Genomic DNA, 72,089 nt, shown 5'->3' on the forward strand with positions numbered 1-72,089 from the left:
CCAAGCTATTTTAGCATCTCAGAAATATTACTAATTTTTAGACGTTTAAATTTATCCATTCATTCTTCTGCCCTTCCTAGTTTTGGCTGAATGTGCTGTGTTCCACCCTCCTGAAATGGGAAAGCATAGAGTTAGAAGTCTTGCAGGTATTACAGTCTGTTCTCATGTTCCAGCTCAGTTTTGCAGACTCAGGATGTGTTTTGATGCATAGGATTGCAAACAGTCCTTGGAACAAATATCATGTCAGTGAGTATGATGCTGTTCATTTCAATTCCATGGGCAGGAAGGTGTTTCCACTTTCCTGCTGTAGTGTCCCTTGTGGTAGAGAACAGAAAAGACAGCCTTAGGTGATTTTTTTACTGAATCTGTAAAAAGCAACAGAGGGTCCTGTGGCACCTTTAAGACTAACACAAGTATTGGAGCATCAGCTTTCGTGGGTGAATGCCCACTTCATCAGACGCATCAGTCTTGCGTCTGATGAAGTGGGCATTCACCCACGAAAGCTTATGCTCCAATACTTCTGTTAGTCTTAAAGGTGCCACAGGACCCTCTGTTGCTTTTTACAGATTCAGACTCACACGGCTACCCCTCTGATACTTTACTGAATCTGTTATACCAATAAAAGCCCTAGTGTGGATGTAGTCATACCAGTATAAAGGTGCCTGATGTTGGCATAATTATTCCTCCTTTCACCTGGGAGGGGGATAGCTCAGTGGTTTGAGCATTGGCCTGCTAAACCCAGGGTTGTGAAGTTCAATCGTTGAGGGGGCCACTTAGGGATCTGGGGCAAAATCAGTACTTGGTTCTGCTAGTGAAGGCAGGGGGCTGGACTCGATGACCTTTCAAGGTCCCTTCCAGTTCTAGGAGATAGGATATCTCCATTAATAAAAACAAAAAAACCCTTGTCTATACAGTGCTTATTAGAATGTCAAGTAAGACCATATCAAAAAATTATAAAAATCAAGACATAGCATGTCTACTGCTTCTCCCTCATCCACTTGGCCAGTAATCATGTCAAAGAAGGAAATTTGGTCGGTTTGGCATGATTTGCTCTTGACAAATCCATGGTGGTTATTTCTTATAACCCTGTTGTCCTGTAGGTGCTTACAAATTGATTACTTAATAATTTGTTCTAGTATCGGTCTAGGCATCGAAGTTAGGCTGTCTGATCTATAATTCCCCAGGTCCTCGTGCTTCCCCTTTTAAAAGAGAGGTACTATGTTTGCCCTTCTCCTCTGGGACCTCACCTGTCCTCCATGAGTTCCTGAAGATAACCACTGATGGTTCTGAGATAGCACATTGCATCTAGGCTCCATACTTGTTATTTGTTTATTATTTTTATATTGAGGTAGCACCTAGAAGCCCCAGTCATGGACCAGGATCCTATTGTGCTAGGTTCTGTACGAACACCGAACGAAAAAGTTTCCTGACCCAAAGACCTTACTATCTAAGTAATACAAATAAATAATAATCATACTCTGCACTGCCTGCAAATTCATTTCTCGATGAAATACAAGGTGCTGATAACTGTTTACCATGCAAAGCCATAAATGGTCTAAGCCCCAGTTGTTTGGGGAGGCTGCTTTTCCTCTTGTACCCCTTCCCCACAATTGCAATTGGCACAAATGTTTCAGTTGTGTCCCCCAGGGGGCTGTTGGAAGCCAGGGGTAAGGCGTCCTCTGAAGTGAGTTCTCACCCCTTGAAGTCCTGGGAGTTGCTGATGCTCAGAATCTCTCATGACGGGTTATTTGCTATGTACTGCTTCTGCCAAACAAATGAATAAATCAAGTACTGAACCTGGTTTTCAGAATTAAATAAGACAACAGCAGAGTTAAATTATAGTGGAGGGAGGGGGAGAAACTAAGAGGCTACAGTGAAAAGGGAGGAAAACAAGTAGGGCCAGACCTTCCGGCCCACAATGTCCTGATTGTGGTGCTCTGGCAGAGCAAAGGGGACCTAAAGTTGCCCTTACCAGGCAACTGAGAATTCCAGTGGGTCTGGGGGAGAATTCCTGAGTGGTGTAAACCTGCACTGCCAGCTTTTCACCCCCTTCATGGCCCCCAGCCTAAGGAGCGTGTTGAGTGTGTGAGGAGGATTGCCGGGGGCATAGCTAGAGTGGACTGCCACTCTGACCACAACAAGGCTGTTACAAGTCGGTGTAACTGAAAGCATCTGTAAGGTGTTTCTAAATTACGCTGGGAGCTGAGTCCCCTGCTGCCTCCAGGGCGATTGTGGAGTGGGGTGAGGCAGAAAGGTGGCCCAAGGCCACCTTTGCCGCATAGCTTCATCTCCCCGAGGTGTACTGGCATTGTTTTCATTCACCTGAGTATGTTGAGCACAGGCCAAATCTTATGTCCCTCTAAGGTGGCCGCCTTGTCTACTTGGAAGGGTTTAACTGATTTAGTTATACTGGTAGAGCTCTACTGGTGAAACCCTCTAGTGTGGACACAGTTATATTGGTATAAAAGTTCTTATGCAGCTATAGTTTATATAGGATTCCCTGACCAGCATAAGCTATATCAATGTAAGCATGGTTATATCGTTGTAACTGTGTCTACGCTAGGCTTTTACTGACACAGGGCTTGTCTACACTTGAAATATTAGTGTAGGCAGTACCTATGCTGACAGGAGGGGTTCTTAGAATATCAAGGTTGGAAGGGACCTCAGGAGATCATGTAGTCCTACCCCTAGCTCAAAGTAGGACCAATCCCCAAATGGGGCCCTCAAGGATTAAACTCACAACCCTTAGTTTAGCAGGCCAATGCTCAAACCACTGAGCTATCTCTCCTTCCCTCCCTTTTCTAGCAGCATAAGTGATCTACCTCCCAAAAAGGTTGTAGCTAGGTTGATGGAAGAATGCTTCTACCAACGTAACGCTGTCTACGCTGGGGGGTTAGGTCGGCTTAACTACATCGCTCAGGGGTGTGGATTTTTCACACCCTTGAGCGAAATAGCTGGGTTGACCTAACTTTTTAGTGTAGACAAGGCCATAGATTCATAAATTCCAAGGTGAGATCATCTAGTCTGACCGCCTGTATAATACAGGCCAAAGAACTTCCTCAAAATAGCTATGTCAGTAAAAAAAAAATTATAATAAAAATCATACCCTAACTGACATAGCTATGTTGCTAAAACTTTGAAGTGCAGCCCAGGCCAAAGTTACAAAGCAACTGACTTTTAAAAGCGCTCTAGGTTTCAAGATTGCAAGCCCCATTTATAATGTCATGATATGAAGATATTTGTCACAGTTTTAATGCCCTCACATCTGTTAATACATTGCTTTAAACTGCCAAAAATAGTAATATTCTCAATCAAGGCAACTATATTTTATATACAAGTTATGACTTACTCCTCTCACCACTGGTGTTAATCAGATTTCATTTATTTTTATAGCATTAGGGACATTAACATTACCCTCTAGAGATGTTCCCCTTTCTATTTGTCCTTGGATAAGAAATCTCCCGTATTAGGATAACTTTCTTCCTCAAGATAAATGTTTCCTGATAAAATAATATTGTTAACCTGTAACAACTGCAACATGAAATAAATGCAGTTGTCAAGTAAACTTTGAATGGGGAATATAAAAAACAACCAAAAAAAAAAAAACCCCAAACCCAGGACACAGATTAAAATATCGTGGTATTGTTCTTTGATATTCCCGAATCCATTTATTTTCCTAGCTATCGCACATGATTGAATAGCAGAGAAGTCATCTGAAATAGTACCAAATGACAAAAGATGTTTTAGTGTCACAGATGTAATGTGCTTCGTCTCAGGATGGATAGACTTGGGTGTCGTTCACACTGCTGCATGTAATAGAGATGAGCCTGAATCAAACACCCTTGAAAATACTATATTTGCACATCTCAACTATAGATGTTGTGATGGGGTGTATGAAAGCTTCAGAGTCCCAGAAACGGTTTAAGGGAGCCTGAGAGCTCTATTAAGCTCACCTGATACACCTGGGGAGGATGTGGTCAGACCAAAGGAAGAACTTGAAAGAAAAAACGTAAGACAGTCAAAGGGAGAGGCAGTTTGGAAGGCCCCTCTTGTGAGGGCAGACTAGTTAAAGACCTGGTCAAGGGGAAAAGAAAAGAGGTGTAGCTATAGGAGTCAGGATTAGCTCCTGCAATGGACCCTGTAAAGGGGCAGGGCCTGAGTGAAGTGACCCTGTGAGTTAATGTCCTGAGAAAAGGGTGAAGAGTCAGAGTGAAGATGAGGGCTGAAACCTCAAACCAGCAGAAGTGAGAGTCTAGGGGAGTTTATGGTTGGGATGGTATTTGCTGGAGAGACAGGTACTGAAGGGAAATCCTAGAAGGGGCAGAAGACCTATTGGGGTTTGCTGTAAGACATTATTTGGAATTTGAAGGACATTATAGCCCTGGAGGGATGGGACATAAGAGGAATCTGTCCGGAGGGCCTGGTCAGGGATGCAGGAGACCCTCATGAAGGAGAAAGGTGGAGGGATGCTGGGGGCGGGGGGGGGGGGGGGGGTAGAAAAGTTCCACGGGGGTGCTCTGGAATAGTAAGGCTGCTACAAGATGTTTCAAAAATCTTCATATTCTCATGAAGCTGTTATTTCAGTTTGCTAGAGTGCCTTGATCTAATCCTCTGTGAAACATGAGTAGCTCAAAGTGCTCTTATGAACTGTAATCACGCGCCCCAACAGGGTGCGCACAGACAGTCAGTCCCCGGCAGTCTAGCATGGGGTAGAGTCACACTCTCGCTTGCTGTGAGCGAATTGTTCGTGTAGACAAGCCTCTAGTGAGGTCTTACCCAAGTCCTAAAGAGAAACAGGTTGAAAAATGCCAGTTTTTTGTAGCCATATTGGTCCCAGATATGAGAGAAACAAGGTGGGTGAGGTAATATCTTTCGTTGAACCAACTTCTGTTGGTGGAAGGGTCAAGCTTTCAAGCTTCACCGAGCTCTCCCTCAGGCCTGGAGGAGGTAACCAGAGTGTCACAGCTAAATTCAAGGTGGGACAGATTATTAAGCATAAAGGGTTTGAACACTTTTCACAAAGTGATTCCTCCATATCTGACCTCTTTGTTCTCAAAGAAAACCTGCATAGTGCCTTCAAAAAATAAGCCTGGGAACTTAAATTTATAACTCTGGGAGTTAGAAACCACAGACTTAAGAAAGACACTGGTTTTATGGCTCATTAAAACAATTTGTAATATACCTTGCTGCGTACTAACCCTCCTTTGTCCTACAACTGCAGAGAGATATTACCTCGCCTATCTTGTCTCTCTCATATCCTGGGCCCATCACAGCTACAACAATAATGCAAATTTACTTCTCTGCAGCTAAGTTGCTCTCAAGTAAATGGAAAAAATGATACGTACCTACCTACCTCTCGCGGTTTTTGTGAGAATTAATGAATGTTTTTAAAGTACTTTGTGAGTTTGTTGCAGGGAAGGAGCTAAATGCGGTATGTGCAGACTAGTCTAACCGAGAGGTTCTCAAACTGGGAGCTGCGTCACCGCAGTGTATTCTGGGCGGGGGGCAGTGAGAAGCTTTAGGGGGAGAAAACGTACTGCGTACATTTGACCCTCAGCAGTTAATAACTAGCAAAGCTGATTCCTCCAGACATATCAGGTCCTCAGATGGCACTGTGCATTTTGGCAGTTTTCTGTTAAACTTGCATAATATTATGCAAAGTCGTTGCCATCTGTACGTTATTCCGTTTGCCACAACGCGGTGTGCACATTTCATTGTAAGCATCGACTGCAATCGCAGATTTGCTTTTGCTCTGATTACAATGGACCGTTGGCTCGCTCGTGCAAATTGTGGAATTGCTCAGCTCCAAAAAAGGGGTGCATCCATCACACTAGCAACAACAATGGGATGCCAGTAAGCAGTATCTCACTTAAAATTGTCATGACTATATACTTAAATGGCTCAGTTTGAATTGATGCCTTGCTGTTTTTAATATTTAGTGAGAGTTTCATGGTGATATTTTTTATTGGTATATGGACTTGTGTGGCGGGAAGGTAGGGCATAAACTACTACAGACACAAAGGAGGGGGCACAATCAAATAAGTTTGAGAACCACTGGTCTAGCCAATAACTGCAGCAAACAAACTCAATTCAAAGACATGACATTAATGTAGCTCTTCTTTGTGATAAGCTGATATACTTTCATCTGTAGACACAGAACATCTTTGATTGCATCGTCTGTGAGAGCTAGATGTGTGGTCTGTTCACCTCGCCTTATTCATGAGAACAGCCCCAGTGATTCATGGGAATAAATCAGGCAGTTTTGGACCATTATCACTGTTCATACTGCTATGATTTCCCTACTGGGCCTAGTGGCGCTTTCAGACTTTTCAGGTCCTGCTTTGCCGCTCTCAACGGTTGATTTTTCTTCTTCTCTCTGGCTTCTCTCGCTCCATTTTTCTGCACATTCTCTGTCATCCTTCCTGTGAGACAGGAAATTTACTCCCACCACCGCTTAAGAAATTGTCTGATTTAATTATGTGTCTTTCCAATAGACAGCAGTCTTTTTCATTTAGCCAGTGTTCTACTAGCAGCCCCACAATGGTGGGAAGACCAGGGGTTGGAAAAAATGTCAGGAGCTTTTTTAATTATAGGAGCTTTTCTTAGAGCTTTGGGTATCCATTAAGTAAATATGTTTCTTATTTTAACCTCTTGAGTGCCCCAGGCCTTGCAAGTGTATTTCACATACGTGGATGTATGTTATAAGATGTAGGTCATGCTGTTACACTGATTAGAATGGACTCTGCCTTTTAAGATATGCCTCTGGGTGGGATGTCCTTCAAAGGAGTAACTGGATTAGCCGCTAGGTCAAAGACTAAGTACCCAGTCCTTGTGACCTAGAAACTCAATACCTTGTCCTAGGCAAGAACTACTGCTCATAACAAGCACTATTTTCTGCCTCCGTGTCCAATGTTTACCTGTTCTTTATGCTCCTATTCCAGTCCCAGTGCGCTGTCTCTTAGCGCTCTCCCAGCCAACAACAGTTGAGGACAGGTTGATGTAGGGTGATGGAATTGGTTATCAGTTTTCCATTATTGACTAATGTAACTTTCTGAGAGGCATTGAAATCCAGTCACTTACATTCACTGGGAACTATCAGAGATCCACATTTGTAATTTCAGCTTAATTTCCTGAGTTCCAATCCAATGTGTTAACGAAAACACCATCCCTTCTCTCTAATATGTACATTATATTCACTTGTGGGGACCAAATATAACTTCTCTCTCTCTCTCTCTCTCTCTCTCTCTCTCTCCCCTCCCTCCTCCTGACCCCCCCGATGGGGATCTTTTTCTTTTCCTAAGTTCAGTTGTTCAAAGTTTTTCTTCTTTCATTTTTCCCCTTGCTTGTCTTTCAAGATTAATGCATATTCAGCAAAACCAGCATTCTGTGGCTTATGTGAATCAAAAGTTTGTGCTGTATATATTGAGCCATGGATACCTAATGAGATTACACAGGTAGTATCAGTGGAAATATTGTAATTTTGTGGTGAGGGTTTAGGAAAGTAATGAAAGTAAGGTCACATATTTCCTGTTTTATTACCTAAAAGTGTACCAGGTGTTGTCAACAGTGTTAGCTCCATTTATTACATGGAAGACTAGATTATTCAGGCTCGGGAAATTAGAATTAGGTAACAGTCAGTGGTTCAAATGCAGTCCACAGCCCGGATCCAACAATTGTAGCCATGCAGGCCTGTGCAGCACCCCAGTGACTCCAAATGAGCTCTATGTGGGCTGGAAGCGCCCATCTATGCAGGTCTGATTACAGGGTCTAGGCCCTAGTATATAGTGACCAGATGTCATGCCCATCTGAGGTGTTTGTTGGACTATATGAACTGAGTTGTGATCTCAGCCTGGTTTCTATTGGACAGTATTGATGACATACAAGCCGTCACGACAACGGGTAACGTTATTGGACCATGTCACCGAGTGGACAGGGAATGTATGAACATAGAGACTGAACAAGAACGAAGCCCTTCTCTACACCTCCAGAAGTGGCTTCTCTGGGTCAGGAGTGGGCAGTAAGGGGAAGGTTGCCCTATCACAGCTTATGCTAGACCTGCCTTTTATTCACCAGTGCAGTGTTTCCTGCACTTCCGATTAAAATTGAACCAATTAAAATACTTTTATTTTTGATCATATATAGCACATTATATTATTGTCACTGCCAGCAGACTTAAAGTAATGTCAATGACTTCTTTACTTAGAAAATGACTATTTTTACTTGTGTAAGAAGCTTGTCTGAAAAATGTGATATAAAAACTTGACATTTTATATCAAGACACAATGTATATGTCATAAACTTCTTGTTAACACTGCAAACTCCTTGGGTCTAAAAATAACCCATCTCTTTCCAGATGAGTACTAGCTCCCTCTTGTTTCTTAGAATTTACTTTTTTCCCTCAGAGTAACCACAAAACCACCCACCTCTTTCTTACTGCATACAAGTGCTGATGCCAAACAACTGTTAATTTCTCTCTCCTAAGAGGGTAAAACGGTTCCTTTCCCACAAAACCTGAATTCATTGGGTTTGTAAGCCATTATGAATTTATTTACACAGAGCTAGAGCTGGTCAAAATATTTTCATCCAAACCTTTCTTTGATAATAAATGGTTTCTTGACCATTCAAAAGGGGGGTGTGTGTGTGTGTATGTGTGTGACTAAAACAGTAAATATTTAGCTTTTCATTTATTTTTTTTCTAAAATGAAATTATTTTTTCCCATTTTTGTTCTTTGATTTCCCCTCCCCCCACCCTTTTCCATTTCCTCCCTTTCATAAGAGGGGGGGGAAAAAAACGGGGAAAGAAAAGGGTGGAAACTTTGTAGTGACAGATATGGCAATTTCCTGCAGTGGCTTTGGGAGATCTTACTTAAGTTTATGTATCATTGTGGGCCAGGGATTGTATGTAATTACACGGGGGAGGCTGATCACAACTCCTACAAGAATTAAGAACACTGGGGATGATTAAGCAATTTCACTCTGGTTGTAACACCTCCAGAGAGGTACTACCACTTGGAGAGGTGTCGTTAGCCCACACCCGAGGTGTGAACAGTCTAGTGTGCACTAGAATATTGCAATCTAAGGGCTGGTCCACACTAACCCCCCACTTCGAACTAAGATACGCAACTTCAGCTACGTTATTCACGTAGCGGAAGTCGAACTATCTTAGTTCGAACTTACTGCGGGTCCACATGCGGCAGGCAGGCTCCTCCGTCTACTCCGCATACTCCTCTCGCAGAGCAGGAGTACCGGCGTCGACGGTGAGCACTTCCGGGATCGATCCGGGATCGATTAATCGCGTCTAGACAAGACGCGATAAATCGATCCCAGAAGATCGATTGCTTACCGCCGGACCCGGAGGTAAGTATAGACGTACCCTAACTGATCCATATGGACCTTCAGCAGGACACTAAAAGTTCCCCAATGTGCATTAATGTATGTTTAGTGCATGCCAGCAGGGTCTGGCAGTTAGTGTGCAACACACCAGAGCACACTATCATTTACACCCCTCTGGTGTGGACTATCACACTGTATAGACAAGCCCTTAGCGAGTCATTGGCAGAACTGGGATTGTAATGTAGGAATCCCTGGTCCCCATTCTCTTGTGATAAACACTGGAGGTGAAATTTAAAAATGAGAGTATAGGAAGCAGTCAGTATACTCTGTTTTAGAGCAACCGAGGACCTAAAAGTGAAGGGATGAGGCAGCTCAAGAGGATTTTGGTTTCATGTATGTGAAAAGAAGATGAATTTGCTCACTCAGTTCACTAGTCTAACATGGGGGCGGACTGGGGTGGGGGGGGGAAGAAAAAAGAGCCTTTTCCTTTACTTGGAAAAACCTACAAATACTAATTTGTCGTTAAACTTCCCCTTTCATCAATGTGTTTGGCTGAGCTGAAGCTTTGAAGGTTATGGATTCTGAATGATTGTGAAACTATCTGGGGGACATTCATTTTAACTAGGGTGACCAGACAGCAAGGCCTGGTCCACACTAACCCCCCCCACTTCGGACTAAGGTACGCAAATTCAGCTACGTTAATAACGTAGCTGAATTCGAAGTATCTTAGTCCGAACTTACCGTGGGTCCAGACGTGGCAGGCAGGCTCCCCAGTCGATGCCGCGTACTTCTCTCGCTGAGCTGGAGTACCGGTGTCGATGGCAAGCACTTCCGGGATCGATCCCAGAAGATCGATCGCTTACATCCGGACCAGGAAGTAAGTATAGACGTACCCCAAGTGTGAAAAATCGGGACAGGGGGTGGGGGGGTAACAGGAGCCTATATAAGAAAAAGCCCCAAATATTGGGACTGTCCCTATAAAATCGGGACATCTGGTCACCCTAATCTTAACAGAGTAGCAAGGGCCAAGGAATAGTCTGTAAACTACCCACATCAAATGACATAGCACTGAACTGGCTCTGACCTTCACAATGGCTCTGGTTCAGCAAGGCATTGGGACCTAAGCACGTGCATAAAGTTAAGCACATGCTTAAGTGCTTTGGTAAACCAGGTCTCTATTTGTGATGCAGCTTGGAAAGGATTTTACAGCTAAAGGTTACACAAAATGTTCCTTATTTGAGTGATTTTATGATGACTGAAATAATGATTTCTCTCATTAGTCAGTTCTGAATGGTTTAAAATCAGAATTCAGGAGAAACTGGAGATAACATACCAGTGAAGCTGCTTTCTCCTCTGTAATCTGTAAATGAGTGTATAATTTCTATCCGGATGTAAGGTAAAAAAGGTGTAAGAGCTTGATTCTGCTTCCATTGAATAGCACCCACTGATTTGAATGAAGCAGGAGCAAACCATAAGATCCAGAGTCTCAAAGGTTTTTGGGCACATGGGGGTTAGGTGCCTAAACACCTTTTAAGGTTGGGTCTAAGTGTCTGTGTAATTCAGTAGTGATGGATGGAGCATGGCAGTGTTACTGTTCATTCAGTGTCTCTAGCAAACCACCAAGTACGAACAGTGTCTCTGCAAAGCAACGGCTGGGGCTGGCGTTTTCTATTGGCTACCAAAGCAAGCTAGTCTTTTAGGGATGGGTAGCTGGATTCTTTCTAATCTCACTTGATGGGCGGTAAGTGCTGAGGATCTCATCTAAGTATAACAGGAATATTGAATTTGCCATGAGGAATCAAGTCCATCAGAGTCTAGTATCCCAAATCCAACTACAATATCTGATGCTTCAAAGGAAATAAAAACCATATACTGCACCTGGTCAGTTGAGCAGTGTATAGGGGAGAGAGAAAAAAGCATAACCTGTAATGATCAGCTCAGATCCTTTAGCCTGAGATCTGAAGTTTTTACATATGACTAGACAACAGCATTGATAGCTGGATTTTGCCTAGTTCTTATGAGATAGTTGATACCTTCCAGTGGTAAATGGAAACTGAGGCACACAGACTCTTTGTATCCATTTCAATAAGGCCATTAGGTACCTGGGAATTAAATATTATGTGCACAGAATGGATATAGCACTTGTCATCCAGAGATCTCAAAGCACTTTACAAAGGCAGTAAGTATTGATATCTCCATTTTAATAGATGGGGAAACTGAGGCACAGAGCAACTGGTCCGAGGTCACCCAGCTGGCCAGTGGCACAGCCAGGAGTAGAATCCTGATCTCCTGAGTCCCAGCTCAGTGCTCTATCCACTAAGCATACTGCCTCGCATGCCTCCCTTAGGTACAGGATCATCCGAAACATTTTCATAACTCATTCTAAATTATCATTTGTCTGCTTAGAGTGTAAGCTCTTCAGGGCAGATTTTGTGTCTTCCTCTATGTTACCCTGGCCTTGCTTGAAGCCTCTGGCTATTACCACAATCCGAGTTATACATGATTAATAATAATTAATAGCACATACTTAAAAATGCATAGGGCTTAACAATTAATTCAGTATCTGCCTACAGGAAAGATGGAATCTGAGTATCTAAAAACGTAAGAATGGCCATGCTGTGTCAGACCAATGGTCCATCTGGCCTAGTATCTTGCCTTTCGACAGTGGCTTGCATCAGATGCTTCAGAGGGAATGAACAGAACAAGGCAATTTATCGAGTGATCCATCCCCTGTTGTCCAGTCTCTGTTTCTGGCAGTCTGGCTATCAGCAATGCAATGTATAGGATGGAACAGGGAGCATGACCAGCAAAGTGAGAGCACTGGCCTCAATGATCAAACACAACATTACATCAGACAGGTTGATGTTATGACTCAGACGCCCAGCGGTCCAATATATATGGCAGGATGAGGGAAGTACATTACTATGGGATTTATTGATCATTATGACACATTACAAGCATTCACACAGGACTCACCAAACTCCCCAAATCCACTATTCACTGAACATAGTGTAAACGTGGGCAGGATTCTCCGCGGTGCACATCTCTTCTTTAGTTGATCAGAAATTGTGGTCAAGGATCCGGAAAAGCTATCAGTGTGCTAAAGTCACAGACTGTGACCTGCTCTACACTACACGGTTTGGTCAACATAAGCTGCCTCGGGTTGACCTGACTGTGGAAGTGTCTTCACTTCAATTTGGTTCCCACCTACGTAAGTGCATCTCTACGCCAATTCAATAACACCACCTCCGCGAGCGGTGGTATAGAGGCACGGTTGATGTCATTAGCTCTACGCAGTGTCAGTGTAGACACTGAATTGCTTATGTTGACTGTTATTAGCTTCCAGGAGCTGTCCCACAATGCCCCACACTGACAGTACAAGCGCTCCTGATGAGCATGTCCACCACTGACAGAGGACACCAAATGTGCACACACACAAACAATGTAATAACTGCTGTGGCTGTATGCCAACGTAAGTTAGGTTAACATCATTTTGTAGTGTGACTTTCAGATCAGTCTCTTGCTTTGTTGCTGTTTCCTGTCAGAAGTCAGATCTTGGGTCGTCCGCTGTTGACTGAGCAATGATGTCAGAACGTTTGGTTTTTGAAAGCTCAGATCTGAGCTGGAGCTCAGAGTTGGAAAGGAAGCAGCTTCTGCTGATGTAGCGTTGTGCTCCATTGTGGGTGAGAACTAGAGAATCTGCGGTCCCTAAACAGTCTGCTTGTTCTGACTCTTCATCATCCCAGGCAGTGATATTTTAGTACGGAACCAGAGACACGTCCTGGTCCAGACTTCAGAGCCCAGGCTGCTTTTGCCTCCAAAAACACAATTCCAATTACTCATCAGACTGGGAGGCTAAAGAGAAAAAAAAAGCAGCATATTCAGATACCGAGTCCATGTCTTTTTGCTTATTTATGTTGTGTCAGTAAAAACTTGGGAACTCCCCCCCAGAAACGACTATCCCAAAGCTATCCAGGCAACTTATTTTCACTCTTTCCATGAGTGTCTAGTGAGGCTGGGATTTTGAAAGAAGGCTAAGGGATGCCAGGGGCCTTTCAGATGCCAGGCTTAATAAATAGCATTTTTTGGTGCTAAGGCTCTGGGCAACATTTTTTAGTCTGAAACTCATTCTGGTGAAAAATGCAGATTCAGCAATATCAGAATGTTCTGCACATTCATGGCTGGGTCCCCAAATTGGGCGTTTGAAAAAGAAAATAATTAAAAAAAAAATCAGAATGTTTAATTTTGACCTTTTTGAAATGAAATATTGGGCTTTTGGGGTTTGAAACTACTTTTCCTTTCAAAATTTCCCTTTCACTTTAATTTCAAAAATGTTAAATGATTGACATCGCAATCACACCTTTCAATTTTTTTGAAATGAAACATTTTATTCGATGCAAAGCACGTTTTTGATTTGCTAAACGTTTCTAAAAAGTTTTGGTTTTGGTTTGACTTCAAACTCCTTTTTTTTTTTTTTTTCATTTTTACATAATACATCCATTATTCACTCAGTGCTCCTTGTGCTTCAAGGCAGAAGCCAATCTCTAATGCTATGTCTGTACTGCCTTGTAAAGTGGGGTCATTGGGACCAAGGCTTGTGGACGCAGGGTTTCCAAGTTCATGCTTGAGCGGTCACACTGCGTGGCACACCTAGGTTTGCAGTTCCTGGACCTGGGTATCACAACCAAGTATATTGCACTACGCAGACCTTCTGACTCGGGTCTGTGGTTTAAGCTGCATCCACACTACAAAATGACAAGGCTTGGACCCGAGCCACAATGGGGTTGCCCCTCCCAGCAGGATCCTAGGGCTCAGGTCCTGAGTGCTTGCTGACCAGAGTCAGACTGATTTGTGCAGGGATGGAAGGGGGGTTTGGCCGCAAACCTGAGTCAGAGCCCGGGCTTAGTGTGCCATGTACACATACAGTAAGGGTACATCTAAGGGTACGTGTAAGGGTACCCACAGCAAAGAGTCTTAAAGTCTGGGTCAGTTGACTCGGATTTGCGGGGCTCAGGCTAGCAGGCTAAAAATAGCAATGCAGACATTCGGGCTCGCGCTGGAGCCCAGGTTCTGAGATCCTCCCACAATTCGCGAGGTCTCAGAGCCCAGGCTCCAGCCTGAGCCTGAACGTCTACACTGGAATTTTATAGCTTTGCAGGCTGAGCCCACAAGCTTGAGTCAGCTGACTGGGACCTGCCCTGGCCATGCTGCGGGTCTTTCGTTGTAGCGTAGATGTAGCCTAAGAGACCCGGACAAGACCTAATGCGAGGGGCAGATGATCTCAACTCTGCCTACTACTGTGTTCTTAGATCTTCCTCCTGAAGCATCCAGGGCTGGTCACTGTCAGAGACAGGATACTGGACTAGTTGGACTGTGGGTTCGATCCAGCCTGGAAATTCCTATGTTCTATGAAAATCAAGCTCCCGTCACCTCTGGGTACGATGTGACCTTCGCTGCAGTCTCCAGCATTTTACCAGACTCCAATGGAGTCTCCACTCCAATAATTTACCTAGATGACCCAAAGGAAAGTTTAAAGACAGAAAATGTGGTGCATGTGGCTATGGGAGTGTGAAGACACATCAAGATGCTGTTTTCCATGCACTCCACCTAAAGACGTGGAGTCTCTGTTTGGCTGCTAGGGATGGCTTGGCTCTGTTTTCTCTCTCATAGAAACTTATATTTGTTCTGTGAAATGGAAATACTGTCAAAAATTCACATTCCCCTCCCCCACACAACTGTCTTCCCATTGTTCAAACAACTCTAATTAAAATACTACAGGGAGATGGTAGAGCTAATTCAGTGTCGTCACATCATTTATTTTTGACCCTAAGGGTACCTCCATACTGCAATAAAAAAAAAAACCCCTGGCACTGCATCTCAGAGCCCAAGCCAAAACATCGACACTGCAAATTTTCGCCCTGCTGACCTGAGCCCCAAGAGCCCGAGTCAGCTGACACGAGTAGCAGTGATGCAGGTCTTTTATTGCAATGCAGACATATCCAGTGCCTGTTTGCATATTGTCTGCAAATAAGACCTTGATATTTACAGGTTTGTTCATTATTTGGAATCATTCAATGTATGTGTTCTGCTAATGTAGCGAGGGATGACTGTTCGTGGACTCTTCTTGGCTGGTATTGCTGATAACGTCAGACCCTTTGAAGTAAGTGAGTAATGCATATTGTCAAAGTGAACGTGTGGTTTTTATTAGAAGGAGGGTTCCCCAATGTAAAACTTGCCCAATACTAGAACTGAACTAGATTTAATAGTGCCTACCAGCAGTTTCATTGAATCCAGAGTTTTCCCTGAGTAAGGACTTCAGGATTGGGCCCAAAATGTCTTTCTAGTCAATATTGTTTTCATCTGGAAAATGTGGATAATACCTTTACTTATCTACCTCATGGGATTTTTGTGAGGATTATATATTTATTTATTGTATTGTGGTAGTGCCCAATTGTGTCCCAGGCCTCCATTGTGCAAACACAGAACAAAAAGATGGCATTTGCCCCTCAAAGCTTAAGTTTGCAACGCTTTGGAGGTATAAAGTTCTATGCAAGGGTTGCTATTGATTTTATTGTTAATGTTGAATTATTATTTAGCAAAGAGCTCCGGAAACATGAAATACAGAGGCCCTATTTCACAGAATGTTTGCAGAGTATTGGCCTTATGTATTCATCATAATTAATCATGATAATACTTATCTGAAACTTGATCCAAAGCAAATTACAGAATCATAGAGATGAAGGACTGGAAGGAACCTCGAGAAGTCATCTAGTTAAGTCCCCTGCACACAAGGGGGACCATTCCTGACAGATGTTTATCTAACCTGTTCTTAAAAACCTCCAATGACAGAGATTCCACAACCTCCCTAAGCAATTAATTCCAGTGCTTAACTGCCATGACAGTTAGGAAGTTTTTCCCCATGTCCAACCAAACCTCCCTTGCTGCAATTTAAGCCCATTGCTTCTTGTCGTATCCTCAGAGGTTAATAAAAAAAGTAGTTTTTCATCTTCCTCATTGTAATAACCTTTTATCTACTTGAAAACTGTTCTCATGTCCCCCCTCAGTCTTCTCTTCTCCAGACTAAATAAACTGAGCTTTTTTCAATTTTCTCTGATAGGTCATGTTTTCTAGACCTTTAATCATATTTGCTGCTCTCCTTTGGATTTTCTCCAATTTGTGCATATATTTCCTGAATTGTGGCACTCAGAACTGGACACAATACTCCAGCTGAGGCCTTAATCAGCATGGAATAGAGTGGAATAATTATTTCTCATGTCTTGCTTACAACACTTCTGCTGATACATCCCAGAATGATGTTCATTTTTTTGGCAACAGTGTTACACTGTCAAATCATATTTAGCTTGTGATCTACTATGATCCCCAGTTCCCTTCCTAGGCAGTCATTTCCCATTTTGTACGTGTGCAACTGATTGTTCCTTCCTAAGTGGAATACTTTGCATTTGTCTTTATTGAATGTCATCCTATTTACTTCAGACCATTTCTCCAGTTTGTCCAGATCATTTTGAATTATAATGCTATCCTCCAAAGCACTTGCAACCCCTCCCAGCTTGGTATCATCTGCAAACTTTATAAATGTACTCTCTCTGCCAGTATCTACATCATTGATGAAGATATTGATTAGAACTGGGACCAGAACTGATTCCAGCAGGACCGCACTTGATATGACTTTCCAGTTTAACTGTGAATCATTGATAACTGCTCTCTGGGAAAGGTTTTCCAGCCAGTTATGCACCCACGTTATAGTAGCCCCATCTAGGTTGTATTTCCCTAGTTTGCTTATGAGAAGGTCATGCGAGACAGTATCAAAAGCCTGACTAACATCAAGATATACCACATCTACTGCTTCCCCCTTATCCACAAGGCTTGTTACCCTGTCAAAGAAAGCTATTCGGTTGGTTTGACATGATTTGTTCTTGCCAAATTCATATTTACTATTATTTAACTGCTTATTATCTTTTAGGTGTTTGCAAATTCATTGCTTGATTATTTGCTCCATTATCTTTCCGAGTACTGAACCCTAAGCGACTCATTTCTACTCCACAACACACTGCGAAAATTTCCCAAAAGTTAGCACGCGGGGCAGCAGTGCATGGAACAGTGGGATACTTACCAGAGGAGCATTGAACTTTGCATCAGCACATGCACTCCTGGTGAGTACACACAGCTCCAACACAAACAGCCACATATGCACGCACACAAGTGATATACTAACTTTGGCAGGTGTACGCTGATGTAACTTGCATCAACTGAAGTTTTTAGTGTAGACGTGGCCCCAGAATGTTAAATGGGAGTCTTTCGGTAGACTTCAATGGAGGTTGGATCAGGCACCAGTGTGCTTTTGGTTTACTTAAGATTTTAAAGCAGAAAAATCCCTCCATGTTTGTGTATACAGAATATACCAGATGATATTAAAAATGAAAGATCATGTTATAGGAGGATGTTTTTACTTTGGAATTCTTAATAAATAGCCAGGGCTGGCTGAGAAGCATGATCGAGCCTTAAGTCCTGGCACTGGAATCTGTATGAAATTCATAGACCTCTTACATGGACCAACCACTAGAGGGAGACAGAGAGAGACACACTCTGTTAGTGTGGGTTCCATGGGCATCTCTATGGGCTGGTCCACACTAAGCCCCCTGTTCGAACTAAGATACGCAACTTCAGCTACGTGAATAACGTAGCTGAAGTCGAAGTATCTTAGTTCGAACTTAAAGGTACTTACTGCAGGTCCACACGCGGCAGGCAGGCTCTCCCGTTGACTCCGCCTACTCCTCTCGCGGAGCAGGATTATCGGCATCGACGGCGAGCACTTCCAGGATCGATTTATCGCGTCTAGACAAGACGCGATAAATCGATCCCAGAAGATCGATTGCTTGCCGCCGAACCAGCGGGTAAGTATAGACGTACCCTATGAAGAAGTTTCCTCATCCTCCAGTCCCAGTTATACAGATTTCTTCATGGGAGAGAGCAATCTAACACCTAGGAAGCTCCTCAGGCATTTCAGAGTGAGCCCATCATTTCACTGGTCTTTGCATTACATCTAAATAAATTACATATATAAATGTACCAACACTTAACTGTATTGTTAGTCAAATCACTTTAAATGTAAGCTTAGCTCCTGATTCTTAATATACTAAACCTTTAATAGACTTAAATTTTGAAACTGAAAAGTTCCAAGTAATAAGCAGTGGTGTGTAAAATACATAGTTGGAAAGACTGGTATTTTTCTAGTATATCTGTATCTGTTAATTTATGCTGCACGAGCAACAGACTTTAGTAACACAGAGGCAAACATGATTTTTTTCTAGAATATTGAGTGCATGAATTGATTTCAGCCCTTTTCAGTTGCTCATAACTTTCTGGGGGAAATTCTTTTGTAGGCTGAAATTTTCCATGCTTGGATGCACGTGAAAGAGAAATGTTTTTCTAAAGTTTTGAGCCAAATTGTTTCAGTTTTCATTATTTAAAAATGAACTAAACACATTTTTTCTTGTATGTTTCAGTTAGGAATATTTCATTTAGGTGAATTAAAAATGACAAACATTAGAAACGTTAAACATCGACATTGAGGTTGCAGACATTTGCAGATGCACTTAAATTTGGTTTGGGGGTAGTCCCACAGCATTCTAGAGGACTGTAATGATACTACTCGTGGGTGCAAAGTAAAGCATATGCATAAGTAGTTGGAAGATCAGGGACATTCTTTGTATTTTAGGTTCCATAGTGATCTAGGAATAAAGTCAATTTTTTTTAAATAGTTTTAAAGGTATGACTATTTCAATTAGGTAGTTTCACTGATAAACAAGTGCAGTGGAATTTTTATCCCCATATTTTAGTGTGATGCTTCTGGTAATATCCCAGTTTAAGCTATAAATTGCCAAGTTGAAACAGGTATAAGATTGAAACGCCTGAGCCAATTTTCATCAAGTCTCATTGAGATCAACAGACGAAGTCAAGTTTGAAGAAAACCACATTAATAATAGGTATAAATTTATAAATAGCTAACCTCTGCATATGCATCCAGTGAAGGACCAACTTAACAACTGGCATAGCATCCTAAACATATCAAGGTGCCCCATAGCTTGGAATGGAACAGAGTTTGAGATGACTCCATTTTGTGTAGGAAATGCCAATTTGTTTAATTAACAATTATCTGACAAATATCATAAAGTGATATATAGAGAAATCTGATGGTGAGTCTGAACATTCAATCTAAACTTTTGGAAATTCTTGATTTCTCAACACTAACATTGCTTTAAAGATAGATGGAATTATAAGTAACGTAGCTAATACTTTACTGGCAAAATGCTGCCTTCCTCAGTGCTGATGCACAAAAGGAGTCAGAAAGAGGCTGGAGCCCCTCTGTTTTGTTAGCAGTAAAGCTGGTTAAGTTTTTATTCAAAATTTTGCAATGTAGCTGAAATGTTTAGATCCGTGCCTGCGGAAACAATGCATTTACTCACATGGGTTTGATCTTGAAACCTTTGCTCTATAAGAGCCGCTTATCACAATCAGGGCCAGCTCCAGGCACCAGCCGAGCAAGCTGGTGCTTGGGGCGGCAGATTGAACGAGGGGGCATTCCGCCCAATCCTAGGGCCAGTCGCACGGCTGCTTTTTTTTTTAGTGTGTGTTCCGCTCCGGCTGCCCTGTAGGGGGCGGTGGGGGCGGCGGCGTGGAGGACGGGAGCGCCCTGCAGCAAGCCCAGCAGGGCAGCCTGCGTCCTTCCCTCCCAGCCGACGGGAGCAGTGCGGAGCCCTCCCGGCAGGGGGCGGGGCCGGAGGGGCCGAGTGGCAGCGCCCCACTGAAGCCCTGGCCACCCCTTCTCTCTCTCCCCCCGCTCCCTCCCCTCCCCCACATCTGCAGCGCAGGGAGACCCCCTGCACCCTGGCTCCGGCCACGCCGCAGGTTTTTTTTTGTTTTTGTTTTTTATTTTGCTTTGCCATTTTTTGCCGCCCCTTTGTGGTTTTTTTTTTTTTTTTTTTTGCTTGGGGCGGCAATAAAGCCAGAGCCGGCCCTGATCACAATATACTGTTTTGTCAGCAGTTAAATTGGAAAAGTGATTCAGATACAGTAAAGCAAGTCAATGGTTCTGGACCTAGCATCTGATTTCAACCTCGTCTTCTGTCACTTAATATAACAAATTATATTTGTGGCACCTTTAGCTGTTTCTACCAGTTTGGGTCAATGGACTAACACACTGGCATAGACAAGAGTTTTTTTCCTTTTCTTTATGTATAGCCATGCATGTTCCAGGATCCAGCTTGCAAGCTCTGATTGATTTGGCACAGTGACAGATTCTGATTTTTTTTCTTTTCCGAGTCACAGAATCTGCTTTTAACGACTTGTCAAGCAGTCTCTGATTAATTGGCATAGCAGAATATGGGGTAGAATCTATAGTCATTTTCTTTTACATGCCACAGAATTTGTTTGACAATTCATTGTGCACACTCTGGTGACCTGGCACGTTCACATTGGCATAGCCCAGTGCATTGCGCCACACCCTTATTTGGTTGTGTTCAGCTCAGTTCTGCCTTGAACAACCCTTAGCAATCGGCAAGCCCATTGCTTGTTAAGATCACTGAAAATGTTGGTTAGTAACCACTTTGCTGCTTCCTTGAATAATTAACACACTATGCACCATGGAAATGTGCTGACATCGCAGGAGATTATCAGCATTTAAAATAATGCAACCACATTCCATGGCACTGAAGGTCAACAGGAAGTGGCTATTCATTCTGGCCCTGAGAAAAAAGCTAGAATTATGTTATCATGACATTGTGGTTAGAGATGAAAAAGATCTATTACATCACTGAGTCCATCCCTTGGCCAGGGCAGGATATAGTCATTATCTAGAAAAAATATCCGATAATAAACTTAATACACTAAATCCTAGCCAAGCCTCCTAAAATGGTGGTTTCTAAAATTTTCTCTCTTTGGACATCCCTCATACAACACTGAGGGCAAAAATTTCCTTTCTGGTCTACCCGTGCTTGTTTCATGCTCAGAACCAATGTACAGGTCAAATTGTGGGATTGTGAGGTCAATCTGGGGCTGATCTGATGGGCCAAAATGTGGTATTGTGTCAAAGATTCTACTAAATAGTTAAAATGTTTCTTCCCTCCTGAGAGAGATTAACGTTTCCAGAGGTGTCCTCCCTTTTTAAGCAAGAGAGGATGTGTTTCTCAGACCAACAGAATCTTTCACTATATAAGAAACTTTTAAAATGGGATCACTGTATTTATTCGGTTAAGGCAGAGCTAAATCTATGTCCATACTCTGGACAGAATCAAGAGGGCTCCTTTCTGAAGCATGAATAGTCTGTGCTGGAATAAGGGATTGTACAGTGCATACACAAATATGAGGACCACACCATCTAAGGCCCGAGGAGGGGTTGATAGGGGTAAACAACTTGCGCCCAACACTCCTCCTACTTCCTTTGATTTTTATAGATAATATATGTATGGCAACTACAAGAATGAGGCTCAGGCTGCAAAACCATTTACACGCCTCAGAATTCTGAGGCGTTTTTATCTTATTTCATAGATTCATAGATTCATAGATTCTAGGACTGGAAGGGACCTCGAGAGGTCATCGAGTCCAGTCCCCTGCCCTCATGGCAGGACCAAATACTGTCTAGACCATCCCTGATAGACATTTATCTAAACTAATCATTTATCTAATTCTAATCATTCCCCTGTACCATTGCAGCTTCACCACCCCATCTATAATCCTTCCCAAATCCTGGATATTCAATACCAGTTGCTCTGGCAAAGATTCTCAGATATCCAGATGGATTTCAGCAAAGGTAGGAGGAAGGTTATTGGGAGTCAGGGAGCCACTCCTAGAATGTATGCCATGGTGATCCCTGGTAGTGTGTTACCCCTAGCATCTGCTTTTCTGGGTGTTTGACCACTGACATAGACTCTGTCCCTGATATTAAATCCCCAGACTCTCATCAAACTATAGTGAAACTCCAACTGTATGGACTTCATAGTGTCTTACACAGCTCTATTGCAAACCTATGTCATAGTCCAGGAAGAAGGTGTCTGTGACCAGGATCTGACCCCGTGGTCTTTCGTGTAGCAGTGCAGAGCACTGAGAATTTTGAAGGCTTAGCTTCTCCACATTCATCTTTGAAAGTGAGGGTCAGAACCTGCTCTCCTTACTGATGGCTTGGCTCTAGCAATGGCCTTTCTTAGTGAGCAGAAGAGGTTTAATATTCATGCTGTGTATTTGTTTTAGCTCAGCCTGTCTTAGGAGTTTCCTGTGCTGTGTACTGTGGTTACTTTAATGCCACCTTTCTGACACAGCTACGGAAAGGCGGGTTGTATACAACATTTGGTCGCGCCCAACAAAGCTCAGTGTAATTAAGGCCCCCGTTAATATGCTCAAGCAGACAGCACGCCAGCATGTGGGAAATCCATTCTGTTCCCCTAAAAGGAAAAGAAAATGATGTGGCACAACAGTGAACCCTTGAAGTGAAAGGTGAGCAAGCCTAGAGTATTGCTGGATAATCTTAACTTTGCTTCCCTTTCCTGCCATGAAACAGTGCTCTCAAGTGCATCCATCTCATTTCCTCAGCCTTTGCACACAGCACAATAACTATTCCTCTCGTCTACCCTTTGAAAGTAAACACCTCTCTTCAATCGTCAAACAGCCCCCCCCGTTCCCCCCCCCAAAAATACATGTTAGTCCAGACACTGTATTTTATGCATAACGGGGGCTCCACAACTGCAGATCTACTAGCCTTTATTTGTGGATTTATTAATATTATTTATTGTAGGAATTGATATTTCATTTTATAATCTTCTCAGACTGAGCCAATGCCTAATTCAATCAAAGGCAGTCTTTCCCCTGATTTCAAGCAGCACTGGATTAGGTCCTTAGCATGGGAAATAGCAAAAAACCCACAAACAACACATACCTGTGATCCGGCAACGAGCATCACACAAGGTCTCATTTGAAATGCAATTTACCAACTACGATTTGGCCAATTCCAGACTGTGATGTAGTATTCTTAACTTTAAACAATAGTAAACTGGTGAGCAATTTATTACAAAAATAATATATTTTCTGTTGTGACTATATCATTCTCTACTAGGATGTTGGAGGCCAATATAAATTTAAGAACTGTCTGGTGGGAAACTGCAAATGAGAATAGACATTGATAGATCTGTTGTTTCTTTTTCACCCCTTCTGTACACGTGACAGGCCAGTCCCAGACAGTTCTTAAATTTATATTGGTCTCCAACATCCTAGTAGAGTATGATACTGTCACAACGGAAAATGTATTAGTTGTGGTTTATCTTTAGTAATGCTTACTATACATGTATCTGTAAGCTTAACTTTCTGGGCCGTGCTGCTCTGTCCATCAATGTGTGCAGTATTTATGCCCATAAGTATACTTTTACTCATGTTAAAAATCACTTGAGTGGTCCCATGGAGCTTGGTACTAAATAAGGGTATCTGATTCTGGCCCATAATAACGTTTAACTTAATCAAATGGTTGAAAACAAAAATGGACTACAGTAATGGTTCAAAACAGTACATCTTGCCGTTTTGGTTTAGTACAGTCTTGAATCACTATTGCAGATCACAGCTGAGGGAAATTCTGAAAAAAAGAGTAGCTGCTGGGCATGTGAAACAATGGCATCTTTTCATAATGACACAGTCTGAATTATTAATGTGCATAAAATATCATACTAACTATAGAGACGTCAATAACACAGAGGGCAAATCTCTTATGGGTATAAATACTGTACACATTTACGGACAGAGCAGCACTGCCCAGAAAATTAAGTTTACAGGTACATGTATAGTAAGTATTATTAAAGACAAACCACAGCTAAATACAGAGGAGATCCATTTGGTTATAATATGAGCTTTAACACTTAAAAATACGTAGTGGCCCAGGGGATAGAGGACCAAATGAGGTGTCAGGAGATCTGGGGTCTATTGCCAGTTCTACCACTGACATATGTGAGCTGGCGAAGTCACTTCATCTCCCTTTGCCTCTGTTCCCCCTCATACCCCTTGGTCTATTTAGACGTATGCTGTTTGGGGTGGGGACTTTCTTTTAATATATGTTTGTACCGTGCCCAATACAACAGAGCCCTGATCTTGACTGGGGCTTCCTGATGCAACTGGAATACAAATAATGGCCCTGATTCAGGGAGGTATCTCAGCACGTGCTTAATATTAAGAAGGCGAACAGCCTTATTGACTTCATTGAGACTGCTCATATGCTTTAAGTTAGGTATGTGCTTAAGTAGCTTGCTGAATTGGGAGCAAATGATTAAAATCATAGTGTACACAAAAATATACCTTTAAATTCTCCTGGTTAAATAATGTTGCAATATACAGTCTTTCATGAAAATATACCTTGCCTTTTATATATATATATATATATATATATATAATTTACAGGAGGATTTACCAATCACTTTTGGAATGGATTTCATAGCATAAATTGTATAAGCACCCACAAAAGCATTTAAAACTAGTAGGATCTGAGTGTAATTTTGCAAAGTTAAATTACTGTTATGTCAGAAGGATAAGAAATGTGTTTCATTGTTATGATATAAACAAATATCCCTGCACTGCATTCAGGTCTTATCATTTAATGATGTATAACAATGTTTTGCTGTTAGCCATCAGTATAATTTTTTAAAGTGTAAATTACTTTGTCTTGTATCTATTTTACGCTGATCACTATGTGACTTTAAAAAACCACAGTGCAGAATAGTTTTCAAATGATTTTCAATCTAGCGGGCTAGGTGTCAGCTGTGGGCGTCTTTCAGAAACTGGAGGTTTTAATCTAGGTAAAGAGGATAAGGGCTCAGCACAGGAAGGAAGAAACTGCAAGGATCGTTGATTAGTTTAGGCTCCTTTCCCATCTCTACTCCTGACCAACTTCCTCCCTGGGTGAGGGTGGGGGTGAGTGCTGAGGGGGAATTCTCTGCAAAGCAATAATTTCGGTGTAATTCAGTAGTTTAAAATTAGCTATACTAGGGCCTCAGCCAAAGCCCACTGAAATCAATTTAAAGACTCCCGTTAACTTCAATGAACTTTGGATCAGGCCCCAGTTCATCAAATGCACTTAAGCAGTTCTTAGTTTCATTTTTATTCAGCAAAGCACTTGTACACATTCTGCCTATAGTCAGGGTATCAAACCTTTCTCCTATTCATTGTGAATCATCTCTTTACCCTAACCGTTCTCACCACACTCTGTGACCAGGACAATTGTACTGAAATGTTCTACAGAACATAGGGCCTGAATGCATATTGGCACAGGAGACACTGAAGTTTTTAAACAAAAAGATGAGTTTTTTGAGGCAAGGAAGCATCACCTCATTTGTACAATACCTAGATAAATAAGGAAGACCCTGGTCCCAACTCTGCCCTGATGTGCCAATGCCACCCAGTTGCCTTGAGTGACATTCATCGGTGTACCTCAGGGTATGTCTACACTGGCAGAACTACAGTGCCAGTAGTTACAGTGCTGCTCAGAGAGCGGCAGCTATCTCACAGAGCAACTCTTCCTCTTCTGCCGCTAAGAGTTGTGGGAAAGCGGAGCGAGTCAAGGGGCATCCTGGGTCCTGTCTCAATGCCCCGTGATGCATTGCTTCGCATCCCAGCAATCCCTGTGCTTCCATCTGCATTTGGCGCCATCTTTCAATGGTTTGTGTACTGCATGCCCTGCTCTGCCTCTTTGGTCTGCAGGAATGGATCCTGCACTGTTGACCAATATGATGCTCGCTCTCACTAACACGTCATGAGTGGCAGTGGAGTTATTCCTTAAACTACAAAGGCAAGAGCAGTTCAACATTGATCTTGCCACGTGTAGTAGCTACGGCACAAGATTGCTTGTGGCATTCACGGAGGTGCTGACCACAGTGGAACACCACTTTTGGGCTTGGGATGACAAGCAGTGGCTGCAGAACTTTCAGATGAGGAAAGCCACATTCATGGGACTGTGTGATGAGCTTGCCCCAGCCCTGCAGTGCAAGGACACAAGATTGAGAGCTGCCCTGCCGTCGGAGAAGCACGTGGCGATTGCGCTGTGGAAGCTGGCTACTCCACAGTGCTACCGATCAGTCACTAACCAGTTTGGAGTGGGAAAGTCGACCGTTGGCCTCGTGTTGACGGAAGTGTGCAGGGACATTAATCACCTCCTGCTCCGAAAGACCATGACTCTGGGCAACATGTGTTTCATTGTGGATGGCTTTGCCTCCTGCACCTTATGGTAGGCATTCTGCAGCTCCTTCACGTTGACCCTGCACTGCAGTGTGTCCCGGTCATGGCCCCTTTCTGTCATGCATCGTGAAATCTGTCTGTAGGTATCGTAATTCCTATAGCTGGAGTGCAGCTGGGACTGGACAGCCTCCTCTTCCCAAATGCCGATGAGGTCCAGCAGCTCGGCATTGCTCCAAGCGCGGGATCACCTGGTGCGTGGAGCAGGCACAGTCACCTGGAAAGATGCGCTGAGACCACTGCACACGTCACCGAGCAAACAGAAAGGGGACTTTCAAAATTCCCAAGGAATTTAAGGGGTGGGGCTCACGGTTGGTCATCTGAGGGCCGTGCAGTAGAGTTCAAACCGATGACCAGAGAGGCGAGAACAGGCATTGTGGGACACCTCCCGGAGGCCAATTGCAGTGCTGTAATAACCACGGTGTCTACACTGGCACTGCAATGCTGTAGCCCCGGCGCGGAAAGCTGTACGCCTCTCGTTGGGGTGGGTTTTTTACAGCGCTGCGACTGCGCAGTTACTGCGCACTAAGTGGCTTGGCAGTGTGTACACCTCGGGAGTTACCACGCAGAAAGCTGCTTTACTGCGCACAAACTTGCCCGTGTAGACAAGGCCTGAGAGCAAAATTCAGTGCCTCCTGAATATTACTGGTTTGTATTATTGTAGCACCTGGAGACCCTACATGAGATCAGGGACCTATTCAAATATGTAGTGAGAGAGAGAGACAACCCCTACCCCAACGATTATAATCCAAATTGGCAAGACACACAACGGGTGGAAGGGGAAATAAAGGGTCTGAAAGGGTGAAATAACTTGCCTGTAAGTTCACATAGCAGGTCCCCTGACTCCCACTCAAGTGCCTATCTTTTAGAACACACTGCCTCTCCAGCATGTTTCATGAGGCTGGATAGCCATCTGTCTTGGATGGCGTAGGGTATGTCTACACTACGGGATTAATCCGAATTTAGATAATTCGAATTTGGGAAACAGGTTGTATAAATTCGATTGTGCGCGGCCACACTAAGCACATTAATTCGGTTTTTAACCACATTAATTCGGTGGTGTGCGGCCACACTACCCCATTAATTTAAACACAGTAATTCGGTGGTGTGCGGCCACACTAACCCTAATTCGAATTAACAAAATCGATTTAGGTGCTACTCCGCTCGTCGAGGTGGAGTACAGAAATCGATTTTAAGTGCCCTTTAATTCGAATTAACTGGCTCTGTAGTGTGGACGGGTGAAGGGTTAATTCGGATTAACGCAGCTAAATCCGAATTAAAGTCGTAGTGTAGACCAGGCCTAAGACACAACAAATCCTGCATCTGGGCTGGGGGTTAGACTAGATGACCCTTGCAGTCCCTTCTAACCCTATGGTTCTATGCTGTCATGTTAGCCTGTGATTTTAGAGCCAGCCTCAGCAGGAGCCGTGGGAGCTCGGTAGTATCTCGGAAACAGCTGGATTAGCTTTTACCTTCCTAAAATGATTCATTTAATTGAATCCAAAACCCGCATGAGTTCCGATGCACTGAGAACCCAAAGAAAAACCACTTTGCTTAATTCGACATCATCTTTATTTTTCTTAGAAGAAAACTACGTTGAGGGTTGGGCATTTTCTTCGGAAGGTTCCCGTGACAGCCCCTAATGCAGAGTGATTGAATCACTCCCAGCAGTTTTCTTTAAGAAAGAAAAACCCTCCAAATGTCAGCTATTGCATACTTTATTGTAAGGTTCCCTAATCATCGCTTTGCAGTTTCAGATCTTTTGAAGCCCCCATTTTTTTTCCCTTTCCTCGGTACTGTGATGAAAAACAATGTGACATACAGCTGGTTTTCTAAGAACAAAGTGTTTTTTTAGTTGGTCTTTAGCAATTCATTACTGTAGTAACACCCACATACAGTAGCAGTAAAAATGATTTAAGCATAATGTATCGTATTTTGCACCTTTTTCCATTATTCTTAGAATTGCATTTGTTTTCATTAGGGTTTTACACAGATCAGATTGAGCTGGGACTTGGGCAAGTGAGGTGATACCTTTGCAGATAATAATGCATTGCACCCGTCATGAATTGCACTAAATAATCTTCAGATAGGGGATTGCCATGAAAGAAATGACATGCTAGCAGTTTAATTGTCAGGAGCTAACTCATGTTAGGAAGATGGACTAAGGATGAGTAACAGCATTTCCCAATAGTGGGGGAAAAAAAGAAAAATGAAGGTAAGATCAATAACATTAAGACAAATGCTTTAATAATGTTGCTTAACTCCATTTGTAATGAGGAGAAAGAACAAGATCGTCTGGAAATTAAAACCAATACCAGTTTGCTTAACAAATGCCTTGTCTGCATTTACAGCGAAATATGGAAATGTACTAAGATGAAAAATTATTGAGGAGAATCATACACAGAAAAGCATATGCAGAAAAAGGAAAGATTTAGTTAAAGAAACACATTGGATAGGATAGTGGAAAAGGTGTGCAAAATAAAGTTTGCTCTAAGTAAAAGTCACAGGTGATTGAAAAAGAAATTCCGTAAAAAATGCCACCGAGTATTTTTTGCTGAAATTGGAACGTTTCAAAAATTTCCAGCTAACGCTAGTTAAAAGTGGATTTTCCCTTCTTGTAATAAGCCGGACCAAAAGAGCCCCAAAGTGGTCCGTGGTTTGATTTGCATAGGAAAAGAATGTGGTTGTCAAAGGCAGCCCACAACATTGTCATTGCTTTTATTCTGTTGCTAGTCCTCTTAAAACTTTTATTATCCTTCAGGGCATGAGCTGATCACCAGCTAGGTTCAGAAATTAATTTCCACCCCTGGTGTAGCAGTGGTTCACGACTAGGTACATTATGTGGGGGTGGTTATGGCTTTTGAGTGAGACATCAGCACACAGTTTCCGACAGGTTATGGAGTTAGATGGATTTTGTTCCACACTGGGCTTTGCTCAGTCGTAGGTTGGACGTTATGTGAATGGGACAGTCACTGGGTTATTAAATACTCAATGCTAGTTTAAGTTTCTTAGCAGAAAAGATTTTGAGCCAGATCCTCAGTTTGTCTAAATTGTCTTAGCCAATTGACATCAGTGGATCTCGACCAATTTACACCAGTTGGGAATTTAGCCCTACAAGTGTATTTACTAACAGATTGTTGCACATACGTGATTTATTTGTTACAGGGATCTCTGTTCTTTTTTAAGAAAAAAATCAACAAGTTGTTATAATGATAGCACTTTGTGCTCCTCATCTAAAATCTCAAAGCATTTTTCAAGTATTTATTATTACACTTCACAAAACCCCTGTGAGGTAGTTCACCATTATTACAAAAAAAAAATGCTGGTAAATAAACTAAGGCAGAGGAAGATTAATATGACTTACCTAAGGTTACACTGAATCAGTAGCAGCTGGAATTAGGACCAGGAGGACCCGATTCCCAGTTCTCAGCCTTAATAACTAGACAGGATTGCTTCCCATTTGTGCTACTGAAGCTAAGGGATCTTCATGACATGGACAAGCAATTCAGCTCAGCAAAATAAAGGTCAGAACCTGTTGTCACTGCAGTTAATAAGAGTTTGGTAACTGATCTGAATAGGAGCAAAATCCATTTTGAGGTGGGTGAGTTCAGATCTTGAACATAGAGAATCGACTGGTAGTAGGAAAAAAAGCTCATTCCAATAAATTTTCTTTCTATTCCTTGAAAACGTCAAGCTCATATCAGGAACCTGCCATTACATTCTATGGGATCGCTCACACTCTGGCCCCGATACAGCAAAGCAATTTAGCACATGCTTAGCTTTAAACAACATGAATGCCCGATGAGACTACACACATAGGTAAAGTTACTGCTGTATGTGTTTGCAGAATCTGAGGCTTGCTGGGGCATCTCTTCTTCTGTCACTATGCCTGCTGTTTAATCCTTTATTTTAAGTTCCTAAATAAAATAATGCAGCATTTAGTTAGGCACATTTGACAACATTGTGGGGTTTCATTTCTTATTTATACACATGAATGATTTGTTGAGCATATCCTCCTTTATTATTTGCATAGCAAAGTAAGAAAAACGTTTTAATTAAAATTTCTCCAGAAAAACCCAGCGGGTTAAATTTATGGGATTTAAAACAAACCAAACCAAACAAATAAAACCATTCTGCAAATCTTTTTTTCAAAAGTTCTAGTTTGGAAAACCCAAAGCACTGCTGGAATTGCCATAGTTAGTGTGTGGTAATCTTCAATAAACTAATCTAAAGTGGTTGCATGTAATTGGTGTTGAGATGACAATTCATGAGGAAAAAGTGGTGAAAATATTTCCCCCCAAAAAATTCTGTGGATTTTTTTCAGCATTTCATTAGGAGTTATTATGTACACCTGAAATTTAATTTCCACTCCTTCAATTTGGTGAAATTAAAAAAGGTTATTTTTGCATAGCAAAGTGCCCAATTTGTATGTTATTGTTACAAAGCTTCAACTCAAAATAAATAATTTTTAACTTGAGATTTGATCTCTTTTTGAAGAAAGAAAAAATTGCAAAATTGGTAAGCTGAGTTTAGGCACTGAAGATCTCGTTTGCATTTGTAATTTGCTGTGTTAAAATGTATTACTCCGACAGAGGTGTTAAGGAGAAGGTTGCCCATAAATTATGTTACTTTACATTTTATAAAAACAACAAGGAGTCTGGTGGCACCTTAAAGACTAACAGATTTATTTGGGCATAAGCTTTCGTGGGTAAAAACCTCACTTCTTCGGACTCCTTGTTGTTTTTGTAGATACAGACTAACATGGCTACCCCCTGATACTATACATTTTATATTTCTCTGGCTCTGAATTGCTGTAGGACTTCAGATGCTTTGGGAATATGTTATCTATGTGGCAGGCTTATTCTGCATGATTTACAGAAAGGCAGATTTTTAAAACATAACTTTTACACTGAGCAAATTACTCCATTTTTGAGCATTTTTTTCATTTTGTTATAAATATTTCAGAGCCCTTTATGTAACATTTTTTTTTTCAGGGAAATATACAAGAGCTGCTATCTTGGGAGCAGTTTCTGTCTATCACAGAAAATGTGTTAAACAGAAACCTCTTGCAAGGAGCACTCAGCAAATGGGTGCCAAACCAAAAAAAGTGGTAATAATTAAAAAAAAAAGTTTCAAAATGATTTTTTTGTTGTTTTTTCTTTATTAAATGAAAAACTGAAAATTTTATGCAGAAATGTTTTGAATGTTGTTTCAAAATGTCAAAAAAATCAACAATGTCATTTTGATGCAAGATTTTCATAGTGGTTGAATGACTTTTTTCTAACTAAGCTGTTTTGTCATTTCCAAAATGTTTCTTTTCAAGTTTTGGGGTGGGGTTTTTTTTGGTGGGGAGGTGTCAAAATTATTTTCCAAACTCGACCTGAACCCACAAATATTTTCAGTGCCTCAAAAATGCATTTTTGAAAGAATTTACTATTCACCAAAAACATCTCAGTCAAGTTTTCTTCCAAACACACGTTAAACAATTTCAGTGGGAGCTTTGTTAAGAAAGCCTTCAGAAGTTGAGGCAGAATTTTGCCCTAGGTAGGGGCCTGATCCAAAGCCCATTGAAGTCAATTGGAGTCTTTCCATTGACTTGAAATTTGGTTCAGGCTTCAAATCCTTTATTATCCAGGGTGTTGTTTGTTTGTTTTTTGTTGTTGTTGTTTTTTGGTGTGTGTGGAACAGGGAAAAACAACAACTGCAAAAAACAAAAAAACCAAACCAAACCACCCATAATGTTACTGGAATTCATGCAGTTAGTGGTGGCAAAGTATTAGTTGGAGACGTACAGTGCACTAAAGAGTAGAGATGAGTTTCACTCACAACATGAAGCTGTGGTTCTAGGTTTGTAATTCCTGAAGCTCAAGTGGGTAGAAAGTCAGACCAAGTTTTCTCGTGTTAGCCCTCTTCTGCGGACAATCTGATTGTATTTTATTACGTTTAGTTTGGAATGATTTTTATTAGAAAAATGTTGTAATCTTTGTGTGTTGCGGAGTAGAAGAAACATGATTGGGTGGCAAGTATATAAGAATATAAAACTTCTTGCATCCAGTGATCAGCAGAGCTCACCTCAGACTTTATTCCTTGTAAACAGGGTTTGATTCATTCACCTCAGGTTGCTAGCAACAGGGTTTCATTTTGCATAAGCAACCAGAAGACTAATGTTAACAGCCCACAAAGATGCGGTAGCCAACCCAGAAATGAAACACATTCTGAAACGGAGAACTGTTACAACTGAGCCTTCTGTCAGGCTGATTCAAAACAGCAGTGTTCTAAATGATGGGTGAGACGTAAGATTTACAGACAGGTAAAAGAACAGAATTTTTACCCATGCGTGGCACAGAAGCAAATTGTTAAACTTATGAGATTCTAAAGGTCTGTTTTCATAATATCTTCTAATGCAAAAGCCCCCCGAGACAACAAGACAGCTTACCTGCCAACTTTGACATTTCTATAACCAAATCAATATTTCAGTGGCCTCACACTATAAATCTGATGTTGATTTGAATTTTCTGAAAGTAACAAATGATCCAATTAGAAAGCCAACAAAAAGGTGAGAATAATTATGCTGTTTATTCTTCCATGACGATAAGGTGGGCTTGACAAGACAGAATACTCTTCCTAAACCAGAGTCTGTCTGTGCTTGCAATTGATCTTAGAAGTTAAAGGATTCCCTTGCATTTTTAACATGCTAAGTAAAAATATATTACTTTGATAGAGAAGTTAAGTAGCAGTTTGCCTACAATATCACATACCTTTTGTTTTATATTCCTCTGGCTTGCTGCAGAATTTCAGATGCATGTGGGGATATATTGTCTACATGGAAGGGAGACTTGCTCTGAAATGATTTACAGTAGCATACAGCAGCATCACTTTTAAAAATCAATTCCAAACAGCTCTTTTCATCATTATAACATTCATATGGAAAATACGGAAATGGCAGAAGTATTAAATGACTTTTCTGTTTCAGTTTTCACCAAACAGGTTAGTAGCGATTGGACGCCTAACATAGTGAACGCCAGTGAAAATGAGCTAGGATCAGAGGCTAAAATAAGGAAAGAACAAATTAAAAATTACTTAGACAAATTAGATGTCTTCAAGTCACCAGGGCCTGATGAAATACATCCTACAATACTCAAGGAGCTAACTGAGGAGATATCTGAGCCATTAGCGATGATCTTTTAAAAGTTATGGAAGACGGAAGAGATTCCTGAGGACTTGAAAAGGGCAAATATAGTGCCAATCTATAAAAAGGGGAATAAGGACAACCCGGGGAATTACATATCAGTCAGTTGAACTTCAGTACCTGGAAAGATAATGGAACAAATAATTAAGCAATCAATTTGCAAACACCTAGAAGATAATAAGGTGATAAATAACAGTCCTCATGGATTTGTCAAGAACAAAACATGTCTAACCAACCTAATAGCTTTCTTAGACAGAGTAACAAGCCTTGTGGATGGGGGGAAGCAGTGATGTGGTATATCTTGATTTTAGTAAGGCTTTTGATACTGTCTTGTATGACCTTCTCGTAAACAAACTAGAGAAATGCAACCTAAATGGAGCTACTATAAGGTGGTTGCCTAGTTATTTGGAAAACTATTCCCAGAGTGTAGTTATCAGTGCTTTATAGTCAAGCTGGAAAGCATATTGAGTGGGGTCCCACATGGATCAGTTCTGGATCTGGTTCTGTTCAATGCCTACAACAATGATTTAGACAATGGCATGTAGAGAAAACTTATAAAGCTTGTGGATCTTACCAAGCTGGAGGAGGTTGAAAGTGCTTTGGAGGATAGGATTAAAATTCAAAATGATCTGGACAAACTGGAGAAATGGTCTGAAGTAAATAGGATGAAATTCAATAAAGACAAATGCAAAGTACTCCACTTAGGAAGGAACAATCAGTTGCACACATACAAAATGGGAAACGACTGCCTAGGAAGCAGTACTGCAGAAAGGAATCAGGGGGTCATAGTGTTGTAAGCAAGACATGGGAAGTAATTCTTCCGCTCTACTCCATGCTGATTAGACCTCAACTGGAGTACGTTGTCCAGTTCTGTGTGCCGCATTTCAGGAAAGATGTGGACAAATTGGAGAAAGTCCAGAGAAGAGCAACAAAAATGATTAAAGATCTAGAAAAGATGATCTATGAGGGAAGACTGAAAAAAAATGGGTTTGTTTGGTCTGGAGAAGAGAAAACTGAGGGGGGACAACGATAACAGTTTTCAAGTACATAAAAGGTTGTTACAAGGAGGACGGAGAAAAATTGTTGTCCTTAATGTCAAGAAGGAATGGGCTTAAATTGCAGCAATGGCATTGGCCATTAGGAAAAACTTCTTAACTGTCAGGGTAGTTAAGCACTGGAATAAATTGCCTAGGGAGGTTGTGGAATCTCCATCATTGGAGATTTTTAAGAGCAGGTTAGACAAACACTTGTCAGGAATGGTCTAGATAATACTTAGTCCTGCCCTAAGTGCCGGGGACTGGTCTAGATGACCTCTCGCAGCCCCTTCCAATCCTATGACTCTATGTCAACAGGAGCATCTGTTTTTTGTGGGTTTTTAGTTATTCAAATGATTGTTTGGATGGAACATACTTAGAGGTCCAAATTTCCAGCTTTCTCCCCCCCCCCCCCATAATTATCTTCAGTGGTAATTTATATCCAGTTTTGTTCAATTAAGGGGCACACAATTTCTAGTTACCTGGATCTAGATTATGCATGAAAGCAAAGAGAAATTCCACCTAAAAATCATGATCCACGATCTCGCTCTGTATCTATGTTGCTAATGGACTTGATTTTCAGAGGAGTACCCACAGCCCCAGTTAGTGTCAATGGAGCTGTGAATGCCATTGACCCAGGTTAAAAATCAGGCCCCAAAAATCCACTTGTTTATATCCCCAAATCAGGTCAACTTGCTGCTGATTAAAAAAAAAACAGGTGTGAGAAACAAAATGCAGCATTACACCAAAAAACTATCCTGATACCACTGGGCAAATCTTCCATTGCATTGTACTTTGCGTAGTCATTTATACCCCATAGAAAGTGGGTGTAAAATGCTACTAAATCAGGCCGGGGATGATTTCCACCCACCCTCTCCTGTAAATGACTGTACTAAGTGCAGCACAATAGTGAATCAGACCCAGTAACTCCATCCCAAGGCAGTGCTGTGATGCTGTTCTGAAAGTTTTACACCAAGGTTTGTTTTGTGAGATCTAATAAAAAGACAACAGTTATTGTTCTCTGACTATTCCTATTCTTTGCCTCACATTGCAAAGAAAATTGGTTCATTCTTATTCTTATATGGTGGGCAAGATCTCCTTGCCTGGCATTCTTCTGAAATATGAAAGGGATGCCCTACTCAGCCTGGCTTACCATTGCCATTATCTGCATAATAAAGCTAGACCGTAGGTATAGTATTTATACATACACACACATAAATTTATACAGATATACCAGGCATGCACAAGGATAAATAGAATAAGAATTACAATAACGTCAGAATAGAGGAAGGGGGATGCAACTTAGTAAGTGACATCCAGAACAGATCTGATAATGTCAAATGACTAAACGGAGGGCTTTTTATGAACATCTCTTCTCAGATAGACTATGCGGGGAAAAAATGTACATGAGCTGATAATATGAGATTTCCCTCTCAATTTGGTAGAAAAGTTGTTGCTTCTTCATTTTTCATCCCTTTTTCTTTTGGCAGATTTTTTTTTTCATATTTAGCACAAAGAAAGACAATTTTGTTACATTGTACAAACCTGTGTTACACTTTACAGAAATGTAGGGAGACAAGGTGGGCGAGGTAATATCTTTTATTGGACCAGCTCCTGTTGGTGAAAGAGACAAGCTTTGCAGCTTACACAGAGCTCTTCTTCGGGTCTGGGAAAGGTACTCAGATGTCTACACTGCAATTAGATACCCGCGGTTGGCCTGTGATAGCTGACTCAGGCTCATGCTAAGGGGCTGTTTAATTGCAGTGTAGATGTTTGGGCATGGGCTGCAGCCCGAACTCTGGGACCCTCCGATCTCGCAGGAGCCTAGATCCAAGGCTGCAGCATGAACCTGAATGTCTACACCACAATTAAATAACCCCTAGCCCAAGCCCCGTGAGTCCAAGTCAGCTGGCATGAGGGATTTTACTTGCAATGGAGACTTACCCTGAGCCTCACAACTGAATAAAGAGTGGAACAGATAAGCATTTAACGCATGTTAACTAGGACTGAAGATGTGTTAACTGCCCACCTCACCTTGAATGGTCTCTTGCAAAATTTGTTAACTCCTTGTCTGTTCTACCCTTCTGTTTAGCTGTGACACTCTGAGCACCTTTCCCAGACCTGAAGAAGAGCTCTTTGTAAGCTTGAAAGCTTGTCTCTATCACCAGCAGAAGTTGGTCCAATAAAAGATATTACTTCACCTTGTTTCTCTAGTATCCTCGGACCAACACAGTTACAACAACACTACAAACAGCAATGTAAAAGCGTGACATATATTGTAACACATATGCTACATCACGCTGGATCACAATGTTGGTTCAAATGATACAAATGAATCTATCTAGGTTGCTCTGTGTGCCCAGCATCCTACTAGTAAGCACCTCCCAAGTAATTGAAATAGAAATAAATAATTACATCACAGCTGTCTTCCTTCCTCCCAGCTCGACAGGAAAAATAGCTGAATTAGTTGCTATTTATTTTCTATGCTTGTGTGTAGACTTTAATAATGGAAAGGCATGCTAAAGATGTTCAAAGCCTAAACGTTGCAAGAATTTTAGCACAAATGGTTATTTTTCCAAATATTTGTTATGAAAGTCTGTTTTATTCATCTTCCCTGCATCCAATTACAAAGCAGAAACACCAAAAGACAAAATCAAACTTATCATGGAAACTGTTGTACTACAGGTCTTACACCTATTTTCATACTGGAATTGAGGGGAATTTTACCATTGGCTTTAGGCCCTGATTCAGAAAGGAACTTAAGCACATGTCTAACTTCAAACATGAGTAGTTCCAAATGAAGTCAATGGGACTACTCAACACATGCAAAAACTTTGGCATATGCTTAAACGCTGCTGAATCAATGCCTTAGTGGGAACAGAAAAAAGGCTTTTAGCTATGGAGTAACACTAGTGACTCCATAATAAGTAAAATATTCTCAAACAAATACTTTCCTGGCTCAGGAGATACAATCTGCTGGACTTTGCATAGCATCTATTTGCATTAAAGCTGTTTCTTGCTTTGATTACATTTTTTCCCCGCTTAGTAGCCACATTTGGATTTTGAACTCATGTTTTATTTATGCCTTATCAAAGCCACCAAAGTTTCTGATCCATTAGTTCACCAGTTTAGGCTTCAGTAATCGGTAACACGTAGATTCTTGTTCCAAAGCAGGTATTAATGAACAGATTTCACTCGGGTCATGCCGCAACTGATGGGAATGGACAGTGGTGCATTTCAAAAGCATCCAGGTTCACAGATCACCTTGGCCCCAGTTTAGGCATTTCTGGGTTTCTGGCACCACAAAGGCATTAGAGAAGGAACTATAAAGGCAGGATTTCTTTGACTGGATTCTTTGCAACGGAGTCAAGTAGAATAAACTTTTTTCAAATGTAAAAAAAAAATAAAATACTAAAATAAAAGGGTTGGATTTGCTTATGTTCTTTGAAGCTTTTCTTTGTAGACAGTGTGGGTAGGAAGGAGAGGGGAAAAGGAACCAAAAATAATTCAAGAAAACATTTAGTTCTGTCTTTGAATTATATAAAAGCAGCTGCATTTAATTAATTTTTTTTTTACATAAAGTGCTGAATAATCACTGACTCTGCAATACATTGGGCCCGAGCCTTCTCCCGTGGAAGTCAATAGGAGCTGTACTACAATGGGAGCAGAAGCAGGTCCCATATTTTTCTCTAACAAAATAAAATTCCCAATAATCTCTATGATTCTGCTTCCCCATTAGGAGCTATTTCCTTTGAGATACAAATGTGCTCCTAAAATACTGTATTGAAGATATCAGCCACCAGGAAGCAATCACTAATTTAGCAATGAAGGGATATGTTTACGCTTAGAACAAATAGGGTGAAATAAATAGTTCTGCTCACATCATCCCTTCCATCTGGAGAACTCAAAGCACTTTCTAAAGAGTAATCAATTAAGCCTCCAAGCACCATGGTGCACTAGAGGGGGATTATTACATAGCAATGGTACATAGCCATGGTACATAGCCACCCAAGATTACAGAGTGAGCACTTGTCAGAGTACAACTCAGTCGTCTTGAGTCCCAGCCACATCTGACCACTGGACAACCCTGTTACAAATGAGTTTATTATAGTCTCTCCAGCAAAACACACAGATGCAGGGCTTGACCATGCACCCGCTGAAGTCACTGTTAAAGATCCTATCACTTTTAAAGGTGCAGGATCAGACCCTGAATGCACACAGCTCGACAGGCTGTATATTTTACTTTGAACTGTAGCTGTTCTTCTGTGCCTATATATCTGCTTTTCGCAAAAGATGGATTTCCCCCCTCCACACAACACAGCTTCTATGCGTTCATCTCCCTTAGCTCAGTCTTGACTGATAAGGCCATAATGGTTTCAAACTTGTTTGCTAATTTGGGAGAAATGCTTAACTGCGTTGAGGTGGTGTTGCTCCTCTAGAAGTCGGTGATCCATTAGGACATTATGCTTTAGGTAGTTATGCTGTGGGCATTGTGTATATGGTCGTTTGAAGCAGAGCTATATAAATCCATGTGTTAATAACTTAAAATTATGGTTTATCTGGCAGAATTTTCTTTTTCCTCCCCGTGCAAACACCTCTAATCTCCATTGTGCTTCAGAATGTAGCTGAAGGTGAAGCAATATGTGTCTCCTTAATGGGCAACAGATCAAACTATTAACAGCATGGTGGAATAGCAGGCTAGGATTTGGTGGGATTTATGAAAGGTCATCTGTAGGCAGCATGTGAAAAAGGTTCTTGGTTTCATAAGTGCTTCTAATCAACTGTTTCCTCCTCCGTAGCTAGTCAGTGGGCACAAAGAAGGCATTTTATCCCACTGAATAGAAAATTTGGCACCGGTGATTAAATTGGATTAAGGGTTTTACATATTTCACAAAAGCTGTGGCAGTTCCTAATGGTAAATTGACCTCAATGTTTCAACATAGAGGAGGAAGGGAGCACACCAGCCTGTCTTTGTTTCCTGTGCTGAAAAAACAGTGATCTCCCAACTGAGGGGACACTGCCGATTCCCTGCAAAATCCCTTAGGTCCAACTCCACAGCCCACATGCTAGTTAGCTAGGTTGGGTGCAGAATAACCCAGCAGGGGTCTGGGTGGGGTTAGGAATCTGCTCTCCTCCTCCCTGGAGACTACATGAGGAACTGCTGTATAGATGCTGCTTCTGCAGTAGCCACTGCTGTTGCCCTTGTTGCCAAGAAGGCCAACGGCATATTGGGCTGTATTAGTAGGAGCATTGCCAGCAGATCGAGGGAAGTGATTATTCCCCTCTATTCGGCACTCGTGAGGCCACACCTGGAGTATTGCGTCCAGTTTTGGTCCCCCCACTACACAGTGGATGTGGACAAATTGGAGACAGTCCAGCAGAGGGCAATAAAAATGATTAAGGGGCTGGGGCACGTGACTTATGAGGAGAGGCTGAGGGAACCGGGGCTATTTAGTCTGCAGAAGAGAAGAGTGAGTGGGGATTTGATAGCAGCCTTCAACTACCTGGAGGGGGGTTCCAAAGAGGATGAAGCTCGGCTGTTCTCAGTGGTGGCAGATGACAGAACAAGAAGCAATGGTCTCAAGTTGCAGTTGGGGAGATCTAGGTCGGATATTAGGAAACACTATGTCACTAGGAGGGTGGTGAAGCACTGGAATAGGTTACCAAGGGAGGTGGTGGAATCTCCATCCTTAGAGGTTTTTAAGGCCTGGCTTGACAAAGCCTTGGCTGGGATGATTTAGTTGGTGTTGGTCCTCCTTTGAGCAGGGGGTTGGACTAGATGACCTCCTGAGGTCTCTTCCAACCCTAATCTTCTATGATTCTATATTCCAGGTACACAGAGGGGAGAATCCATGGAGCCTCTGACCCCCACCACACTTTTCACATAGGCTCCCCCAAGGCAGAGCTCTGCCTAATTAAATTGCAAGCTCTTTGGGGCAGGGACTGCCTTTTACTTACATGGGTGTTCTATGCCTAGCCTGGTGGGCCCCAGTCCCTAATTATTAGGGCTTCTGGTCCCTACTGCAGTATAAATAAATGATAACAGCACATGGAATCTGCAGCCCTTCCAAACCCACTCGCCGCCCCCTGCACAGCAGAACAGCAGCGATTCTACTACCATGGGTCCCAGGGCACAGAGTGCAGGATTTAAAAGCAGGACAGCCACCCCCACTGTACAACAGATTCTAATTGGTACATGTTTTAACTAGGTGCGGATTAGCCCCTGGGCACGATCTTTGTCTGGCTCTTTGATTCCTTCCTCTCCGCTCATAAAAGAACTCTGCATGCACACGGAGCAGACAAAGAACTAACGAAATGAAAGCTGAAGCTCCGCTGCTGCTTTGCCGATTTTCACTTTACAACCCACATTTGGTAAATGCCTATTTAATTGCTCCCTCCAAGGCCTGGAATATTTATAGGTACGCACACGGCAGCAGACGCGAATATGCAAAGTTAAATGGTCCACGTTATTTTAGAAAGGTGCCTACAGAAATGCTTAGACAGAGCTGTTTCACTGATGTCTATATCAGGTGGGTGCACTGTGATTTCAAAGGACATGGAGAGAGAGAGAGAAAGGAGGAGCTGTTCTCTGGTAGCTTATTTAACTAGTGAATGAGGTGTGGTGCTTAGAGAAGAGGAGACAGCATTAGGACAACTGGGTTCTTTTCCCATCTCTGCCAGTGATCTTGTCCAATTCACTTTAACTTCTCTGGGCCTACTCACCTGTAAAACAGAAATACTACATGGCTCTCTCATAAAGTCCTGCTGAGGTTTCATGTTTGTAGACAATTTGGAGATCCTATAAGAGGTGCTGTAATGTGATGAATTTCAATGGACCTTAGGTGCCTAAATCCCTTAGTCTGATTTGAAAATTCCATATGTGTGCAGCCCAATGGATGGACATCTCCCAGTATATTTATTCCAAAGTGCTTTATAAACAATATACACATAGCGCTGCTGGATGGATGTGGCAGCCACCACAGAATAGCATGACGGGGAAGGAAAGTGCAGACACCAGGGCAAAACCCTTCTCTGAGTAAAGGGCCATAGGATCTTCAGTGTCTTTACAGAGCAGGCAGAAAATGGGCTTTTACAGAGCAACATATGCCCTCAATGTGCAAATCATATTTCTCTTTGTCACTATTTTATCTGCTATTGTTACAGGAAAGTAACAATAAGAACCCACCCCTGAAGAAGAGCTCTGTGGCACTCAAAATCATGTCTCTTTCACCAACAAGTGAATGAGATGAGTTGGGGAAAATCCTGTCTTTTTTCAACTAGTTTACATTGTGCATCTGGCAGCATTTGTATGGTGAGTTTTGCTGTTTGGCCTTGGTCAGTTTCCCCTGTTGCTGAGATAGCATAGCAGTGGGGAGACAAATACCTTTTGAAAAATAGGAAAAGGTCGTTGCAAACCCATAAAAAGGAGCAGGGCCTCTGTAATACCTGAAACTAAGAACTTCTGGGTGGTGGTGGTTTTTTTTAAACTGACTAATTTAGATGTGGTCTACACTACAGCCCTATATTGGTATGCCTACGTGTCTCAAAGGTGTGAAAAATCCACCCCCCTAAGTGATGTAGTTTACTGACCTAACTCCCCATGTAGATAGGAGAGCTTTTCATGCCAACATAGCAACCGCCTCTCAGGGAGGTGGATTAACTACGCCGATGGGACAGCTCTCTCCTCTCAACTTAGAGCATCTTCATTAAAGTGCTACAGCGACGCAGTTGCGCCGATGCAGCGTTTGAAGTGTGGACTTGCCTTTACATTTCAAGTTGACAGTGTCTCTTTGATTTATATCCTTGTGGCTTTGCCCAGTGTGTGCCAGAAAGAAGGAACGGTGGAAAGAAGGGAAGAAGGATTTGGGGAGAAGTCTGGGGTTTAGTCCCATAGTGCTACAGATGCCATGTGTGAATTTTGGTTCGAAACATGACCTGTGAGTCTCCGTTGCTTCATCTGTAAAATGGGAATAGTAATCCCTCCCTCCCTCACATGAGTATAAATTAATTAAAGGACACTATGGTGATGCGCACCCTAGTAAATCCAGTGAATTCACTGACATTATTTAAATGCCAAGGAATTTTGGCCTGTGGCCTGGCCTATGTGTGAGGTTTAGCGATTTGTTTTAGTGCCTTTCAAACTATTAAAGGACAGAGACTGTGTTAAAAGGCATGAGAGGTGGGTGTCATGAGAATCCTTCCCAATGCCCTTATCCTGCAAATCCTTATTTACCACGAGGAGTCCCGTTGACGTGACTGGGCCGGCACATGAGAATAAAGGACTGCAGCATTGGGGCGTCTTTATGATGCACGCACAGAAAGTGTGTGACATGCTAATCTGCAGACCGCAGTTATTTTCAGTTCATTTCAGCTGCTGTAATGAGGTTACCCAAGAGGTTATCGCTGGACAATTAGCAACCAGTTAATTACACAAATACAGGGCTGGATCCTCCAACCATTCATCATGCATGGAATAATAATACCTACCTCTGAGATAGCACTTTTCACCAATAGCTCTCAAAGTGCTTTACAAAGGAGGTCAGTATTTTACAGATGGGGAAACCAAGGCACAGAAGTGAAGCAACTTGCCTAATGTCACCCAGCAGGCCAGCAGCAAAGTCAGGAACGGAACGCAGATCTCCCGAATCCTAGTCAGGTGCGCTATCCACTAGGCCACACTGCCCTGGAGGGAAACAAGCATTCTATTTGTTACAATTTTATTTCTCCACTGACTTTTTAATATTATTTGTATTACCACGGTAGCATCTATGATCCCTAGCCATGGACCAGAATCCCATTGTGCTAGGTGCTGTACAAACACAGAACAAAAAGCCGGTGCTGCCTCAAAGAACTTACCATGGCCCTTAAAGGGTTATACAGGATTGGACCCACAAAAACAATAGCAAAATTCTGAGTTAACTGTAGCAGGTACTGGAATCAATAATCCTCTGGCATTGGTAAACTCAGTTCTTGTGAAGCTGAGCAATATTAAAATCACTCTGAGTCATCTGATATCCTCCAACAGGAGGGAGAGTGCTTTATTCCTTTTAACAACCTACACAGCAATTGCTGCTCATAACAAAACGATTGCAGTGGTGATTTCCCTATACCGGCACACTACGGGCCAGACAATGCCCCCCGAGCTGCACATGGAGTGGAGCCCCAGGGGCATTTCCTCCTGGTTCTTCCCACAGCCACATGGAAGGGGGACTCCTAATACAATCCCCCACCTCCCTCCCTCAACCCTCTGGGGCCTGGGCTGAAAGTGGAGGTGAAGACCGAGCAGGGAGGGGGAGGAAGGTGCACAGGAAGAGGGTAGCGGGGACACATACCACCTCCCCACCCCCACTCTGGCCCTGGTGGATTAAGCTGAGAAGGAGAACACAGCCCCATGCTGCGTTAGCAGTTCAGTGTAGGCCCCTGTCCGTGGGGATGCACGGCAGCTTAGACTGTGTTGCCATGGGTGGCAAAAGTAAGCAGCCGTGGGTGCTGGTAATGGCTTGAAGTGATTTCCATCACATACAGGGTGTACATTTTGGTTTAACGGCTCTCAGCACCCCCACTTTAAAAATTGTTCTAGCCCCCCTTTAAGCAGTAGTGGTCCCAGCCAGCTTGGAGAGCATTCAGACTCGGCACAAGATTTTTTTCTCTCAGAATGGACCATTCAAAAACTTTGCCGCTATCTCCCGAGAGCCTTAGTTGTTTTAGGCCAGCAGGACAAAACACTACTAGCATCCTCCAGTCCCTCAAAGATTACATTCTGGAGAGCGCCCCTATTGTGCTCGATATCTTTAGTCTGTATTCCTGCACTGTACATATATTTATGCCGCTAATACTGATAAAAAAGTCATCTAGATAATCTATTCAAACAGCTAAGAGAGTTCAGTTTCTGTGCTGAACCAGACAGCCTCTGAATTTAGGTTTAAAAAGGATTCAGTCAATTTATCAATAACTTAATGCAATCTGAATGGAACAGGTGTAGACTAGTCAAATATGTTTAAAATACAAATAGGCGATTGACAGACAAAAGAAAAAAATATGTACACTATTTAAGAGATAAATAACAAAATACAAGAAAATACTCTCACTGAATCATTAAATCTTAATTTTAATGCATTTACGTGGATGCGGCATACCAGAAAGTTTGCCTTAGTTCTTCAAGACTTGAGGGTAGCTCTCATTGTTATTGTAAATTTAATTATTCTATGTTGCCAACAAGAAATATTCAAAATTCATAAACTAGCCCCCCCTCCAAAATCATGAGATTAACTGAAAAATCATACGTTTTTTTTTTTAAATAATAAATGTTGGGTTCTTTTTATTTGCCTCCTGGGTTTTGAGCCACTAGGGTACAAACTTTTCTCTTTGCAATCATGAGGGCTAGAATCTTAGTATTATTACTTTTTTCTTTTTTAATGAAAGCTAAGATTCTCATATAATCCCATGGCTCCAGTAGCTGGGGCTTTAAGAAGCTGAACATCAAAAGAGTTGGCAACACTAATTGCTGTTAGGGTGCTCAAAATTTCTCTCCTGGGCATTTTTTAATTGTTTTGATATCGAAATAAGTAAAATAATAAAATATAAAATAAGGTGAATTACAGCAGTTATGACACGGGGGATGCTATCAGTTGGTTTAAAACTCATTGTTTCTTTGAGCTTCAATTTACCATAATACAAGTTTAGTTTTCTAAAAAGACTCAGTAGTTTCTTTGGGATGGAGTCTGCTACTAATCATAGAATATCAGGGTTGGAAGGGACCTCAGGAGGTCATCTAGTCCAACCCCCTGCTCAAAGGAGGACCCATCCCAAGACAGATTTTTACCCCAGTTCCCTAAATGGCCCCTTCAAGGATTGAACTCACAACCCTGGATTTAGCAGGCCAATGCTCAAACCACTGAGCTATCCCTCCCCCCATATAGGTATTCTATATAGGTATTCTATATCGCACTTATCACCATACTATCCCTTACTCATGTCTCTCAGCACTTTAGTCCATAAGTAGCTACTTTAAAACCTCCCAGACTATTTGAAGAGTAAGGCTCTTCTCAGCGTGAGGAAAGGTAGCAGAGTATGGCCTTTGATTCACAGATTAGGACTTAAAGACAGAGCACCACATGCTCAACTGGGGTAAATTAGTGTAGACCAGTGTTTCTTCAGCTTTTCAAGTTGGTGGTCCTTTATTTGAAGTCAACTTTTCATGAACCTCTTGGGGTTTACTATAAAAGTAAGAGTAAGAAAAAATAAATGATGCCGGGTAACAATGATGAGGGTATGTGATTTATTTGTACATGTGTGTTTTGAGAGAGGGACAGAATGCTTGGCTTTGAAGAGCAAGGGTGCACGGGGAATGGGAAAGCGAATTTTCTTAGATTGTAATAATTTTATTCTATTGCGACCCCCAGATTGCCATTCATTACCCCACTGGATGAGAAACACTGTTGTATGTTTGTTCGTTTAAACAATCTGGCACTATCCCTTTCCTTGAGTGCCAGTGAGTTTCTGAGTTAAGTGTTAAGATGTTGGTTTTAATCTTGAAATCCCTAAAAACCCATATTTTTAAAGAGACAAGGTGGGTGAGATATCTTTTATTGACCAACTTTGTGTGGTGAGCGATACACAAGCTTTCGAGATACACAGAGCTCTTCTTCAGGTCTGGGAAAGGTACTAAGAGTGTCACAGCTAAATACAAGGTGAAACAAATTGTTTAGCATAAGGATAAGTCTTAACTGAATCCATGATTTTTAGTATCTCACAAAGTTATGAATTTAAACTCCCAGGCTTGTCTTTTGAAGGTGTTGTGCAAGTTTCCTTTGAGGATAAGGCTTTTCAAAATGCCACTTTCTTCATAGGCCACCTCGAGGAAGAATTTCTGGACAAATGCAACATGAAACCACTAATATACCTGAGAAATTTTCATCCTCTGGACAGATGACCTAAACTCCCTCATAGATTTCCACCACAATTTCAGCAACCAACACCCATCTATCAAACTCTCTCTAAAACACTCCCACACCTGCATTAGCGTTGTGGATACTATGATCAGCTTCTACGAGGGAACCCTACAGATAATTATCTACAAGAGACTCATGAATTACCACACCTACCTTCACAATCCAGTAACCACCCCAAACATACCAAGAAATCTGTTATCTACAGCCAGGCACTCAGATACTACAGAATATGCTCCAAGGAGACAGTCCAAGGTATACTCCCTGACACACTTAAAAACACTTTCACCAAACAAGGACACTCCATCAGAGACGTAGATCACATCATGGAATGGGCCACCTAAATACCCTGACAGAACCTGCTTCAATACAGAAAACCCCACACACATACCTCACATCCTTAGTTGTCACCTACCACCCCACACTGGATCCCATAAGAAGTATCACTAAACAATTGCAACACGTACTCAATAGGAACCACACCCTGAAAGAAATCTTTCCTGAAACCCCTCTACTGGCCTTCAAACAACCTCCCCTCTCCCCACCCCCCAACCTTGCCAGGCTCATCGTCAGAAGCAAGCTGCCCACATACCAACTCAAAGCAGAACCAGACCCTGGCATAACAACAGATGCAAAACCTGCAGACATATCTCCACTGATATAATGATCAATACCCCCCCCACACACACATCACACCTGTCAAGATCCATGTGTCCTACACATGCCTATCACAACCTGTGGCATACCTCATCCAGGGCACTAAATGCCCCAATAACAATTATGTGAGTGAAACCGGACATTTACTACACTCCTGAATGAACTCACACAGCAAAATGATATAAGACAAAAACACCATATCAACCAGAGGCAGATACTTTTTACAGAACAGTCACTCCATATCTGACCTCCCAGTCCTCATCCTCAAAGGAAACCTGCACAACACTGTCAAAAGACAAGCCTGGGAGCTTAAATTCATAACTTTGTTAGACACTAAAAATCATGGATTTAGTAAAGACACTGGATTTATAATCTACAATCTATAACCCATTAACCTTCCCTTGTCCTGCGACTGCAGAGGTGTTAACTGTGCATTTCACCGTGAATGATCTCTGGCAACATGTGTTAACTCCTTATGTTTAACAATCTGTTCCACCTTGTATTTAGCTATGATAGTCTGAATATCTTTCTCAGACCTGAAGAAGATCTCAGTGTAAGCTTGAAAGCTTGTCTCTTTCACCAAGAGAAATTGATCCAATAAAAGTTATTACCTCACCCATTTTACTTCTCTAATATCCTGGGACAAACATGGCTACAGCAACACTGCAAACACATTTTCAAAGACAGTTAGGTATTGCTGCACTCAGCAGCATAACTGATTTAGGAGACTACATTTCATTTTCAATGTTCATTTTCAATTGTTGATGGAATTTAAACTCCTAAGCACTTAAAACCCTCTTGAAAGTGAAATTTAGGGTCCTAAATCAATTAGGCATTTTGATGATGATCACAGCAATCCCTAAATACCTTTTGCAAATCTGGGCCTAGATGCCTTAAGACCATCCTGCTTAAGTAATCACCTCTCTCCCATGCCCTACTGCCACAGTGGAGGCACTCATGCTGAAAACCTATTGGTATAAATGAGAGGGAATTGCTGGCTGGTTGTTTTTTTGGGGGGACTTCCTGGCTTCGGAATTCACTCTTCCCCTTGTTCTGAAATGCTCTGAGTCTGCTAACCTTCATACATTGCAAAATCTCTTTTCTCAGGCACTGGAACATGGGTTGGAGAATTGAAAAGGGGAGGAGTTTAATCGATTTTTAAGACCAGAAGGAGCCAGGATGATCATCTAGTCTGACCACCTATTTAACCCAGATCAGAGAACCTTACCCAGTAATTCCTACATCCAGCCCATAACTTCTGTTTGAATTAGAGCCCACATTTTAGAACACATCCAATCTTGATTTGAAGACTTCAATACAACCCTACATAAATTCTACCTGTGGTTAAGTACCCTCACTGCTAAAAAATTGCAACTTATTTCTAGTTACAATTTGTTTAGGTTCAGCTTCCAGCCACTGGATCTTGTTATGCCTCTGTCTGCTAGATGAAAGAGACATCTACTGGTTTAGAAGTTGTTTGTGAGTTTTGAAGTTGCCTGTCTCGGGTGGTGGGTTACCTTAAATTGTACTGCTGTGCATAGGACTTATTTTAAAGGTATGACTAAGGCCTCTAGAAGGTATAGATAGGTTCCCTTTTTTAACATTTCTGTATGTCTGAATAAATGTATATGTACAGTAGAGCTGAGTAAATAATACATTTTTTGATTTGTTGGTCATTTCAAAAAGTAGAAAAAACTGTTTTGGATCAAACAAAACATTTTCTTTCATTTTGAGCTTTTTATCATTTGAAATAGAATTCAAAGTTGTTTGGAATCAAACAATAAAAAATGTGTCATTTTGGAAAGCATCAAACTAAACGTTTTGATTTTTTTTTAAAGAATTTTTAAGGTTTTTGTTCCAGAACAAACAATTTGGTAAAATTGACACATTCACAAAATATTTCAGCGATGCTGAATTTATTTATTTACTTACCAAAAAAAGTTTTGATCAAAATATTTTGCTTAGCTCCTGTGTATAGCACCTAGCAAATGGGGCTCTAGTCCCTACCGAGGCCTGGGAGTGCTCATGTAACATAAATAATAAAGCTTATGCATTTGTTATATCTTTAAATGTTTGTAGGATGGGGTCCTTATTGAAAAACAAGTGAGCCCTCTTTAGCTAATTCAGCACCTATGAATCTCCATAGAAAGCAGCCGAAGATTGTGCAGCCAAGAAAATAAATATTTATATTAAAACAACAACAACAAAAAGCAAGTTCAAATCTTGGTAACACTGCACTTTTGTCATAATTTGCAAGGACTTTCCCCCATTTGTTCAATTATGGTCTAATTCATTCTTGCCACTTTTGGAAAGCAATTTTTTTTTAAAAGTCCTATCTGATTGAAAGCATTTCACGTGCAAAAAAAGCCAAGTTAATAAAAGAACAGTTCCTCTAGATATACAGAAAAAGATCACATTATTAAAACTGCCTCGTTAGAAAAGCCTAGGCACTGACTATCTGTCTTAAATATTTCTATAGCGCCTTAGCATGCAGCATCTGATTAAGGAGTGAAATGATTAAGATAAATGATACAGTTAGGGTAACGGATCCCCTTCCACTATGGTTCTTAAATCTGCAAATGAGAACTCTGAATTTGGGAAGAGGGAAACAAGTGCCCAATCCTACAACCCTTAATGACACTGAAATCAGTGGAAGTCTTGCTTGAGTAAAGGAGTTTTCTAAGGGTTCAGATATGAGCAGACCTCTGCTTCTGCCCCTTACTATCTACATCCCGGGTTGGAGCTTTCGGAGAGTGGGAAAGCAGATTCCAGAAAGCTGGTGTGTGTGCAGTGGGCGAAGTCTAGGTTCAACTCCCAACATGCTAATCAGCACCACTCAGCTTGCATGTAGTGGGGGAAGTAAACTGTGCCAAGAAAAGGACTGGCACAGATTACTTCCTCCCTGGAGTAAGAGGGACCCAGTTGTGGCCCACTAAGTCATAACTGAAGACATCTGAAGAAGTGAGGTTCTTACCCACGAAAGCTTATGCTCCCAATACTTCTGTTAGTCTTAAAGGTGCCACAGGACCCTCTGTTGCTTTTTAAGTCATTACTGGGTTTTTGCTCTGCTCCTGGGCCAATCCAGCTACTTGCTGCTCTATAAGGCAGAATGCAAGGTACCATTTGCCCCGTTGACTTCAATGGGTATTGGCTCAGGCCCTAAAGAACTACAACTGCTGAAACTCTACAAAGGTTTGCACAAATGATTTATTGCAGGGCATGGAGACGGTGTATTTACATGCATTTAAGTTTGTTATAAACATTTATAAAACATTAGGACAAATACCAGCATTCTCAGCTAAATATGTCTGACCGCAATTATTTCTGATGAGTAAAATGGCTTGCAAAACAACTGAGAGGGTGTTTTTTTTTTTTTTTACTTTTTTCCGTTTTGTTTTCAAAACCAAAGGATTTTGAAAACATGTCTAGCATTGACGAGCAGATAATCATACCCTGCAAAAGTTCATGTAGAGTTAAAGAAAACCAGAGATTTTCAAGAGATTAGGGACAGAGATATCTAGTTTAAACTGGTTTGTGTTGCCCTTCAGTCAGCTGTTGGGGTTTTTGTCTTTCATTAACCCACCTTAAAACCTAAGTGTAATGAACGTGTCCAATTTAGCTCAGATCTGCTGTGCCAAGCAAGTATTTTTCTTAACTAAATATTATATTTTGGCCCCAGTGAGGCTGATTTTTCCACTGGAAATGGTGGCATAGGGGCTGTTGACCATAGCACAAGGAAGATTCCATATGCTGAGCACTTCTTTGAGGCTGCTGGTTATAAGGATGAGAATGAAGAAGCCAATCAGCAGTTCACAAGTTGCCTAGGTAAGACTGACTTTACAAAACTATCTTTCCCTGGTTTTTAGCACCGAAGGCAATAAGAACATGAGAATGGACATACTGGGTCAGAACAAAGGTCAATCTAGCCCAGTATCCTATCTTCCAACAGTGGCCAATACCAGATGCCCTAGAGGGAATGAACAGAACAGGTAATCATCAAGTGATACATCCCCTGTCGCTCATTCCCAGCTTCTGGCAAACAGAGGCTAGGGACACCATCCCTGCCCATCCTGGCTATTAGCCATTGATGGACCTATCCTCCATGAACTTATCTAGTTCTTTTTTGAACCCTGCTGTAGTCTTGGCCTTCACAACATCCTCTGGCAAGGAGTTCCACAGGTTGACTGTGCGTTGTGTGAAAAAATACTTCCTTTTATTTGTTTTAAAGCTTCTGCCTATTAATTTCATTTGGTGGCCCCTAGATCTTGTGTTACGAGAAGGAATAAATAATACTTCTTTATTTACTTTCTACATACCAGTCATGATTTTATAGACCTCAATCATATCCCCCCTTAGTTGTCTCTTTTCCAAGCTGAAAAGTCCCAGTCTTATTAATCTCTCCTCATACAGCAGCCATTCCATACCCCTAATCAATAGGAGCTTCTTCACTGCATCTCCCCCTGAATCCATTTTTGTAACATTGTGCACTGCAGCAGCATCTTCCAGAAAGGCTTCCCCGCTCTAGGATCAGTGCATTGATCCTGCAATTCTTACTCCCATGATTAATCATCACTGATTTGAGTAGTCCCATTGACTTCAATAGGCAATAGCTCCTCAGGGGCCCAGGAAGGAGGCTCCTTACTCCACACCTTACAAAGGAGCCCATCTCCCCATGGAAGTCTCCTCTGTAAGGACTGGACTCACAGAGTGCTGGAGTCCTCCCTCCATCCAGGTGAAATTCACTCTGGGAATGCTGGATACAGAGTAGAATGCTCATAGAATAAATAGAATTAGTAAATGATTGGTAAGGCAAAGCTTTACATGTAAGAGGGCTCACCATTAAAAAACAATGCATCTCTCCTTCCCTCATCATGCTGAAAATGGCAGATGAAATTTAATATTGATAAATGCAAAGTAAAGCACATTGGAAAGCATAATCCCAACTATACATATAAAATGATGGGGTCTAAATTAGCTGTTACCACTCAAGAAAGAGATCTTGGAGTCATTGTGGATAGTGCTCTGAAAACATCCACTCAATGTGCAGCAGCAGTCAAAAAAGTGAACAGAATGCTGGGAACAATTAAGAAATGGATAGATAATAGGACAGAAAATATCATGTTGCCTCTATATAAATCCATGGTACACCCAAATCTTGAATATTGTGTGCAGATGTGGTCGCCCCATCTCAAAAAAGATATATTGGAATTGGAAAAGGTTCAGAAAAGGGCAACAAAAAATTATTAGTGGTATAGAACAGCTTCTGTATGAGGAGAAATTAATAAGACTGGGACTTTTCAGCTTGAAAAAGAGGTGGCTAAGGGAAGATATGATTGAGGTTTATAAAATCATGACTGGTGTAGAGGAAGTAGATAAGGAATTGTTGTTTACTACTTCTCATAACACAAGAACTAGGGGTCACCAAATGACATTAATAGGTAGCAGGTTTAAAGCAAATAAAAGGAAGTATTTCTTCACACAATGCACAGTCAACCTGTGGAACTCCTTGCCAGAGGATGTTGTGAAGGCCAAGACTACAGCAGGGTTCAAAAAAGAACTAGATAAGTTCATGGAGGATAGGTCCATCAATGGCTAATAGCCAGGATGGGCAGGAATGGTGTCCCTAGCCTCTGTTTGCCAGAAGCTGGGAATGAGCGACAGGGGATGTATCACTTGATGATTACCCGTTCTGTTTATTCCCTTTGGGGCACCTGGCACTGGCCACTGTCAGAAGACAGGATACTGGGCTAGATGGACCTTTGTTCTGACTCAGTAGGGCCATTCTTATGTTCTTAAAGGACATGAAACTTTCTAACACTTAGTCACACTAATACAGTAACAGTAATTCTACCAATAAAACAAAATCTCACTTCCAATGCTCACACATGACAGCCATGAAGAATTTCTTCCTCACTCACCCAATGCACAGGAATGGCAAGGTACATTACATGATCTCTTCTTCTGGAGTGACAGTACCAAACTACTATAAGTAGACTGGTGTAGTCATTAGAAATGGGCCATAGGTGCAAACTGCAAGCTGCTGTTTGTGGGTGGACCCCCTCTGCTTGTGCAGAGCCTGGCTGATGCCATTGGGGTCCACATGGCTCTGCCCTCACGGAGCAGGATTGGGGCCTTACAATCCAGTCATATAATACCCGGAGATGTGAAGACATTGAGCACTTCAGAGGAGGTGGATGGCAGCCTGCAGGATGAAGTCTTTATGATCCAGATTCAAACTTGGGGTTGGGTGTGTTTAACCTTGTGTCTTGATCTTGGCCTGTCTCTTGTGCTAATTTCTGCTGTGATGTCACATAACCTTAACTCTGAAATTCATGATTTCTGTGCTGCTAATATAGCACAGAAGTCATTTTTGGTATGAAATGTCCTTCTATGAAACAGCCCATCATGAACAAATTAGGTCAAGCAGCTTCTAAGCATCCAGGTTGTTCCCAGAAGGAGTTGAAATAGAAGGGAAGAGAATGGAAAACATGGGGATGTGGATCAGATGAAAATTGGCACCACTTTGTTTAAACTCTATAGACCGAAACTCTCAATTAGCCTCTACCTTGTGTGCAGGTTAGTGAATGCAAAGTGGGTATGAATCACCACCAGAAAGCAATGGCCGCATTTTAGACAGGTATAAATGACTACACAAAGGGCAAAGCAATGACCAAACGGGTCCTAAAAGTTGCCCACGTAAACCAAGGGCTTGTTCCAACTCCCATTGATCTGAATAGGTTCAGTATCGATCTTTATATTTGATATAATCATTGGGGCTATAATGAATTTCCCACGTCCTCAAAACGAAGCCTATTCATGCTGAAAATAATTAATACTGAACAGGAGATTTTTATCAATCTGAGAGATAAAGGCTGAAATTAACTATGCTTTCATGTACGATTTTAAGTAGGTCAGATAAGGAGATCTGTTGTAACCAACTCTTATTTTATAGATATAGATTGCTATGTACAGACACACACGTACACTTTATGTCTATAGAAAATCTAACCCAAGCAGCAAAGTCTCCTTACCCCACAGAAAGTAGCAGAAAGTTCATTGAGCAAGTTCATAGATTCACAGGTTTTAAGGCCAGATGAGACCATTCTGATCATTTGCATAACACAGGCCTTATAATTCCATCCAGTAATGCCTGCATCAAGCCCAATCAGTTGAAGGCTTAAATGAAGATATTTTAAACAGAAAACAGCTTCCCTATGCTTCATTTGTTTTCTCTATATTTTATCCTGCCCCCTCTCCACATTGAATAACTCACAGACTGAGGCAGGATCATCCAGCAGTGTTTTAAAATGCTTACTCTTTTAATTACATTTCCCTTTGGGTAGTAAGATCAATGATAAGAATAAAACTGATATAGAAAAAGACTAAGAAGTGCCCCACAATGGAATATGTTATCAATTTGATGGAGTTTCAGTTAGCCTGATTCTCTGATGGTGTTCATTAATCCCTTGAGGAGCACAATGCATCAAAATTGAATTTCTGGAACATATGCTAGAAGAAGCAGGGAAAAGATGTCTTTATCCTGTAATATGTTCTAAGCACATATTTAACAACTTGTGCTAAGGTGTAAAAAAAAAAATTACAGCTCACTTTGTGCTGTGAGTCCTTTTTTCTTGTGCATACCTTTTACCCATTTTTTAAATTGCCGTTGAAATTATTATTTATTTGTAAGTGCCTAGTAGCCCGAGTCATGGACCCATATTTTATAAATATTTGTTTAAGTGGGAATTAGGCATAGGGCTGGTTGAAAAAAGTATTTTCTGTTTGGAAAATTTGGAGAAAAATTGTTTTTCATTTTTTCCAGAAAAACAATTGATGAAAAGCCCCAAACCAAAAACTTAAATTTTGGGGGATTTCAAAAATTGAAACAACGTTTTGGTAAAATTTTTGGTTTGAGAGATTTTTTCCTCATTTCCCACCTTTTTTTCCCCTCACAGAAAAAGAAGAAAGAAAGGCAATGGGAGGAGGGGGAAGGACAAAAGAGAATTGTTTTTCTAAAAACGGAAACAATTTTTTTATTGAATAAAAAAATTAAAATCTTGAAACAATTTGTACATAGAAAAGGTTTTGTTTCTTTTAAATAGCCATGGAAAATTTTCAATCAGCTTTTATTTAATAACATGCCTAAAGTTAAGCATATGCTCAAGTGCTCTGCTGAATAGAGAGAGATGTAAGTATGTGCTTAAATGTTTTGCTGAATTTGGGCCTGTTCCTAAGTCCACTGAGGTCAACAGAAGGATTCCCTGGACTTCAATGCACTTTGCATCAAGCCCTAAATGCACATTCGACATTTGATCCTGCAACATTAAAGTAAATGGGAATTTGTCAACTGACTTGAATGGGAGCAGGATCAGACCCAAAGGTCCTAGTTCTGTAAACAGTTTACACACGTGAGGAATCCCACTAAGCATGTACATAAGTTAAGCGCATGAGTAATTGTGTACATGTTCAGAGGCTGTGGGCCAAACCACTGGCCCACAAACAAAGTGTAGGACAGACCCACACTGCCATACACAGCAATCACTAACCCTTCCCAAGCAGCTGTGGTGTTTAAGGGGTGGTACAGCCTCCTGCCCCAAGGCAGCTTTCCTGCTCTGCAAATCAGTGTGTGAGGGGAGGAGGGGCACTGGGTGCTCTAAGGGCCTGATCCAAAGCTGATACAAGCCAATGGAAAGACTCCCACTGACTCCAGTGGACATTGGATTAGTCCTCAAGGGAAGGCCCTGTCTCCTCCCACTCATATATTCAAGCAGGCTGCAGGAGAGCGTGAGCGACAGACTTCTTGCATGCTCCCCACCCTGCTCACCAGCGTAAGGGCCTATCACAATCTGACACTTCTCCCCCATCCCTTGTTTTGACAGACTCATGCTAGACATGGTTGTACCTATCCATGTTTGTCATAAGAGAGTGCATATATTGGATAGATAAGGTGGGACCTGATCCAAAGCCCATCAAAGTCAGTGACATTGGTTCAGGCCCTTAAAGCACATCAGTGATTACAACAGAACAGTTAGATACATCTCACATGTACAAAATAACTGTCAGCAAAAACATGACCCAAAACTTGGGTGCTATTGTAATACATAAGACAAATAACAATATTTCCATTTTTTTCCATTTTGTTGCTTTTTTTCATTAGAAAATCTTTTGGAAACTTAAAAAAAAAAAAATCTCTTGCAGCATTTGCAACCCGAAATTAGTGCATGAAAATCTAAAAATGAAACTTACTGAGGGGAAAAAAAGTGAAATTGCCCAGGCTTAGTGAAATGCAAACAGTATAAGTAATGGAAAGTAAATGAGGCTGTTTAAAATGCTTTCATCTGTGGTGTTATATAAATAACATGTGTAATGAAATTTATTTTATGGAAATATACCATTTTTAGATCATTAGTTTCCTTTTAAAATGCCTGATAACCTTTTTATCAGATTTAAATAATAAGGCCTTAATCCTACTATGGAACTACACCAATCTGCACCAACTGAGGATGTGACACAATATAAAACATGGTACTATTGTGATCTGTGCTATGTCCTATTATTTTCTATTAAGTTGCGTGCCAGATGAAAAAACCATCATCCACTGCTTGGTTTATTTCTCTTCAACAGTTCTGTTTTTGTACAGTTGTGTCTTTGAAGTGTGGAAAATGATCATTTAGGAAACTGAGAACTAATACACCTGAAACTGCTGAACTTTCAATTCTCAGGGAAGTTATTTTCTGTGGAGATGCTAAAAATATTAGTCCTCAAAATAGCATGACCTGACTCTTGCAAACACGGTAATTTAAGGACTGGTGTGCGCTGGGGTCCGGTTTAATAATTTTATGTGGGCATTCTCAGTCTTTCCTCTGACATATTTTTCCTGAAACATGGACTCCGATACAATTGACAGACAACAACAATAACAAAAGATTAATGGCCACGTCTTATGAACACGAGGGCAAATTCTCAGCAAAGAATTGGATGTGGAGGGCCCAATTTTTGATGGGCCAGATCCTCAGCTGACTGACCTCAGTGGAATTATGCCCCTTTTATACTAGCTGAAGATTTGATCCTGTCATAGTCCCTACCTGCATATAACTCCTTTTAAAGTTAATGAGATTTCTGAGTGCCGAAGGATTACATGCTTGGGTTTACCTATATATGGATTAATCATACACCGTTCTGAGCTGAACTTTATATGTCACCTTTGTTAATGACTACAGCATAAATAAAACAACTACCATTTTGCTGTGGAAACCAAAGAGCTGCAAGAAAGAAGATTGCCAGATCAGAATTAAATGCAATCCACAGTTTCTCACCTGTGTTATTACTATGCGTTCTCCATTCTTTCCGACCTGTATCTTCCCCCAGAAATAACACAGAGTATTCACAAGCTGAGTACTTTCCAACATTATGGAATAAACAAAGATTTGCTCATTCTTGTCTTTGTAAACAATCCAACTGCCCTTCAACAATTTTAAAATGTCTAAGATTACCCAATCATTGTTTCAGTGTGTATTTGTGTAGGGAGTTATAACAGTTACACCTTTCATATTTTCTATGTTGTTATTTATTGTAGTCATGTAGCAAAACAAAGACAACAGTACAACCCCATGCAAAATGGTTAGAGAATAAGTTAAAAGATGCTTCCACATAACTAACCCACAGCTCTTCATTTCTTGGGGATAAAAATCTAATTTTGTTCCCCTGTTCTTTATAGGAAGGGGGAAAAAATCCCTTTTATGATGACTCTAGACCTTGTTTTGGATGTAACACCCTTGGGGGATGTAGCACAGAACTAACCATTTGCATGTACATCAAGGAGGATATTTCTATACAGGAAATCTAACGACTTTATTTTTAGTGACTTTAATGCTTTGATAAGTAAAGTTCATGGAAAAGCCATGTAATTGGTACAGAACTTTTTTACCCTTGCATCAAGCCCCTTAAACCTTAAACATTCGAGTAATTTTGCATCTAGCCCAGGGTAAATTAGTTTCTTTGGGTTTTTTCAACTTTCTAGAATTATTTATTTTCAATTTGAAATTCTTTTAATATCAAAGTGGGTGTAATTAATTCTCCATTTCTGATTATCTGAAAATTAAAATGAGAAATTACAAATTATATATCAAAGAACTTTCATAAAATATACCTAATAAAAGTAGTTCAAGTTTACTGAACCTACATAACAATTTTTTGTTGGTTGTTTTTTTCATATATAAAAACCATACTTTAGTGCCATCTAGTGCACTGAAAAATCATGTAGGAAACTTTCTCAAATCACCACTAGCCCACCTTTCCAGAAACACTTCAGAAATCCAAGATTTGAATTTATCACATGAAATAAACAATGGGCTGTCTATTCATTACCCATTATAGGCTCAATTGCGTCTGACCTGGCACTAAAAAACATGGGAGCAAGTATAGATGAAGGGTTCCAAGTTGTCCTTCCTTTCCCTCTCTAAAAAATTCAAACGGACTCAGAAGTTTGTTTTGTCTCATCTGTGTTAAAAATCAGATGAATCTACAGTGAAATTCAGTTAACAACTAATATCTTGTGTTTGATACCTAGCTGTGAACGATTTAGATATCTGAAATATATAATGTTACTCAGAGCCTGTACAACCTGTTATTCACGTCTGATCAAATACTGTACTGACAGGTGCAACAGAAAAAAAAAAACCCTCTGATATATAGTAAAGCTGGTAAGGAAATTTGAAGAAGAATAAAAAAAAAGAAATTGCACAACAATTTCACTATTTTCCCTCTTCCATTTTATGATCAGCTCTTAAGAGACAGATACTGTAAGATAAAATAAAAATTAAACTAACTAGCCCTGACATGGTATAAAACACATATAGTAAATAATAGACATTAGTCCAAATGGCTGTTACACTGAAGTCAATGTGGAATCTGGCCTATCAGGGCCGGCGCAACCCATTAGCGCCCCAGGCAACGTAGGTGGTCGCCTAGGGCACTACAATTTGGGGGGCGGCGACCGCGGCGGTATTTCAGCGGCGGGACTTTCCACCGCCTCTGTGGGGGGCGGTATTTCGGGGCAGGACCTTCCGCTGCCTCGGGAGGCAGAAATGCTGGCGGCGCTCCTGTGGCCTATTATACCTGCTTGGATTCATCGCATTCTCTCCAACTCACCAATGCAAACTTTGGTTTTCAGTGTCCCATCTCCTGTATCAGTGTTGTCATTTACTAATACAAGAAATAGTATAATACTATAATCCAATCAGATGCCAGTGTGAAAACCGCTACTGCCCCATGGGCAGTACTAATGTATGAATCCTTGACTTGGAATCATTTATAAAGATTCTTGAACAGGTCTGCTGCTGGTGTAACTTGGCCTGGATCTTTGAAGCCAATTGCACTACAGTGATATGCACTTACAGAGGAGCTGCACCTTTGTTTCTAATGCAACGGGTTATATACTGTTGACTAGTTTAATGCTCCATTTTCTGTTGTCTCCGCTCACAAATTTTTGGAATTATCCATTCTCCCCTCCCCATCCCCCCCAGGAATATACAAGAAAATGGGATGAAAAGCATGTTCTATGTTAAATAAATAAATAAATAAATAAATAGGCTAATGCAAATGACACAAAGTTCCCAATGACTGCTAATAACCTATGAATTTCTTCAGTTCCCTAAATTTGGCTAATCTAGCAGGCCTGCCAAAGCCCAAAGTAGCATTTACGTATATGCCAACGAGTCTGCCATGCATAACGTTTGATGGCTTTGTGAATATTTTTGGAACACTGGGGAAAAAAAATCCTACAGGGCCCATGCAGAGTAGAATCCAGGCTTGTATTATAAAAAACAGATGGAACAACTATTGACACAACAACATTGTGGTCAAAGAAAGGCTGTTTTTCCCTGATGAATTCTACCTGAATTGAAAATGAGGAAAATGCTGGGATGATTTAGTTGGGGATTGGTCCTGCTTTGGGCAGGGGGTTGGACTAGATGACCTCCTGAGGTCCCTTCCAACCCTGATATTCTATGATTCTATGATTCTATTAAAGTCTTCATGACAGTGGGATCCGCGAGGCTGGGAGTGCTCTCCCAAGTAAAGTGGCGAATGGCTCAACCCTTATTATAAGCAGCAGAAAGCACTTAGCAGGTTAACGGACCCAAGTGCTAGTCGTTGATTTTACTGTTGGAGGTGTTTCCCATTTTCATTTATGATTCTGTGATTAATGCTTTATTTGGGAAGGGTGACCTGATTTGGAGTAAAAAAGAATGAATGAAATCTTTACCTTTATGAGCCTGTTGCTTAACTGAAAGTTGAACTTACAAATGTAGAATTATGTACAAAAAATAAATGTACTGAAAAATAAAACAATGTAACTTCAAGTCACCTCAGTCTTATTTCTTGTTCAGCCAATCACTCAGACAAACAAGTTTCTTAACATTTGCGGGGAGATAATGCTGCCCACTTCTTGTTTACAGTGTCACCTGAAAGTGAGAACAGGCATTCACATGGCACTCTTGTAGCCAGCATCAGAAGATATTTACGTGCCAGATGTACTAAAGATTCATATGTCCTTTCATGCTTCAACCACCATTCCAGAGGACATGCGTTCATGCTGATGATGATGACGGGTTCTGCTCGATAACGATCCAAAGCAATGCAGACCGACGCATGTTCATTTTCATCATCTGAGTCAGATGCCACCAGCAGCAGGTTGATTTTTTTTTTGGTGGTTCAGGTTCTGTAGTTTCCACATCAGAGTGTTGCTCTTTTAAGACTTCTGAAAGCATGCTCCACACCTCATCCCTCTGAGATTTTGGAAGGCACTTCAGATTCTTAAACCTTGGGTCGAGTGCTGTAGCTAGCTTTAGAAATCTCATATTGGTACATTCTTTGCATTTTGTCAAATCTGCAGTGAAAGTGTTCTTAAAACAAACATGTGCTGGGTCATCATCCGAGACTGCTATAACATGGAATATATGGCAGAATGCGGATAAAACAGAGCAGGAGACATACAATTCTCCCTCCAAGGAGTTCAGTCACAAATTTAATGAATGCATTATTTTTTTAATGAGCATCATCAACATGGAAGCTTGTTCTCTGGAATGGTGGCCAAAGCATGAAGGGACATACAAATGTTTAGCATACCTGGCATGTAAATACCTTGCAATGCCGTCTATAAAAGTGCCTTGCGAACGCCTTTTCTCGCTTTCAGGTGACATTGTAAATAAGAAGCAGGCAACATTATCTCCTGTAAATGTAAACAAACTTATTTGTCTTAGTGATTGGCTAAACAAGAAGTAGGACTGAGTGGACTTGTAGGCTCTAAAGTTTTACATTGTTTTGTTTTTGAGTGAAGTTATGTGACAAAAAAAATCTACATTTGTAAATTGCACTTTCACAATAAAGAGATTTCACTACAATACTTGTATGAGGTGGACTGAAAAATACAATTTCTTTTGTTTGCCATTTTTACAGTGCAATATTTGTAATAAAAATAATAATATAAAGTGAACAGTGTACACTTTGTATTCTGTGTTGTAATTGAAATCAGTATATTTGAAAATGTAGAGAAACATCTAAAATATTTAATAAATTTCGATAGGTATTCTATTGTTTAACAATGTGATTAAAACTGTGATAAATAGTGATTATTTTTTTTAATAACGGTTATTTTTTTTGAGTTAATCGAGTGAGTTAACAGCGATTAATCGACAGCCCTAATATTTAGCCTCCTAACTTCCACTGAAGTCAATGGAAGTTAGGAGAAACTAAATATCTTTGTGGGTCTGGCTTAATCTCTCTGTGCCTCACCTCCTCATATCTAAAATGAGGATAATATTATATCCTTTGTCTATCTATTTAGTTTGTAAAGTCTCTGACATTGCCCAGCATGATGGGGCCTTGGGCTGAGTTTGGAACTCTAGGTTCTATAATGCAAATTATCATAATCTCCATGAGTATGGGTGCGTGCAGTGGTGTTGGTGACATCTCCTCACCCATTGTAGGTGGGATCAGCCACAGGAATCTTCATGCCCCGTGGGGGACAGTAGCCGTGGTGGAATCTTCAGGATGCAGCATGCCCTGAAGTGATAAGGTCCTTGCGCCTCAAAACACAGAAAGATCACAACATACGTGAGCTTCATGATAGTCTTTTACTAGTCACTGCCCTACTCATCGCTACAAGAAGGACAAAAATAGCATGGATCTGGTTAAGAAAAAAGCGGGTATCAGCACTTTGATTTGAACTTTAATGTGAATTGGCAGGCGATCTGAGTGATAAAAACTATCTAATATGGATGGTAATTTCACAGGGAACTAGGTAACATGTTTTATCCACTGGCTTTCTTTTGTTCACTGCTGTGAATTATCAAGTGACTCAAGGCAAGAGGGAATATATATTTCTTGCTGTGTCGTTTTCTTAACATCACGCATAGCTCAATGAAATCATTTAGTTTGCTAAGGTTTTCAGAAGGAAGCACAGAGTTTATGTAACGGAAAATGTAATAAGAGGTTATCGACAAAAACATAATGCATGGTTAGCACAGGGGCCCCTAGCTATCCAACCAACTCTCTGTTATTGGTACGAGTGGAAACCACCATGCTTTCTCAACCTCCCAACTTAGCTCCCAGTTACAACTGGTGTAGGACCATACAATTGCAGAGTGGATTAGACTAGTACAAGCTGTTTCAGAGAAGTTGCAAGAAACTCTGCAGTAGCCAGTTATGGGATAACCTACTCCTAGGAAAATTTTCCTCCAAACTCCCAAAGGTTAGACATTAAGATGGTAGAAAAAAAATTACACAGAAAGTTTCTCCGTCAAAACCAGGTCTTTTTTCCTGAGACAAAACTTTTCATGAAAAGACTGTCCACAATCTCAAAGTTTTCCTTTTCAGCACTAGTTTCTGTCCTTTTTGGTACGTGAAAGATTCAGTGATTTTAAACATGATTTTGATAAAAATATTTCTAAACATGTTGCAGAAAGTTTAATGAAAAATGGAAAACTCATATCAAACAGATTAAAATGGTAAAGCATCAATAAAATTGTTTTCCCATTTTACAACTCGTTAGATGTTAGCTTATGTACTGAAACAGAAAGGGTTATATCCTTTCCAAAACCGTGTATTTAAATATGTACTATTATCCATATAAATAGATCATCCTTTTTTGAACCATTCTGCTAACTCTTGGTCTCAGTGTTACTGCAATGAGTTCCACAGCTTAATTGTATGGAGAAAAAAATATTTCCTTGTATCAGTTTTAAATGTGCTCCCTTTCAATTTCATTGGCTGTAAATCTGCATACCCACACTGAAGTCAGTGGGAAGATATGAGATGTACACCATTGCCAATAAGAGTAGAATTTGGCCCATACAGTCAACATCTTCTTCATACACTACAAAAACGTTGTCCACAAAGTACCAATTTTGTTCCCTTACTTCTGGGAAAGACGGATAATAGCCTTAATGGATGATTATGGGTGGAGCTAGCTGAGTTATACACATATCCTATTTACATGTACTTTGAATACTACCCCGTGTGGTACTCTAAGTGCCCTTGCCAGAACATCTGTTCATGCTAAATTCCATCTGAGTAATTATGTTCTGTCCACTTAAATGCCCTACAAAGTACAGGGCTGTGTCACAAGCCCATGAAAGATCCATGCCACGTCAGTCTGTCTCAGTGGCTTTGCCTCAGGACATAATTTAATGGATAAACTAAACCTTTGACAAAAATGTCAAAATAAACTATTTTCTGTGCCCACCATGGGCTGCAATTCACAGAGGCTTTTCCCTCAGCTGCCTCAGCCCCTCAGGGTCCTTACCCTAAGCTAGAAACTCCTCTAGGAGCTGTCCCCCAGTCTGCAATGTTCTAGCTCAGGGGTCGGCAACCTTTCAAAAGTGGTGTGCCGAGTCTTCATTTATTCACTCTAATTTAAGGTTTCGTGTGCCAGTAATACATTTTAATGTTTTTAGAAGGTCTCTTTCTACAAGTCTATAATATATAACTAAACTGTTGTTATATGTAAAGTAAATAAGGTTTTTAAAATGTTTAAGAAGTTTCATTTAAAATTAAATTAAAATGCAGAGCCCCCCGGACCGGTGGCCAGGACCTGGGCAGCGTGAGTGCCACTGAAAACCAGCTTGCGTGCCGCCTTCGGCACACGTGCCGCAGGTTGCCTACCCCGTTCTAGCTTAATTGAGCTCTTACTGGCCTTTCTAAATACCAAGTGCTTATTCAATGGCTATTAGCCAGGATAGGCAGGGATGGTGTCCCTAGCCTCTGTTTGTCAGAAGCTGGGAGCGGGCAACAGGGGATGGGTCACTTGATGATTATCTGTTCTGTTCATTCCCTTTGGGGCACCTGGCATTGGCCACTGTCAGAAGACAGGCTATTGGGCTAGATGGACCTTTGGTCTAGCCCAATATGGCCGTTCTTATGTTCTTATGACCCCTCACTCCGCAGCCTCGCCTGGGAGGCAACCAATCAGTCACAGGTTGGGCTGGGCCAATTTCGATAGGATACCTCTTTCTATTAGTCTTCCCTCAACTGTTGCGTCCTGTTCTGCTCCAGGATATTTCTCCAAACCCATTCCTAATGAAAATCAATCCCAGTCAACAACTTAACCCAAATCCAAGGTACAAAGACATAATTTCAGACCCACCTTGAGGAATTCTGGAAATGTACAATGGTGGATATCTGAAGGAGAACCGAGTCAAAATTACATGTGGAGCTGATCAGCAAATCCAATCCCACCAATCTCAGAGGCCATCTCAGGATGCATGGGAGCTGGGAACCCTCAGGGAAAGTGGTCCTAGGTTATGTAGAACTCTTACATACTAAAAATACAGAAAACAGATTCACTAAATAGTGGTGAAATTTATCTGTGCTTCAATATAGCCAGGAGCCAAACTGAGACAATGTAATAGATGTTTCCAATTTTTAAGCCAGAGCAAACAGCATAGATTAATTTTCCCACTTTCTGCTCAAAAGCAAATGCCAATAAATTCCAGGTCTGAAATTTTACTATTTAACCCAAGGAACAAATGAGTTGACCCCATTGGCAGCAGAGGCAAAAATGTAATAGTGGTGATCTTAAGAATGGAAGCCAGTCTATTAACTCACTCTGCCAGACACATAGTCTAACCCCCACTGGGTGTGATGAAGTTATGCTGAGGTCTTTCGATGCATGATCAGATAACTTTGGGTATGGCAACAGAAATATTAATTTTATTGAAGTGAGTTACCTGCTGATTGTGGTCCAGATGGATCACAGGTGCAAATACCACTGAACACTGGGGCAGATTGAGCTTGACCTGCTCTGTGATCCACACTTGCCAGAAAGGGCCAAGAGCTGCCGTGATTTATACCTGGAGCAATCCTACTGACCCCATGAGGTTTCACGGGGTGTAAATCAGTGGAGACATACAGCCCAGAGGTTGCAAGTGACCTCTCAAAGTACAGGATTCCCACTGACATCATTCCTGTCCCTTCCTTCACACCTACCTGTGTCTGCTGATACTATCATCTCCCTTATTTAGACCTATCAATCTGGGCTGACTCATGGGGTTCCGAGCAATCTCCAGGAGTCATCAATGAGGTACAACATTTATGTAACATCGCCTCTTTTCCATGAACCATCCATCCTCAAAGTTACAAATCTGGGTAGTTTTGACGTGATCTCAGATTCCAAAATACATGATTTCACTTCTTCATGCATCTGAAGAAGTGAGGTTTTTACCCACGAAAGCTTATGCCCAAATAAATCTGTTAGTCTTTAAGGTGCCACCAGACTCCTTGTTGTTCTTGTAGATACAGACTAACACGGCTACCCCCGACACTTGATTTGGAGTAATTTTCATAATACCCTTTCCCCCGTGTTTTTTTTTTTTTGCTTTGTTGATATTAAAAAAGCGCTAGATGCCCATAGAATCATGTATTTTAAGGCCAGAAGGGACTGTTAGATCATCTAGTCTGACTTGCATAACACGGGCCACAAGTTTTCATCCAATAATGCTATGCACTCTCTTTAACACAAAACTGCACGTTGGTTGTACTTTCCCAGCAGCTTTTATGAGTAGCAAAATGTTAAGACTCTGGCCTTTCTCCAGTATGATTAATTTTTGTGGGTTTATCCCTCACTAAGCACCCACTGGAATTATCTCCACCCCCAGTGTGAAGGTTGTCAATCCTCACTAGAATGTCACTTGCCCAGTGGTTCACCCCATGTCACTAGCCGTTTTCACAGGAACTGTGAACAGAAACCCCGACTGAAAACAGCAATTAGCATCTGTGGGTGTCAAGCAGGCTTGCTCTGCTTCACAGCCCACTTTCACCCAAAGGTGTTAGCCACGAATGCCAGCTGTAGGGTTTCTATTTATCACAGATGCACAATTGTCTTCTCCTTTCTTTAGCTGTCTCTGTATTCTCCATCCATTTGGAATATTCCCCCATTTGCTATTTGAAACCATTAACAATTATCCTCGCAACCTTCTTGCTCAAATTGCACTGCAGCTTAAACACTGTTTCCATATAACAATAACTTTTGCAATGGCAGGATCTAAAAATCAGTTTTAATACAAGGTATTTTCTGTTCCACTTAATTGCCTTACCCAACCCCTACACTTCATATAAAGACAATCCACCTTGCTTCTGAAATAATCATTATCCTTGTCTGCAAATGGGGGAAAACAAAAGAGTTGGGTTAGGAGCAAACATGACACTGAAAATAGATACCCAAAGGGTAGAATATCTTTGAGTAGGCCAGAATATTTTTCATGCACTTCAGTTTCTTTCTGCAGCCAAAGAACCTTCCATCCTCTGCCCCCTTCCCCCAGCTAGAAGTTTTCCATGAGTAATCCCAAAAATAATATTTGGATGATTGAAATGTTAGGGCATAATGTTACTGCATAACACAGTGTGTCAAGGATTTTCGTATGGGATGGAAACCTTCCCCCCCCCCCAATATATTAAAAGAGAAGTTAATGCTGTGGCGAAAAATAAATGGAATACTTTAAAATTTTATTTTACACTTTAGACATTTTATTCTACATTGATGTTAATTTTCCTAGAGTGACATCAATCATTTTGAAGAAGAACACGGCTAGGGAGTGACCTACATCTTTGAGCTCACTGTGACTGAGGCAAGAAATAAAAGCCCAATGGTACCTCATTTTCCAGTACAACTTCCTTTTGATAGCTCGAATGGGCTTGGTCCTGTAAGGTGACACATTCCCTCTGCAAGGTACTGTGTGCTCCCTGCTCTCATTGATGTCTGTGATCCAATCTCACTGAATCAGGTCCTACATGTGCAACATGCACAAATGCCAAAAATCTACAACATGTGTTCCCTACCTGTTCAGACGATTGTGACTTTGGCTATAAATACTGTACCTGCCACCGTCTAATCACATGTGCGTGCTTCTAGTCATCATGGAACTTGAGCTGCTAAAAGTCTTCTACCCTTGGTGCTTCAAACCCTAATCTATATTGTAGCCTGACTAGTTAGCCATATTCACTCAAAGCTCTCTGTTTCAGCAACAGCCCTGTTAATGAACTCAGTGGCCGGAATGTTCACAGATGGGCATCACAGCAATGCTCTTGTGGTTAAGCCCCTGGACTGGGACTCAGAAGATCAGCATCCAATTCCTAGCTCTTCCACAGACTTCCTGGGAGGATTTGAGCAAGTTCTTTAATTTCACAAGGCCACAGTTCTCCATCTCTAAAAGAGGATAATACTACTTCCCTACCTCACAGGGATGTTGTGCGGCTAAATCAGTAAATACGTGGGAAGCAGTAGGATACAAGAATGGGATTGAGGGGGGCAGCTATATAGGGATGTTCTGCATGTGTTGATTAATAGCCAGGAGTCACTTCATCTGTGATAAGCACAATAGAAAATCTGTTTTATTAGCTGGTTTCGTGTTCAGAGCTGATCTGCTTCTCTAAGCCATTAAAAATATTGTTGTATAGTAAGTTAGACTTGAAAAGGATGTTTGATGCTGGTTTTGGTTTGAGCATTGCAAGTTACCGTTCACATTTCACACTAGCACTGTACTGGATTTCCCATCAAGGTTTACTTAAGGCTCAAACAAAGAGACTGTTTTTATTCACGTAAAAAAAAAAAATTACAACGGAAGCTGTGAGCCCAGCAACCGCCTTGCTCTCCTCGCTGGGTGGTTACTTTAACAAAAAAAATGAAATGTTACAAGTGAACAACTCTTGTTTGATGCCTCGCAATTTTTCAAGTGAAAATGATTTTGTGATCACACAAATGATTCATATTTCCTCAGTACGCACCAAAGAGCATACTTAGAAATTTGATTCTTAGAAGTTAAAAGTTCATTCGCTCAGGAAGCTCTGTAGGGGCCGTACCCACATTCATTATGATGAGGCAATCTCATCAGGAAGTCCCAGACGCAGGTTTACAATCATTAATAATAATAATATTTTGCATTTTTTGTTGTGCTTCCCATTTGAAGATCACATGGTGCTTTGCCAGCCTGAGCTGCTACTCTTAGATTAAAAAGGTATGAATGAGATATTAGATGGGAGGAAATTGCCTTGTGACAAGACTGGGACTTGAAATCTGAGTTTGCAGCCTGGTTCTATAACAGACTTCCTATGTGACTTGGGCAGGTCGTTTAATGCCTGTGCCTCAGTTTCCCATCTGTAAAATGAGGTTATTACTATTACTTTGTTTCACTTGTTTATTTAGGCAAGGACTGTCCATTACTCTTTAAGTTTGTACAGAGCTTAGCTCAGTGGGGTTATGATCAGCAGAGAACTCTCACTGCTACTGCAATATCATATTATATAATTTCTTTCTTCCTTTCTTCCTTTTTTTCTTTCTCAAGATGCTGAATTTCCATAGGTCTGCAGGGTCTTTTCAGTAACGTATGGAATCCTTACATCAACGTTAGAATAGAAATTTCATGTGACCAAGCTCAGATTTTTAGTCCTTTCCTCCTTCCAGCCTGGTTGAAAATGGCACAAGAATTTCATCCCTCAGTGGTGGATGGGTTCCTCCACTTCTTTTCTTGACCCAAGGTGGCATCTGGAAAAGTCTAGAAGAAGATTAAAAATGATGGGGGGGAGGGGCAAGGAAAGAAAAAGAACAGAACTTTTTCAAAGCTCAAGATAGTTGAGAATTGTTCTTTATTTTGCCTGAGCTGGTTAATCCGTGTCTAGCATGAATATCAGCAGCTCCCACTGGTGAACATATTGTCTTCAGTCGGAGAGTCCACATCCATGAAATCTTATAGCTGCATCGTAGCTTCTTCCCTCTTCTATTTATGGTGGCAACGCCAACCTTGTTACGTCTCAGGTTCTTGGCCTCTTCTTAAATATCTACCCTTCTATCTATAGATAGATATGGATAGATAGATAGCCTATTGAAAGGAACATTCACGTTGTTACTTTTTGTTATTTGTCTGTAAAGAGGACAGTCATCATCACCATCATAAAGATAACTATGTGGGTCAGGGGGGAGCGTAAGAGGCAAACTCTCTAAGAATTCCTTATCTCATACATACTCTCACCACTCTGTAGCCAAGAATAACAGCCCTCTTTTAACTTCAGTACCCACAGTTGGTCCCTTGATGCATCTTTTGGGGAACAAATTCAACCCTATCTGAGTAAGGTAGAGCCCCCATCACTGTAGTATTTGAGTTCCTCACAATCTTCAATGTATTTATTCTCACAATACCCATGTGAAATAGGGAAGTGCTATCATCTCCATTTTATCAATGGAGAACTGAGGTCCAGAGGATTGCGCGAGATCACTCAGGAAGTCTGTGGTGGAGCAGTGAACTGACTGTAGATCGCCCAAGTCCTAAGCAAGGGTTCAAATTGCTGGACCATCTTCCGATTCCTTCCACCTTTGCTGGCACTCTCAGGCCATTGACAGACTCTTGTTGGAGCCCAGAGAAAAAGTTTGCGTTTGGCACAAATGGACTTTTCCACGAAAGATCATTGCATTATCTAATCTGCTTGCGTAGCCACTCAGCATAGCATATGTGCAGTCCAGGGCCACTTAGGGATATCACAGAATCTGCTGCTGCTTATGCTACTTTGGATGGATGTCCGTGTGTGCGTATGTGTTATGACTACAGTAGTGAGCAGATGCGGGGTTTGTTCATTATGGGATTGATCCCACTGAAATCAGTGGGTGTTTTTCCATTGGTTTCACTGAGCTTTGGATCAGTCTCCATTGCAAAAAAACCCCCCCAAAAAACAAAAAAACAGGCAAATCATTTTACCAGTTACGATTGGGCTTTTTATTTATTTATTTCACCTTTTCGGATGCTTTGTGTGGAAGGATGCTCACTTGTTTAATATTTTAAAAAATGGTAACCTACGTCACTCTGTTTCATTCATATGAAACATTTCAGAGCAGTTGACGAACGCACAAACTGATTTTATTTAAAGGTAATAGAGAGTAGATATCAAAATATGGGTTTTTTTTAAATAACAAATACATTAAAGGCTCTGTTTTACTTAGGTAAATACCACAAGGCTTCATTAAAGAGGAGATAACCAACCCACTCACCAAATAACAGTAAACAAACTAAGACAGAACAAACGTGCATTAAAATAAATCAGTGCCTGGCAAAACATGGTAACAGCTTAATAAGCTACTGGTTTAGTACCAGTCTCCCCTAACTGCCAGGAAATAGGCCATCAAACCTTCATCTTTAAAGTAAAGCCACTGCTTGTAAAACTTCTGATTGTTGCAGAGTCCTTTGACACCAATCAAAATCCTAGCTACTTTTTGGACCTATTTGCTTGTAATATAACCTAGCAGCAGGTGAGCTGAGAGAGAGACACACACATTGAGCAAACATAGGTCAGATTGTAACCTCTTCCTGCCTGTCTGTCTCTCTCTAAAACCATTGTGGATAGAAGGACTTAACAACAACGCTTGACTGCTTCAGTTTGTATTCATTTTCTCCTTTCATCTCCTGGGGTAAGTCGATGCTCATTGTGATATGTTGTTAACCACTGATGCCTGGTCTGCTTTGTAATCTCCTCACTTCAGCGCAGTCTGTTGTTTCTAACTTTTAAATACGCTTTTATACCTACCCACCCACCCTCACAGATAACAATAAATCTGTTGCTATAACCCAGTATGAAGTTCTGATTCTTCTTCAAGCCACGTCTTCCCTAGTGTATGTAACCCACTGCTCAGTGTGAGCTGTGCATTCCTCTCTGTGTCTGATACACAGAGGGTATGAATCTGCTACAGCTTGAGTTCTTTAGCTCTAGCTGTAGCAGAAGCTCATGCTGTTAGTTCTGGAGGTCCTGCTTTCAATCTCTGGTGATAACTAAGATGACAGTCCATTACATGTACCCCATCACCTCTTTTTATTCTTTATCTACTGGTCTTGTACACTCTAACCTGTAAAGGGGGAGGGATAGCTCAGTGGTTTGAGCAGTGGCCTCCTAAACCCATGGTTGTGAGTTCAATCCTTGAGGGGGCCACCTTGAGATCTGGGGCAAAATCAGTACTTGGTCCTGCTAGTGAAGGCAGGGGGCTGGACTTGATGACCTTTCAGGGTCCCTTCCAGTTCTATGAGATAGGTATATCTCCATATATTTCAAAGGGGTTTTGCCATGCTGGGAGGATATGTCATGGCCCATAAAGTTTCCTCCATCTTCTCTTGTTACCTATAG

Source organism: Terrapene carolina, unplaced genomic scaffold, assembly GCF_002925995.2.
Source record: "Terrapene carolina triunguis isolate 2854851 unplaced genomic scaffold, T_m_triunguis-2.0 Scaffold68, whole genome shotgun sequence".
NCBI classification, from domain to species: Eukaryota; Metazoa; Chordata; order Testudines; family Emydidae; genus Terrapene; species Terrapene triunguis.